The sequence below is a fragment of the Falco cherrug genome, chromosome 1 (genome assembly GCF_023634085.1).
Source record: "Falco cherrug isolate bFalChe1 chromosome 1, bFalChe1.pri, whole genome shotgun sequence".
NCBI lineage: Eukaryota > Metazoa > Chordata > Aves > Falconiformes > Falconidae > Falco > Falco cherrug.
The window spans coordinates 79,033,150-79,105,238 of NC_073697.1; the positions used below are offsets into that span (position 1 = coordinate 79,033,150).

General features: G+C 39.9%; 2 protein-coding genes across 3 annotated transcripts in view; both read left to right on the plus strand.

Moving 5' to 3' along the window:
* The first annotated feature begins 8,495 nt into the window (after window positions 1-8,495).
* Window positions 8,496-45,175, plus strand: GUCY1A1 (guanylate cyclase 1 soluble subunit alpha 1). Its single transcript, XM_055727935.1, has 9 exons — window positions 8,496-8,633; window positions 30,259-30,670; window positions 33,505-33,566; window positions 35,193-35,251; window positions 36,290-36,999; window positions 38,485-38,970; window positions 39,485-39,628; window positions 41,772-41,926; window positions 44,167-45,175. Exons 2-9 carry the CDS (start codon window positions 30,422-30,424, stop codon window positions 44,366-44,368), a joined length of 2,067 nt encoding a protein of 688 aa, XP_055583910.1. The 5' UTR covers window positions 8,496-8,633; window positions 30,259-30,421; the 3' UTR covers window positions 44,369-45,175.
* Window positions 45,176-51,870: 6,695 nt separating this feature from the next.
* GUCY1B1 (guanylate cyclase 1 soluble subunit beta 1) overlaps window positions 51,871-72,089 on the plus strand; it is a 43,470-nt gene continuing 23,251 nt past the window's right edge. Inside the window, exons 1-4 of one of the 2 annotated variants that reach the window (XM_055719336.1) lie at window positions 51,871-51,938; window positions 52,275-52,348; window positions 68,067-68,167; window positions 69,144-69,262. In XM_055719336.1, the coding sequence (XP_055575311.1) occupies window positions 51,936-51,938; window positions 52,275-52,348; window positions 68,067-68,167; window positions 69,144-69,262 (297 nt within the window). In that variant the 5' untranslated portion in view covers window positions 51,871-51,935. The remainder of the gene's footprint in view (window positions 51,939-52,274; window positions 52,349-68,066; window positions 68,168-69,143; window positions 69,263-72,089) is intronic. The other variant, XM_055719332.1, reaches the window with a different exon arrangement.

Consider the following 72,089-nt stretch of genomic DNA (forward strand, 5'->3'; position numbering starts at 1 on the left):
GTGATCCTGGTGGCAGCTTCTGGGTGTGCAGGAGGAGAGGGAATATCAGTGCATGCGTCTGCAAGACCACGTATGTGCTTTTTATTTTCCTGGTTGTAATTGTAAAGTATGTAATTTGAAAATATTACAAACGTAATAAAATGTACTTTTCACCTCTCTTAGTTCATGTTTTTCACCTAAGAAGCTACCTCAAGAAAATCCCATGAAACCTAGTGATACTAAGGAAGTACTAGGGGAAGTGATGAGGCTAACAACAGGTGTGTATGATCTCCAGGGTTTGAGGAAGGATGCCTTTTAGTCGGCTGGCTGAAGGATGTGTTTGTACTTCAGTTGTACAGATGCATTATCCAGCTGTGCAAATCTCCTCTAACACAGAGCTCTAACTTTCAGGACCTTTTTCATACCAAACTAGTTATTACAGGACTGGCAAGATCAAAACACACTTTTGAAGCTTTTTCATTTCTTCCCATTAACTTTGTGAGCAGCAGTTTGGACACTATAAGCCTAGGTAGTGCAGGGACGAATTTTTGCTTTTGACTATCTTGCAGCAAGTGCAGTGGCACCTGCTATAACCGAGTAGTGGAAATTTTCATAGAACAGCTAATGTGTATGGAATTTGAAATTCACAGGCAAAAGAATAAAATCACTCAAATGCTGTTGCTCTCTTAGTACTATTCACTTTTTTTATTCTTCTTACCTATATTTTTATATTTTGCCAGGTAGCTCTTCTTCTGGCTTTTCAGAACTTGGCTTCATTTCTCTTTTCCTTTTTTCTGGTTCCACTCATCATATTAAGTCAATTTCAGATTCCCTTCTTTTGTTGTCTTATTATCATATTTAGTTATTCAAAAGTGAAAGCAGGGTGTTACTTTGTACTGATTTTATACAAAGAATCTACTCATAGACTTATTCCATGGAAAAGTCTAGAGAACAAAAGGAGTGTCAGGCTCGTTATAGGACAATGTGCACTGCAAAGAACTAATTCTTTGTGATGAATACAAGTGTGAAGTGAAAAGGAAAATGACAAATGTTCATGCCTAACATAAACCAGAAGGTTTCTGCCAAGATATGGGACATATTAAAAATGACTTTAGGAAGTTTTAGAATAAGGGAAAGACACACATATATTTGGGGGCGGGGTGGGGGGGTGGGGGTGGGTAGGCAGAAGTCTACATTTTATTTTGTAAAAAATCAAAGCTTAATGCGTCAAATTCAGGTGACAATACACTTTCATCTGTAGCCAGTCTTGAAGTAATTAATATATGGTTGTTCTTACGCCATCAGTACTCAGTTGACACAATGCACTGGGCTTCACTAAGGTTATTGGAATGACTTTTTCCCATGTTATTTCATAGGAAGTGCTCTGTTGTGGGCACAGAGAGAGGCAGTAGGCAGTTCCTTTGTCAGTTCTCTGTAAGCCACTCCATTTCTATCTCCCTACAACAAACTGGTTATTCCTTACCAGAAAAGAAAAGTGAAAAAGAAGCAATGAAAGATAAGGCAAGTTACCTGACAGCAGCCTGCACTATTGCTGGGAAGTAAAAGAGAGAAAAAAATGGGATGGATGAAGTGGAAAGGGGAAGAGAGCAGGGAGCAGGGAGCAGGGAAGTGAAAGGGAAAAAAAAGGAAAGATCTGACAGGCAGGAGGAAAACTACAGGGAACTCCTTAAGAGTGCTCATCCCATCTGCTTGAGAGCTCCCAGCGAAGAAAATAGGATGGCCTGCTTGTGTGTAGTCCACACAAGAAGTCCTGTGAGAGAGGTTCCTTCTCTGGCGTTTTTTTATTTTTCTCAAAAACAATAACCTGAAAAAAGAATGAACCATAATTTTTTTTCTCCATATGAATTTTGAGCTAGGTTTCCATTATCTAACCATGATTTCTCTGACTAGATGAATTGAGGTTAATGAGGTCGTTGTAGCTCAGTATTTATTTGCATTTACTAAAATTAAGCAACACAGTTTAGCGGAGCAGGGAGGGGGGGTAGCAGGCTTTTTATGATGCATTAGAAAGCCAACTTCAATCAGTTCTTTGCAGTATGATGAGCCTATTCAAGATTTCCAGAATTCAGTAACGACTGCTGAGAGCCACATTCTGTTGATGATAATACCTTTGCTCTCTAAGTAGCACATTCATTTTAACTCTATGTGAACCAAGCTGAGAGGTTTCAAACTAAAATGATCCAGGAACAAACACTGAAAGCAAGAAGCCCTACCTTGTTTACAGTACGATCAGTAGGCGTTTGCCATGGTAGGTAATCAGAATTAAAGAACAACCTTCATCTGTACAAACCAGCATTTGCAAAACTGAGGTCAACCTAATTTTATTTGCAAGCAATGCTCTTGCTTTCTCAGTGATGATGATTCAGTGCCGTGGTCCATTTTCTTTTGATAAAAAAGGATTTCTGGAATAAAGTTCCTTTAACTGCTCACGATAGTTTCCCACAAGAGTGGATCCAGATGTTTGTAAAAAAAAAAATCCAAAAGACAAGCTTCATGAAATCGCTCAAGAATGTTTTCATGAAATATCTATAGAAATGTGAGAGATTATGTGTATAGGAAGTTGTATCTCATTTGCACTCTCATAGCATCCAAACATCTGAAAAATGAATGGAAACCATTGTACTTGACACAATGCAAACAGAATCTCCTTAACAAAAAGCAAATGACTAATATTTATAATGACATCGTTATGCAATTTTATCTAATTTAGAAGATGAGAAATTTAAATACTGAATGAGAACTACTGTTATGGACAAGAATAATACTTGATCTTATTCTCAATAATGCTAAGACAACAGATAAAATGAGTGCCTCAGATATGACTGCCAACGTGTGCACAGGATTTTTCTTCTCACATCATTTTAACAACTGAATTAAGCTGATATTCAGAGACTGTGGAGAAAAGGGTGCCATTACAGCAGTGGACTGCAGTGCTTAAAACAGACATTTCTAAAAACTAAGCGGTTTAGAAATATTTTTTTTTCTGTATAATAACTGACTTACAGTATCAGTGAAAGGCTTTTAAATAGCAGGGAAATCAGTTTGGGATGGCTGCATTGTCTCAGCACAAGTTTTCCACCGCCCTCGAATATAGCTGTGTCTTCCTAGCAGTAAAAAATGCATTGACTAGGTGAACGACCTAATCTTCATACATCAAGTTTCTTATATATCAAGAAATAGCAAAACTTTTGCTAGACCTGAATTCCTGTACCTGCAGGAACCAATCCACTAATCTGAAGTTAAACTGCAAAAAAAAGGCTAAAACTTGCACATTATGGTGTTTGCTCCCTGCACTCCTAATTCCCTGTGCTCTGCAGTTGCTTAGGGAGCTCTCTGCAGCTGCCTTCCCACCGCCTGCCGGCCTGCCCAGGCTTCCTTGGAAGGGAAATCAAGGCAGGATGGAAGAGCATGCATTTGCAGAGCTCATCCAAGACAAAGTCAGGGTGCTGTCAGGGCGCACGCCTGGAGCAGAGAGCTGAAACAGGATTCCGGATCACGCAGCATAGGCACAGCCAAAGTTTAGTAGAACGCAGGACAAATGTTTCATAACAATTTGCTCGGGACAGGAAGGATGCCATAACAATTTAAATTAGAGGAGGATGCAAAGAGTTCTCAATTACCCAAGCTGGAACTTGTATTTAAAATCGAGCACTTCCTAAATATGACCAGAAAAGAAACAAATTTGTTCTATGGCCAAATATCACTGCCTAAAAAGAGCTATTAATACCTGATCGGTACAAACAAGCATTACATGCATCTTCCAACTGAAAATATGAGTGTTGGGCAAGAAAGCAAATCCAACTGGCAGGAGGATGTTTCCGCAGGAAGCCTGACTGCCTGTCACCTGCAGTGAAGATGAAGGCTGTGAGTCCTGTTTATCTGTCGCTGCTGTTAGAACCTTTGCAGTATTTCTGTGGCTTTCCATGGTAAATGACGATAAGAATTTTACAAAATTGTCTTTCTGTACAAGGTACAGGCATACTGTCAGAGGACACACTGTAAATCTAGCCTGCCCTTCAGGAAACAGCAGTTTACCAAGAAAACTTACAATAGCAGCAAAAAACCCCTTTTGATTCTCAGAAAGTTTGTGTTCCAGGACAGCTTGCTTGCCTGTCTATGAAGCCTATGAAAGGATGGGGAACCTGTGCTTTCATTCATTCATTGAAACAAAACCCTTCTTCAAGGCAGACTTGAAACTCTGCACAAAACTTTCCTTGGTGACAGTGTGGACATTACTGCTGATAAATACTCAGATCTGACTGACCAAAGCTGTGTAACAGTAAAAATAGGATATGTACTATTTGAAAAGGAGTCTTTCTAGTGGGAAAGGGCAAAAAGAAAACTTTTTGATATTGGTACCCTTTTGAAATGTGATATATTTGCAAACAGCAAGACACATGTTCCTAAGGAAGGTGTTTATGAGCCTTAAGGATAAATAATTTCTAAATTAGATGATTTAACATTGTTCAGAAAGTGACAAATTGAGCTAGATGTGGATAAATCACTGAAACCTCCTCTGAATATGATTGAATTTTTATAAGAGGTCCAGTAGACACTTTCAGGCACATCAGTGGTCGTGTTTTCCACAGTGTTTTCAACTCCCTATAGCAAGAACAAGTGAAGCAATAAAAGAATGCTAACTAGGTGGCAGAGGCATCCAAAACCCACAGTTAATTTCAGTTCAGATGTATTTTAGATAGTGCAAAATTAAATAAACTCTTCAGCTGGCAGCACACCTTTTGGCGCTTTGATCTTAGGTAGCTCATTAGAAGATCGAGTGTATGATACATTTTTTTTCAGGTTTTTGAAATTCTCACCTGCCTTCAGGAATGATTGTCATTTCTTGCTCTGTAAAACCTAATTTGATTACTAGTGCCATGGATCAGGTGACTGTCACCTTTCTGTGTCATGTGCACCTCCTCTGCACTGGAATGAAAAGCTAATGTATTCCTCATGTGAGTCTCCAATAAATATCATTGAATGGCAATACTGAACAGGTATCATTATGGAGTGGAGTGGAAATTTCAATTACAAACGAGAAACAGGATGGAAAAAAAATATAAAAATATCAAAGCTACAAAGCCAGGCATTATACTTAAGGAAAGAATTGTTTGCCCATATCTTGAAAAAAGACACACAGCATAGCCCCATCACCCCCTTGTTCAGTAATCCACCAGCTAGAGGTGAACTGAGCCAGCAAGTCCATGAGGTCTCTGGTTGACCAGATGGAATTGAAAAACTGAAAACCTAAATGGTCACAGTACGACAGCCAAAGGTCTGAAGTGGAGCACCGCACAGGTGCAACAATGCTGTTTCTAGTGCCAGTGATAAATGCAAATATCGTTTGGGCAGCAATAAACATTATATGGCTGCGTTAGGAAGACCACAGCCAGCAGCTGCAGGGAGGTAACGCTTCCCTTCTGCTCAGCACTGGTGAAACACGTCTGAGTGCTGGGTTTAGGTCGGGGCTCCCCAGCACCAGAGAGACATGGACTTACTGCAGCAAGCCCAGCAAAGGGCTGCCTAGGTGATTAAGGTACAGCAGCACCTGGCCTGCGAGGAGAGGTGGAGACAGCTGTGACTGCTGCAGCCCAGAGAAGAGGAGGCTCAGGGAGGCCTTATCCGTGTGTATAAATACCTGATGGGAAAGGAAAGAATAGGGAGTTGGACTCTTCTCAGTGGCATCCTGTGAGAAGATGGGAGGCTGTGGGCACAAACTGAAATACAGGAACTTCCATTTCAACACAAAAAAAACCCCAAACTTTTTTGCTGCGAGGGTTTCCAAACAATACCTTGCCTACAGAGGTTTTGGAGTCCTCACCCTTGAAGGTACTGAAAACCCAACTGGATGCTGTCCTGCGCAAGGTGGCTCTGCTTTGAGCAGCAGGGTTGGACTACCTGAGGTCCAGATGTGCTTTCCAGCCTCCATGTTTCTGCAGTTCTGTGATCTGCCAGCACCTCCAGTCCCACGGGGCTGGTGCCTGAAGCCATCAGGGCTGAGCCATCTGTTGCGCGGCACCACAGCTCGGGGCTGCAGCTTTCTGCATTTTCAGAAATGTCAGTTGCCATGGGGGAGATGATAAATTTGAGAGGTGCTTCTTTGAAGACATCTGATTTGGCAAACTTGATTTAAATACAGCAGATGCCAGTAAATGGCAGTTTAGGAGTGCTAATTTTGCTCTGAATTATCATGCCCTTGTATATATCATGCCTATGTATATATACATATATCTTAGCATCATTACATATAATATAATCTTTCTATTTTATTGGTTAATAAAAGAGACCTTTAATGTAAAGAAGAAACTGAATAAAATGTAGCCATTTTTAAGTGGGACATAAGTGTTTCTTGATGAAAACATTATGTCTTTTTAGTATTTGTAGCATCTTATGGAAGAAATTTATCTAATTAATTTTGTTTGGAGAACTAACATTTCAATGGCTAAAGTGAAATGAATACTGCCTTATATTACTATTTTAATTAATAAAATTTGAAATACTATTTTCGTCTTCCAGTTAATCACTGCAAATGTCTTACTCCTAAGTGCTTTCTTTGTTTTTTATTTGGTGCAATTTTGCAAGTCATTACTCGTAGGCACACAGCGACAGATGTGATAGGGACAAACAGTGGCTTTTCAAGAAGTCTGGGAGACCTTTTGGTGCTGATGATCCCATCGCTCACCAAATGTCCAAATTCACCTTTCTTGCCTAGCATTAGTTTGTCACACTGGGCCCAGCAGCTTTACACTGCAGTGATCATCATATCTAAATTTGCACAGCGCACCCTGAAATAAGCGGCTCTTACTCCTTTTCGGCACAGGAACTTGATAATGGAATTCATTTACATTGGTGTCTCAGAAGCTGGTTTGGCTTTTACAGAAAAAGCTGGTTCCCTAAGGCAAGAAAAGTAAGGCTGAGCAGCAAGAATTTGGCTAGTTTGCAGGTGAGGGCAAGCATTAGCAAGATTGTGCCTTGCCTTGAGACTAAGCATTGTTTCTGTAGGCAAGAGGCTGCGCCAATACATTTTCTATTAATACAATACTTTTATGAGATGTGTAGTGTCCTAGACTATTTAGCACTTGATTAAGTTTCACGTTGCTTGTCAACAACTTCAGAAATGTCATCAAAATGGGCTTTGGCAGATTATTTTCAGCTGACTAACCGGTGGTTGAAGAAATTCATCAGTTCTTTAGGTGACAGGTTTCTCTTCTTCTGTCACGGCAGGGAGGGATGCATGGTGTGAAGCAGATGTATTTATTAAATCGTTTTTCACTTCTGGCAGGCAAGGAGGCAACAAAACAGTCACACCTGGAGCTTTGATAACCTGGCTCATGTAGAGCTGGTCTGTTCAAAACCACTTGCAGATGTGCTGCTTTTGTTTTGGTTGATTTCAACCCTCTCTCCCTCACCAGCCTGTGAAGCTACAACAGCGAGCTACGAGAAATTACACCCGTTCATCTCTTGCTGTGTAGGTACGTATGGTGCTGCTCCAAACTCATCCCTCAGCTCACAAAAGCTGTTTCTTTTGGTGAAATCTGTTCCCTGCCATGTGGCTTGACAAGGCAGCTAATCCTGCTGTGAGGTCAGTCACTGTTAATTGTCCTACAAGATAATTGTTTCTGACCCTGGGCTTCCAAACACCAACCACTGTTTTCACAGTGAGAGTATGATGAATGCGCTATGGCGTTCATGAAGATTTAAAAATTGTGGAGTTGCTCTGTTTCAATGGTGGCACACAAGAATCAAGAGTATGATTTCAGACCCGGGCAATGCTAGAAAAAGTGTTTTATGAATTAGTGTTCTAAATTGAACTTGGCTGTCCAATATTCTGAAGTTTTTTGAACGATTCTTGTTTTCTGTGCCGACTGGGGAAGGTGCCGTTCCCCTTCTGCCATTGCTTAGCTATTGGTTTCAACAGTCGCACCCCAAAGCTGCAGGAACAATGAGTATCTTGCAAATGTGCATAGTAGCACCAGCAACAAGTAAACCACAGCCGCAGTAAAGTGTGAGTAAAACGAATGCGGTAGCACAGGCTGGCAGGGCGGGCGGAGGGATGCTTGGGGACACACACGAGTCACCACAGCCCCTTGCCACCCCTGGTGACACCGGCTGCGGAAGCCGCACACGGCGGCTGCTGGCTCTGCGCAAACCGGCGCTGCCCGACATCCGAACCGCGCGGCGCCGCACGGAGACGGGGGGAGGCGCACGGCGGCCGGGCACCGCTGGCCCTCCGCCGCACCGGGCACCGCCGGCCCTCCGCCGCACCGGGCACCGCCGGGCACCGCCGGCCCTCCGCCGCAGCCCGGCCGCAGCGCTCCTCCGCCAAGCCCCGCGGAAGACCCGTGGCCGCGCAAGGGGCGCGCCGTGCCAGCGGGGACAGCGCGCCTCCCCCGGTACCGCTGCCGTCCCCAGTGCCGCCCCCTCCCCCGGTCCGGCCGCCGCCCCCGGTGCCGCCCGCCCCGGCCCTGATTGGGCCCGCGGGGAGGCCCCTCCCGCCGCGCCCCCGCCCGCCCGGGCGGCCCCGCCGCCGCGCCGCGCCCGCTCCCCAAATACACCTTGGCGGCGGCGGGGAGCGCACGGCGCCTGCCCAGAGCCCTCGGTGGGGCTGCGCGGCCGCGGCGGCCCCCGCCATGGTGAGTGAGCGGCGCCCGCGGCGCGGCGCGGCGCGGCGGGGACCCTGGACAGCGCTGGGACGGGGCGCCCGGCCGTGCCCGCGGGGAGCGGGGCTGGGGGGCCGGGGCGGCGTCGGGCCCTGCCCGGCCGTGCGGTGCGGGGCTGAGCCCCGGGAGCGGGCGGGGAGCGGTGGTGTCGCGGGGAGCCCTCGGCACCCTGAGCCCCGCTGGCGCCGTGCCCCCGGCCAGGTGCGGCATCGGGCGAGATAACGGGGCGGGGAGCGGGCCGGGGGCTTCAGCCGCCAGGGGCAGCAGCCGCCAGGGGCACGTCGGCGGCCTGTGTGCATCCTCGGCTTTCTAAGAATTCGCTGCTGCTGGTGCCCGTCGAGCTAATTAAACCCATTCAGGCTCGATTTACTGCATTACACCTGGGTGAGGCTTCTTACCGGGTTTTCATAGTAATTAGCACCGTTGCACTGCACGAGTTAGACACAAAACCGGCTTTTAATCACATACTCGATGCTCTAACAATAACTTCATTTTTGCATTTACTATTCCAATTCTTTTTTTCTTTCTTTTTTTTTTTTTTTTTTTTTTCTAGGAAGAATAAATGAAACCACAAGCCGTGTCATATTCATTATGACTGGCAGTTTACTTTTTTACTTTTTTGGTCGGTTTTCTTAGATCCACTATTCTTTCTGTGTGTGTGTGGGGGGGGGTTGTTTGTTTTTTCCCCAGTACTTTAGGCTTGTAATTCCCTTTCTGAGTGGGTGGAGTTGTTTCTGTGGCTAAGGTTCAGCTACCATTACTCGCCTAGGCCTAGTAGTCCCTTTGTAAAATTATCTTTAGTATAAACACGAGACACTTGAAAAGTTTTTCTTGTATGTAAAGCATCTTACGTATTCTCTCAAGCTTGATGTAATGCTGCTCCTAAAATGGCTCTATTTTAGCAACTGGTCACTTAGTCTGTGTCTGTACTGAGATGACTTTCTAAGTTCAAAGGGCGAGTTCTACGTTCGAAGGGTGAATTAACAGGAAAAAAGTCCTGAGCAAGGCAGTATTGCTAAAACCAAGTGTGGTGGTGCAATGCACTGCTCGTGATACTGTGTTTGGGCTGTGCACCTTCACCGGCCTGCGGGTGACACGGTGCTGTGTCCGGGCTGGTCTAAAGGGAAATGGTAATGCTTTTCAATGGGTGGAATATTAGCAGGAAAAAAGAAATTCTTATCCACTCCAGTTTTGCATTGTGAAGCCTCTGAATACAGAATTACAGAATAATGTAACAGAGTGATTTTGCGTAACAAGTGTTAAGGCTTTAATTATCTTTCTGTGAATAGAACAAAATGTTTGACTTATTTGGAAATGGTCTAATCTTACAGTTTTTCCCAAGACAAAACTCCCAGTGCAGCCAACTCCCTTTTCATGTAGTTATGATTAAGATTGTTTCCAAACTACAGAAAGTAGGTGCAAGGAAGCATACACTTCAAATCGCATAAACAGGTCTGCTGCTTTTCTAGGGTTAGGAACAAAAGGTGGTGGCAGCTCATGCTGGAAAGAGATTCTGGTAACAAACTATTTTACATAATTAATCAGAGAAGTTAAGCAATTTAAGCAACCAGAGAATGCATGCAAATGTGTTACAAATGCCAGCATGGAAAGTTCTCTTTATTGTAGAGAAGTTTCTTCCTTGGATTGTGTTGCTCTGGGGTGCTGCGTATGGCCATACATTCTGCAGCTGTGATGACTGTTCTCTTTGCTTTGCCAATAGCAAGAACCTTAAATGAATTAGGTGATTGTGAGGAAGCATAGGGAATGCTGTAACAGTGAAATAAAAGACTTTATGCTTCACGTTCTCAGAAGAGAAGAGCAACTGCTGAAATCATGCCGGTGTAAAGCAGGCAGGAAAACCAGGAGAGGAGAAAGAAGGAAATCGCATCTTGAGATCTCTTGGTTGTATTTTTTTTTTTCTGGGGAGTTACGTAGCTTGCAGCTATTGTGAGTCATGACAGTGTAAGATCGTGAGGCAAACATTGGAGGAGAAAGTAAGGGATTTAGTTTTTCTGCAGTGAGTTTCTTACCCTTTTTTGACATTAGCAATAAAATGGCTCACCATCCCTTCTCCCCCTGGTTCACTTACTGGGTATTTGCCTAAATTATTCAATTAAGTTTTCAATTACCCATTAAAAATGAGAAGTCAAGGTTAGTCTTTAATGTTGTGTCCATAAAAGTAAGTACTGAAGTCTTGTATATTTGTCTTATTCTGATTAATGCTTTCTTTAAAAAATGTCTTTAAGCATTCTGTGACAGTCTGTTTCAAAACAGATCCCGTAGTGAAATCAAAACATAAGTAAGAGTTTATAATAAAATCTAATGCTCAAAATATCAGTAGCAGTCAAAATCTGGTTATGTCATGTAATAAAAGGCAAAATATCACAGCCATTATGAAGATAAATGCCATCTGTTTGAAATTCTAAAAGAGAGAGAGGGAGAGAGAGAGGCTCAAAATAAGAATCCAGGAAGTCAAGGTAGAGTTTGTAGCAAATACAGTTGTTTTGCTCTTAACTGAAAGGAGTTGTTGAACAAAAATATGTGGTAAATTGTATCTTAGTTTAAAAAAAAAAAAAATAACAAAGCACCACAGTAATCTAAGGAAGCAGACACAACCTTCTAAATTATCAACAAGAAAATATTTATTAGAAGGTACTGTCTGTGTTTTGTATCCACTCTGTAGACATGCAGCAAGTTTCCTTTTCTGATACAAACTTACTCATTTAAGAAAAAATCAGTCTGGGTAAAAAGACGACTTAAAATAGTTATTGGAAGCCTCAGGGCGTGTTTGAATGAATTTTGTTGTAACGGTATTCAGAAAACATTATTTCTCAGCTTGCACGTTTTATTAGCAAATGAAAATGGAGCCATGGAGAGCTGCCATTAGTTTCTTTGCTAGAATTCCTTGCACATTTTGTACTATTTCATTTTTAAAGACCTTTATTGTCTGTGGTTTATTAAAATTCACGACATTTATTTAGATGCTTAGCATTGCATTTCAGATTATTAGCATTTGAAATTTAAATTAAGCCAAATTTGACATTACTTTGAATATTCTTTTCTGCACATTTTGAGCATCTGAGATACGGTTCTAACATATATGATATATATTCAGCAAGTCTTGCATGACTAGTTGTACCAGGAGTGGATATTCAAGTTTATCATTGAACAGATATTATATTTTTAAGTTAGTGTTCAGGGCATAAGCTTTGTTCAAGAAAGCAACACAGGACAGAATGTTAGTATCTATTTAATTCTAAATTTCTGATAGGATCTAAGCATGTGCATAAATGCACTACGGCTTCTAGCTCATGATTTGTAATAAAGGCAACAAAATTTGTTAAGAGAGTGCAGGTTTTTGTAAGGTTTTTGCTTATAGATCCACCTGCTATGAAACAATCAAAAAGACTATGTTAATATCTCTGATGAAGCCTTTTACTTCTAACACAGGTATTGACTGCAACTTACTTTGCAATATGCTGTTCTTCTGGGTTTTTTGGTTGTCCTACTCAGGTGATGCCACTCTTAGGTCAGGGCTAGTGCTTTCGTATCATTTTGGCTCCTGGTTTATGGCCTGTAGCTCACACGGGATGCTTAGTTATTTTTGTGGATGGCAGAGTCTGGAGCAAGCTGACATCTGCTCCCCTTTCACAGGGGTGCAGGTTTTACTGCTGTCAGTTGTTCTGCTGCTTCATGACTGAAGTCAGAGCAAATACATTCTCTAGGGGTTAATTTTATTTTACCGTAGAGAGACGTCGCCAAGTCCTGTTTGTAGCTTCAGGCCCCAAGTAAATTTGAGCTTTAGGCCTTCCACAGGCCTTCAGCCTTTGAGAGAATCCCACCCCATCAGAGCAGTCTTTTGTGAGACTCACTTCTACTTATTTTTCATTGCATTTTCTATCATGTGATAGTTCTGTTAAGTGGAATCAGTGCCCTTGCTAAGAATATTACTGCTTTCACGTTTAACTGCAGAGTGTTTTAACTCATATTATGATTTGATTGAAGTGCCCGGTTCCGCAGCTCAGACCCTCACCGGTGCATTAGGCACCCTCCCTGCTCCTTGAGCTCAGTGGTGTTGTGGTAGACATTATTCTTGATTTTACTGCTCCAACTCCTTCAATTAGTTCCTTTGCGTTACTTAAAGGCCAACTTGTGAATTGATTTCCTTCTTCCACATTCATACTAGGAGTTGCTGTTCCGAGAGGACGGTGCCCTGCTAGCAGAAGTATTCAAACAAGCCTCGTGCAAGTCAGCACCAGTAGGATGATTTCTTACAGGGAGCACGCGAGGCCTGGATGATAACCGAGCTGTGACCTCGTGCATTATTTCTGAGAGGATATTTCTGTGACGAGACCTCCTGTCCGTACCTCTTGTGCATATGTGTCTGTCTGAGCGGGACAGGATGCTGTGCTGTCCCTGCTGGAGTGCCAAGGCCACTTTCTCTCTGCCCTAGGGCACAGTGAAAAAGGCATGAAGACTTGGACCCCAGCACGGGGCTATGGGGCACAGAGCTGTCTGAAACCCTCTCCTGGGGCTGTTCGACTGTGCCTTGCACTTTACGCATGGCTATGCCCATTGATTGTTTCGGCTGAAGCCATATAGAAAATAGGTCAGCCATACAGTGGCTCGGGAAGAGTGCTTTAATTGTGGGGAGTGTGATCTAGGGTGTGTGCATCGTCATGGAGGAGGCTGGAACCAGTTCCAAAGACGTTATAAAGCATTGTAGAATCTAGCCCTTAGACAGCTATTGGTATGAGAGGGTTGCAGGGAATAACCCGGGCAAGTCATCCGATTGTTTCAGTGTGAGTAAAAATTTCTTCCTAGAAGGTGAAGTCCTAAAATCCTTTAATTATTTTCTCCTCCACAAACAGAAATTGAAAGAAACATACATTCATTAAGTGACTCTCTTCCTCAGCCCCGTTCTAAGGTATTCAGAACATAAATATATCACTCCTTTGGTGAAACTATATTTTGTGGGAATCCACTTGGTGTAATTCTAGAACATCGTCGATTCCAGAGGGTGCAGTAAAACTTAAGTTTTCCATGATGCCACATACAGTAGTTGCTGCTCAGCTCTCCACTTTTAATAAGTAATAGCACAGTTATTTTTGGGATCCCAGAAACAGGTTTCTCCATGGTGTGTGAGAAAGGGGTGTGTTGTACAGTGATGATTGCCTTTCTAATGCTGACCAAGGTAAATGTGTGTTTAATTTTATTTTAACCTTTCATTTCACTTGGCGCTTGATACAGATGGAGACTGACAAAAGTTGTTCAGGGAAAGCTGATTTCCCTCCTCAGCAAATACAGAAACTCTTCACACATGAAAGAGCATTAGTAAAAGCCTGACTACAATGGAGGAACACCTCAGCAAGATTTCCAGTTTGTTGCATGGAAAAATTGGGATTTTGTATTTGCTCATAATTATTTCCGTGATTTGAAAACACAAAGCAGTATACCCACTTGCTGTTTTCTGGTTAATAGGGAGGGGTACCTGCTTGTATTAATAGCTGGTGGCTCCCTAGTCCTGGCTGCAGGCACCCTGGAGCCTAAAATACTCACTGCAGTCCCTGTTTTAAATAGCACTGCTAAAAATGGCAAAATTTCCATGTCTTTGAAGAAAGCGTGCATCAATCTAACTTTAATTTTTTTAAAAAATTTTTTTTACTTTTTGCCAAAATTGTCTTCATAGCTGTCTGTTTGCACTGGCAAGCTGAGAGTGCAAAACCACTTGCCTCATATTGAGAAAAACATTTGGTGGATTGATAAATGGTTCCAATTTTGGTGAAAATATAGCCATTAGTCCATAGAACTCACAAAGCATATTTAGAGATAGGATGTTAGAATTTCCACATGGAAAGAATGGTATGAAGGGAAGGACAGTCTTGTGGCTTAAGAAACTTTTCAGGGCTTTTAGACAATGTGGAACTATTTTATTTTTCCTCAAAAACTTCAGGAAATAATGACAGGAATAATTACAAGTAATGTTGGATTGAATTAAATGCTTATTTTGATGCAGTGAAAGGTTCCCAAACAGGTTGCATGTTATTACTAAAACCAGCCAAGAGGGAATGCCTTTCCTATAAGCAAGTACAGTCTTCAGAAATGAGAGAATGAAGTTAAACCTGGTGTGTGTTAGGCATGAAGCTATCAGGTGAGGATACCTTCCTTGTTCTACTTTTATATATAGCACCTACACCCTTTTCTGAACCCTACCTGCAAAATCTATTTGCATTTCACTTGTAGAAATGTGCAAGTGTTTTGATCCCATATTTATTTTTTAAAATCTGTCTGCAAATTTTTATAAGGTTTGACCTGAGTTTTGTAAATCACTCGGATCTACTAAACTCATGGACAAAAATACTTGTGTAACTCTGTTAAAGAGATCTGGATACACTTAGCTCAGCTGCAGTCCGATCTCCAGTGTGCCTGATTTCCCCACATCTAAAAGAGGCATCATAACACCTCCTTTCATCCTCCATTCTCCTGTCTGAGCTATTCAAAGGCAACCCCTTCTGATCAAACATCAGCTTTTTATTGTATATTTGTGTACAGCCCTGATCTTATTTTGGGCCTTCTGGAAACTTAAAATAAACAATACATCTAGCAACAGTGATGGAGAAAAAGAATGCAAGATAACGTTGGCACAATTTCTGTGCTGAGCAACCTGCTCAAGGATGAACTGACCAGACCGGGGTGTAAACGCCAGTATTTGAGTTTAAGCAAAGGCTCCACGAGAATTTTCACATGTTGACCAAGTATCAATCTCACTGACTGAGTGGTGGCCTACATGAGTGCTAAAAGATAATGAAATAGTTCCCTTCCCAGACAAAAACATTTGTTTGTGTGGTGGAAGTGACACAGCGTAGAGGAGACTTGGCTTCCAGTAAGCAGTTAGGCATTTTAATGGGCTCATGAGGCTACGTGTGCAGTGTGACGCTGAAAATCTACAGCTGGTCTGAAAATCAGTCTCAACTTAGATCAGCTCTGGACTTACTTTGCGTGTCACATGCTCCAGATGTGTGGGAGATGCAGCATGATGGTGAACTGTATGTGGAAGAAGTCGTTGACCATAACTGGTAAATTTTAGAACCAACAGAGTCACAGCTTAGTCGAGGTTTGAAGTATGCAGCTATACCATGCATGAGATCGTGGTGGGCATCATGACAATGATTATGCTCTTAGAAGATGAGTGACTGGCACTAGTAAAACCATTTTAAATGGTAGCTTAATATAATATATAAAATATGGTTTCATGCTATCTTCCTTCCAGTTTCTCCTTGAAAGTAATTTGCATTTCTAAGCAACACTAAGTTCTAAGCAAAGATAGGTTTAAACAATAAAGGGGAATTAAAAGGTAAAAGTATCTTTTCAAATAGGCTTTGAAGCGGTGAAGAACCAGGAGCACTGATGGAATACAGGATTATGATTTACATGTAGCAAAAGCTAAAAAAGAACATCCATCTCTGCCCATGTTGTGGGCAGATTTTAGCTAGCAATAAATTGGAACAGGGAAAAAAATAAATCGAAACGACAGCAGCAGTGGCACAAAAGCATCTATTGGGGTTGATGCATTTAAAAAACCCCAGATTTTCTTGCAGTTGCTGTAATGTACTGTACTGTAAATGGCTGACCTATCTGATGCTGGAATAAATATGCCATAAAAGGTTTTCTGTGCAAGTTTTTATGTAACATATCCTCACTGTTTTCTTTTCCAACTGTTACTCTACAATCATGAAAAATATTCATAATCTTTAGTAAAATATAAGTAAACACATTAAGATCTGTAATGCTAAACTTGGGGTTGGTACTCTGTCTCTTAACAAAGAAGCTGCATTACTTAGGAACGCAATCCTGTTGTCAGCTTAATATAGTATGGGCACTGTGGGATTTAGATGCTGGTAATAAACAGAATTGAAAACCCAGAGCAAAGGTTTACAACATGAATATACTGCAGAGATACTTGTGATACTGTGAGAACTTCATTTCTGCAGTGTCAGGATACTTGTGAAGTTAGCGCTTTTGTCTCGTTGGAACTTGCCAGGTACAAATATTTAAAACAAGTGTTTTGAATTTTCAGCATCACCTGCACCGTAAGCAGAAATGGTGAATGTTTCCAACCCTGTGTAAGAAGACTACACATGGTGCAGTAGACTTGCTTTCCTTGTTGTGGTTTTTTACCTGCTGAGGGTGTACACTCTGATGATTCATGGTGCTGCTGGATGCTTCAGCATGCCAAAAGGCTTAAAAAAATGTTTTCTTCATCTTGGCAGGAAATTTTTCATGGAGGAAATGCCACCTTCCTTTATCCTTAAACTTAGGTCTCTGGTGTTATCTTCTGGGAATTCATGCGTCTCGTTCCCTCCCTCTTCCCCAGCTATACACATGGTCTCTCAGCCTTTTCATCATGGAATTTCATGTATTTCTAGAAAAAGAGGGAACTTGCTATGTAGCATCCTCTTTTTGGTTTAAAAACAAAAAAACAAAAAAAAAAAGGCAAGTTGGAGACATCCTCTTATCTGGATAAGAGAAGATAAGCAGATAAACACAGAGGTGGAACCTGTTATTTGTTATGAGATTTCTTTTATCAAGAACCCGGTTAATGATAAATGTAACTTTCCAGTCAAAGGAGCATTTATTTTAAGGAAAATATAAAAACAACATTCGAAACCTATTTGAAGTACTCCTCTAAGTACATATGGACTTGCTAGGGCTGGAATTTGCTTTTGGTTAATTTTTCAGTTTTCTCCCACAGTTCACTGTCCAGCTTTCTGCCCATTCATGTCTGAAACAGCTGAGCTGTTCTGTGCTGGCTTGGAGCCACTATTCATGGCACCAGTATGCAACGTAGCAGGTTGGAGATGTCCTCTTATCTGGCTCCTTTTTTTGGAATGAAGATGATTTCTTAGTATAATGAAGAAAAAAACCCAAAAAGCTGTTCAGTGGTGGATGCCCATTTTACAGACTTAGAAAACGGCACACACAGAGTGGTTGTTCTCAACTTTTTGGTAGGAAACAGTACTTGAGGGGCCCTTGGTGTGGGGCAGCTCCCACGCTAAAAGCAAACTTTGCGGTATTTGGGTCGTTCGTCACTGCACAAGCTGAAGTGTTGGGACAAAGGTGTTTATCAATGGCATGTGATATTTGTTTTGGCTCTCAGTGAAGTAAATTGCGATGAGCTGGTCACCTCAGTAGAGGTAACACAGCTGAGATACCCTGCGGTCCTGACCTGCCGCTCCGGGGTGAGCAGCACACAGTGCCCGTCGGTGGGCTGCTGTGTCCGCACGCCCCCGCTGCTGCTTCTCTGTAGCTGCTGCTCTCTGGGGGGATCCTAGCCTCTAGAGTGAGACCCTCAAGCTGTGTTCCTTACTCGTTTTGCTGGAGGACTGAAACCCAGAGGCTCCCAGCACTGCCACACCTTGAACTGGGAACTGGGTGCCCGTACAGTTGCTCACCCGCCGTGGTGGCACGGTGGGAGAGGGGTCTGGCTCGCGGTCACTGGCCCTGGCTGCACCAGTGCACTTACTTGTGTGCTGCCACACTGGAACGCAGGGCAGGGTGGGCAAGGAAGCCGGGGCAGTCGTGCTTCTGTCCTGGCATCTCGGATGCACGTGCAGCACTAAGTGGTATGTCAGAAGGCCCAATGGAGAGGGGAAAGAGGTTCCTTATAGACATATTGCAAGAGAGAAGTGAAATATCTTTAAAAAAACCAAAACATCAAGCTATGAAATCTTAAACAATGTGTGTCTGGCCTTTAACTTGTAAATCGGTGTCATTTAAAACAAAATACTAGGAAATAACTTTTGAAATGTCCAAGTGTAGAAAGTGTTTACTTCTTTATTAACATAGGATAGCTTCACTAAACAACGCAGCAAAACAAGGGATGTCGCTCCCTGCCTCCCAATAGGTGCTGGTGAAGCAAAACACCGAAACTAGAAATTGGGTCTTGGCAGCCAAATCAGGGTGATAAATACGTATCCTTCCCTAGCAGTGCAACAGAGAGTAATATATATAACAATCAGAGTTGGTTGAAACACAAGCTGTAACTACCACAGAACAAAATTCCCCTAAAATCTGGAATATTGCTGAAAAGCTCTTTGAAATTATCATTTCATACTGGCAGTTTACAGAAAAATTATTTGCATAAGTACCCACCATACTCCAGTAGACTTGTGGTAGAGAAAAAGCAATATATCAATATGAGAACTGTCTGTACCTTTGCAAATTATTTTGTTCCATTGCCCATGTTTTCCTTCTTCCTTATGGATCTTTTAATTCTTGTGTCCTTCTGTAGGCTTCCCTCTCTGCTTTCTTCTGTTTCTTTTTCCCTGCTCCTTTATTCTGTTTGTATCTCCCTTGCCTCCTTTTTATCTCTTACTTAATAGAGAACGGCAGTTATTGTGATAAATGAGAAGAACTATGCTACCTGAGAAATGGAGCAGAGCTTTGATCTTTCAGGCTTTGGCAAGAATACTGCGATGTTAACATCACTGCAGGCAGTGCAGGTAGTTACACAGGTGTGAGATGGAGAGCTGTGGACAGTTCTAGATGCTCCACCTAGAGTAACTCCAGGAAGATTACCCCGTGGTTCATACAGTGCACAAAGTTCAGGCTTTGTATCACAGAAGCATATTAGTTTGGATGACAAGTATGTTCTTTGCTAAGAATTTTCCGTATGATTCTAGACATTTGGAAAATCCAAGTCCTCTGGTAAAATTATCTCCCGTGTTTTATGGAAAAAAATATCTGCATTTTCCTGATGAGAGAAAGACCTGAGGGCCTTGCCCAAAAAGTCACAGAAGTTTGTGGGATAAAATAGCAGAACCCTTATGGTTAAAATAAATTTGATTTACCTCCATATTTAAACCCTGAATTTGTACGTCGGATTAGAGGCCAGTGGCTGGTACATCCAATGAGAGGTTCTGCACTGTGTTCCTTGTCGACCCTTGCTTGGATTTCCATTCCTCCAAATCTCTTAACCTGTTTAATCTCTGATAATCTGAAATGCTTGCCACAGAAATAATCAGTGAATTTCAACAGAATTTACAAGCGTTTCAAGCCACGCATATGTTCCTGTGCCAGTCCGTGCCCAGCACTCTGGCACTAGAACAGCCAGGACTGAAGCAGATACTAGTTTCAAAAAAGCTGGATGACACTATTTGTGGGATTTAATATTCAACTTTGATATTGTTACAAAAAGCTGCAATTCAACAGCTAATGCACTTGAATCAGTATAATGCGTGCTTTGAAACCTGCTACATCTTTCCAAATGCAGCTGTTACAACTGGGAGAGCAGCACTGACCAAGGCTGCTACTATTTGGTAACATTTTGTAGCTGTCAGAATGGGTCTTTTCTCTGCTGTTTAGCTCTGCTGACGGTTTGGAAAAGTAGCATACATGTCATGTGTTTTTCTTTGCATCGTGATCAGTGGCAAAATGATCTTCTGATTTTCACTGAAAATATTATTAAAACAAGAAGCTACAGTTTAATACTGACTTGAGAAATTTCTTTGTGAAGGGTCTCACATTTCTAGATCTGAATAACCTAGATTTCTGCTAGAGTCTGTCCCATGCATTCCTTTTGTTTCAAAATAGATGTGTCAGAGCTGAATAACCCATAAATATTTTCAGCTGATTTTTCTGCAGGGCCACGTTGTCACCTTAGTCTTTAACAACAAACCGCCACCAAGGCCAAGGGGAAGCTCCACACGGAGTATGTGGTGAGCACGGCGGTTACCTCCGAGTCAGTTCTGCTTTGCCACCTTCTCCCTGCTGCTGTCATTTGCATGTGCTGACCTTTCCTGTGCAAAAGTAATCTGAGAAACACTCTGCAATTTGATTTGTTTCACATGCTTAAAAAAAAAGTAGAATAAATGGAACGGGAGGATTTGAAAGATCAGTAGCCGCGATAATTCCAGCTTCCACTGGAGACAGTTAACAAGCGTCACGGATCAAACATTCTACAGTAAGCCAAAATCTACATCTTTATTTCTTTAATTTTCAGTTGTATTACAGAGATGGTATATACTAACAGCAGGCTAGTGTTAGTCATTAAGTGCGTATTTACTGTGATTAATTAAACAACATTAATTTCTCTTAATACCACAAGTGCAACCACAGTATTTCACAAAACATCTCTTCTTTACATTGCTTCACCATTTTAGTGAAAGAAGCAGCCTGTGTTTTTAAAGATGATATAAATTCACACGTTTACCATATTTACCTACCTTTCTCAGCTTTAAACGTATATCTACTGTATTTTCCAGAAGAGTATTAAAAAAGAACCAAGTGATAGACTCAACAGGGAAATTAGTATTGTAATGTATTCCTAGAGCATCCAGGCTCACCGGGTGTGCTGATTACCTTTGAAAAGCCCAGTTTCAAAGGCAAGGTCTACTGCTTTTGCATACTCAGATCTTTTTTAGAATAGCAGATTTTGAAAGGAGTGGGCTGTGAATAACTATAACTGCCCGTACATTGTATGAAAAATGACAATTTTTATTTTACAAATAAAAATTAAGGTCCTAGTGTGTACTAGTGTACTGAAGGTACAGTGCACATGGCCAAGTCACAGATTTCAGTTCTTTTAAACACGCTTTGTAGCCAAAGCTGTCTGTAATCATTTAGTCAGAAAGGAAGGTGCCTGCTGGTCCTTGGCCTGCAGATACCGTGGAAGGGAACAATTGGGAAAATAGCTGATTTCTCCTCTTCTTCAGAGCTGCATCCTTTGCCATGGGCCATAGCTAAAGCAGAATCAGTAGCTGCACGATAGCTGTGAAAATACCTTTCAACCATCTGTTCTGGTTGAATACACCTCTTCAATCAATATTTTTTTTTTCCCTATCAGAAAAATTACAAGGACATGACCTCGCTGCTCCAGGATAAACCGTTTTCACTAATGAGAAGTTCCTGTTATTGGCTTCCCATGCACAGTTTTTAACTTCTCCAGAATCTCAAGTGACCTCAGTGCTGTGTTTACCATCACATCTGCACACCCACCTGTGAAAACCCCAAATGAAAAAAAACCAAGGCCATATTTTGCTTCAAAAATAAGAAAACATGCAAATCCGTATTTCCGGGACAACAGTCACAGACCTGTTAGGTTTAGTCCTATTCCTGCTGCGTCCAGAATCCTGCTATTGACTTCAGTGGGAGTTGGCCTGAGCGCTGAACTATGACTATGAAAGGTGGTTGTCAGTGATTTTCAGTGTGAAAATGATTTTGTAGGCATTGTAAACAGAAGTGGCAGGTGGCAAATACTCAGTCAGAAAACTCCGCAGTTGAAGTCTACTAATGGAACACTTTGCTTTCTACAGACCTAGTTTTCAAACAGTTCTCTAAGATCTATAGAGTTCAGGGAAACTTTTAGTACTTTTATCTATAAAACTTTAAGTACTTTTATTTATAGACCTTGCTGTTCATTATAATTTAAAGCTGTGAACACAAAGGGAATATTTAACCATATGCACTTTCATAAGACGCTACAATCAATGTCTTATATTGCTCTACCATGCTCCAGTATCTTTGGGAAAATAACAGTAATAGTATTTATGCAAACCTATGAGTCACTGGCATAAACAGTTACCCACAACTCTCAGCAAGATAAGCGTTTCTGAAGATGTAGGAGAATTATTTTATCATCTCTGAAGATGCTTCACAGTTAATCTAGACCATGGTTCTCAAATGAGAAGTTACTTCATGCATTACAAATTTGGAATTCTTAAATAGTTTATGGTTTCATTTATTATGAATGATGCAGCAATCCTGGCTAAGTCATGAACACTGGTTAAAGATTTCAGTAAAAAATAGTATGAGGTAAAAAGCTGTTAGATTTTGCTCTTATTACAGAATAATTACAATTATTTTTTACTCTCTTTGTTCCTAAAAGAATTTTTGCACCATGAACTAAAAAATCAGAGTTTGCAGGCATCTGGAGTTGGAGGTTCAGTTAAATAAGTAAAGTTATATGCGTTGGCAAGTTTGAAAGATTCAGCTGTAAGTAGGTATTTTGGGAAAAATCAGTAAACAAAACAATTAACAGTTACTTCATATTCTAGAACCAAGCGCTTCTCCATTTGTGACTTCTAATTCACATTCCATCAGCTGTGGTCAAGATTTTGATCTTTACGTTTAACTCCTGCCGGCTGTCATGAGCACTGCATGTCCTCAGGGCAAGTTTTAATTATTGAAAAGAAAGAGTTCTGAAGATGTAAATGTATTTCTTAGTTTTCCTCTTAATGTTTTTCATGAAATATTGTACTTTCACAGGCTGCAAATGCAGATTAAATGCTAAATTTAAAATTTATTCTTTTAAAGTGTGAGAACAGTTGCCAGACACTTTGTGTTGGTCTTGCTTTTGCTTGTCCTCACTGCAGCACCTCTGTTGCGATTGCTTCCTCATCTGGGTACCCGGATCACTTAAGGTATCATCAGCTATTTGGTTCAATATCAGTATTTCTCAAAAAAAACCCCACCCAAACCAAGTTAAATAATGTCTTGTGGTTACCTACAGCAGGTTATTTCTACCATTAGGGAGGTCTCTAGCTCTGCCTCAGGAAAAATGCCCATCGGGGCGGGGGTTTTCGGGGGCAGTGTCCTCATCGTGAGCTGCTTAGCTGGTGGTACAAGCCACCCTACAGACCAGGGGTGAGGGTGCGAGGATGTGCCATGGCCAAGGGCTACAAAAATCACCTCTATTTGGGGTTTCTTGAGTGCGTGAGGGGGGAAGGGGTGTTGGGCACGGGGGGGCTGCCCGCTGGGCTGTTTGCACACATTGGGTTTGACGCGCAGGAGGAGAATATTTTTCCCACGCTATCTTCTCAGCATGCCTCCCTGTTATTTGGTGCTAGCATAGGAAAAATATTTACCCTATGAAAGTACATGTGATACTTAAAATGGCAAATATATATTTCATAAGGAACATTTGGGAACCAGTCCTTCCTTTAGCTACATGCCAGAACACGGGCGCAGCAATTAGGGTTCCCCCTGTGCCTTTAATTGAAACCAGAGATGTGGCTGCAATATAACTTTTGCATGTGGAGTCTGGGCTTCTCCCAGGGCTACATTTGTGTCCAGGGATTTGCTTCACACCATTACAGGGAAATGAGTCAGTCACACAGTCACTATTGGAAATTCAGTGCTGCTTTAAAACCAGGGTTTCCCCCTGTCTTGGAGAACACTGGTTTCATATCAAGCTGTAGAGCTTGGTGTTACTGCACGAATGCTGAACTTTTCAAGCAGCAGAAATCTGTCTCATGATGACTTTAAAATGAGACATATCATCAGTTCTGAAGTTTACTTATGTATTCCGTGAAACTGATTGTCTGCTGATTACAATAGGGACAAGATGGAAAAGGAGGTAACATTTTCTTCTCTGAAAACAAAGGTAATTATTTTCTTGATCTCCTAGCTTGGTAGCTGTCTGATGTTGCAGCAACACAGATCACAATCCATTCGACTTGGAGCACAGAGGGAAAACTTGATTGTGTTTCTCTGTTTCTTAAAACATTTCATAAAGAAAAAAAAGTAGAGAGGCGAGGAAATTCCACATTATGTGGGGAGAGAGTCTTTCTTGTAAGCAAGGTCCAGATTTTTAGCTTGCCCTGAGCAGTCATGCAGGACAGTTGCTGGGATGAATTATGACACGGAATTGGGATTTTCTAAAATGTCTGGACTGTTAAAATAATAATTGGTTGCTATGACGCGTATTATTTTATCATAGCTGCCTTACCACCTTGTACTTGGCTTGGTAATCACTGCAAGTGCTGTGTTGTGTTGTGATATTTCCTTACTACCAAAAGTTTGCTGTGCCAGGCAGAAAAGGTTTAAGTGTGCTTCTCAGAAATAGCCCCGAACAGGCTAGCTCTGGCAGTAAGGGCACTGGAACCGGGCTTGCACAGCACACAACGGCAGTTCGTGCTTTGGGGAAAATATTGTCAGACTACTCTAAAGGGCCGTGGGGTACGGACAGGTCAGAACTAGGGATGGCTTGTCAGAAACAAGGGTGGATGTTTTGGGGAACAAGCAGGAAAGTTAATGCCTGACAAAGCGTATTCCTTTTGAGAGCTAGACTGGAGTTTGAGATTGCTGAATCTGGTAATTTCTTGGGTACCAGTTCATTATTGCAAAGTTCACTCTCCAATATCATGTCTCGTCCTGATCCACAGAGAGGGTAACAACCTTTTCATCAGTTACTGCCTTTGTTCAAGCAGCAAAACCCTGCGCTGTGAAAGAGCCTAGAATCCTGCTGGAAAAAAAGTTACTACTTTGTAGTGTAAGTAAAACCCATATCCACACAAGGGTGGTAATGATTTAGGATTGATCACCTATATTTGGGATTTCCTAGAGCTCAAGTCCTTGCCTTTGCAATTTTCTTTTTATAGAGTTATATTCTTTATGCAATTCAGTCTGAGTAATATTTTAATTACATTTCTGTTGCTGCTGGAGATTTATAAATCCTATCCCTACTGTGTACTTTACCTAATATGCAAGTTACACATGATACAGTTTTAAAATTATTCTTATGTAATGACACAGTTATCCCCAGATTGGTTAGCAAATGTATTTACTGTGCTAACAACAGACCAAATTACTGGAAAGGGAAAAATGAGGCATCCTCAAATTTCAGTTGATGGGTTAGTCTCTGACTGGGGACATGCAGGAAAACATCTCACTCCTCTTCACAAGGACACATCTTTTCCAAGATGTCCTCGACCTAAGCCAGCAATTAGCAGTTTTCTGATAGGTATGACTCACTACCACTTAGAAATCTGGAAGCAGATTTGCCTATCTCCTCCGGTTAGTTCCATCTTGTGCTTTCCAAAGCAATACCCAAACAAATTAATGCTTTGAAAGTGTGGGCACTCTGAGCATGTTTTAAGTTGACAGTGAAGCAGCCAAAGCTTACTTATTTGTACAGGATTTAATAAGACTAGTAAATGCTTCCTTTGACTTCTTAAAATATTAACTTATACATTGAAGTGGACCTGAGCAATTCTCTCTGTCTTAGAAGCCTCCTTAAAATCCTTGGAAATGGACACATCACCAGGGCTTTGATTCTGTTGCTACACACAGCACTTGAAGGAGAAAAAACGAAGTACACATCTTGCACTTCAGATTAATAAGACAAACTGATAGGATTTCGTTATTTTCCCCGTGTTTGCCTGCACACAGGCATGACAGCTGAATCCGCAGTGAGCTGCTGCTGCTTGGGGTGGTGGGTGCCACCCTGCCTTGCTAGAAGCTGCCTGCGTTTTGCCTGTGCCTAACAGTCCCAGTCCCTGCCTTGCTGTGGGCAGAGGCGTGCTGACTGGCGAGGGGCAAAAGGCGTCACACAGAGACTGGAGCTGTGTGGGAACTGCACAGCCTCCATCGTTTTACCGAAGGGCAAGGCAGAAGGTCACAGCTGCTTCTGTTGGGGCAGCAGCACCCGGACCACGCCGGGCTCCTGCAAGCGCTGCAGTCACTCTTGTGCTGGAGAAAGTTAGATCCAGTCAGTGGTGTCTTCTGACTGCTGCAAAACAAACTAATTATTTATTTTTTTTAAAAAAAAATCTTGCTCAACATGCGGCAGTTCACCTAGCAAAGTGATAGGTGTGATTTAAAAAAAGTGACATTATAGTGTAACACCATATTCTGCCCTACTGTGAGCAAGGGGCTCTGCTTGTAGTAAGACGAAAGTATTTAATGTGGCTTCTAATTTTTGTGCCATGTCAATAAGCTAAGATTATAAACTACCTTTAACTACTGTTACCAAGTGGCATTGCTTAATTCTTGTGAATATTAGTGGTTTTTACTGTATGATTGATGCATTGCACTGTATTTCATGGCACTGTCAAGGAAATGTTTTAGCAGAGAAGTATTCAGAAGCAACTGATACAAATAAGCATACAGGAAGGCATTTTGGCTGCAAGACAAGTATAGATGTAAATATACAATGAAATGTTTGCACAAAGCATTTTGAGCACTGTGAAGTTATTCTGCTCCTATGACAATACTATGTAAATTCATCTTCGTTTTTCTGAGTGGCACAGTGCCATGCTGCATTCAGCCAGGCACGAAATAAATTGGTTGCTTGTAGTTTGATCTCACAGCAGATTATTCAATTTTAATTTTCAATTTGCTTCCCGAGGTAAATATGACATCAATTAATATGTCAGAGATGAAGAACTCACATGAAGCGCTGCTGCTCCCCTGGGATGAGCTCTCTCAAAGCATGTTTGGAGAGGAATTAAACCCAGAAACTTTTCCCATGTTTCCTCACGTTCCTTATTTTTTGTTATGGTTGGAAAATGTCTTTAAACATTGTGAACAATGGGAGGGCTGGTGTTCCTCATTCTTGAAACACATCTGCAGATGTTTGACTTAGCCTGTGATGTGTGCCATCACCTTTCTCATACATTTTTAAGGCTTATTATACTGCTGAAACGCCTTCTGTAAACTCTACACTGGTGATTCATCACCTTTCTCCTGTCAGACCTTTAAAACCACTGTCTAATTGCCGGTTGAGTGAGACAGGTTTTCCTGTAAGACAATAGATTATTTTTTTTCCTGAACTTTAGTTATACTAAGTGTGAGATGCACTTAGGATACCAGATGCAAACCTGATATTTTAATAAAAGAAGACCTAGTACATGCTTGGGTTTTTTTCAGTGTCTGAGCCCTCTGAAGTGTTATGGAATTAGGTTTTCTGCTTTGTTTTTTTAAAGATGTGATTTAGGAGGTCTTGTCATTGCAGAGGTCACAAAGAGTTTTGAATTGGCCACTGCTTGAAAATTGTTATGTCTATTAAGTTGATGTAGGTTTTGAACTGGGATATATGTTACCAAAGGACCATCCCATTTGTTTCTGGGAAAACAAGAACTTCAGGTTACCCCGAAAATAGCTCTGCAGGAAGCTTTCGTTAGGAACTGTCATTATTTGGAATTTAAAGATGTGCACATTAATGATACTGGTTTTTTACAACATCATTATTACTAGAAACATCATAGATCTTGAAATCAATGATGATTTTGTCCTAAATAGCAATTGGCAGGACCCTAAGGTCATGTTCAGAGCAAGGGCACAGATTCCAGCCCCCACCAGGGCAGGAGGAGGCTGCGTGTGGGTGTTGTGCAGCACAAAGGATGGCAGGCTGCATCACAAGAAGAAGCTGCAGACATGGTAGCTGCATGCCCAGCAGCTTTGTCAGCTCAGGGATCTTCACATCAGTGCCCCTTTTACCCCCAAATAAGTCTGGGAACATGACCATCTTCTGGGACCTCTCCTTCCCACTTGGCAGCTTGTGGAGACTTCGGGTTTTCCAGGGTAAAATAATGGCATCACTTCCTTCACAGAGCTGATTCTACCTGCCTGGATATTTTTTCTAACCCATCAAATGTAATTTAATTAAAATACAAAATGCTAGCATGGAAGTGAACTGGCAAATAATTCCTGATTGTCTTCTAGAAACAGAAAACAGTTTCACCAGCAGGGAGAAAACCCCCCCATCAAATCCACTGGTAACTGCTGAAGGTCATTCACCTCCCCTGTTCTTAGTTTAGTGCAAATGCAGTAAATATCTGTTGGTATGTAATTTAACCCCTAATTCAGTCTTACAGTCTTCACAGAGAAAGCAACTTTTTGTTTTTTTTAAATAGCAGCACATATAAATGCATTATTACATTCACTGGGAGATGTTTTAAATGTTTTATTACACATTTTTTTCACAAAAATATATTTCAGAGGTTTTTTTTCTTTCCAAAATGCTGGTATACTTGATTTAAAATGTTTTAGTATTACTATTCTATAATTTCAAGATTTATCGTGAAATTTAAGGGACAAATTCAGCAAAGCATGTGAGTATATATGTAATATATGCCAAAGCCGTAAATTTTTTTATCCTTTGGTAGTGGTGCACATATATATTAATTTTACTATTTTTCTTAACAGTTTATTTCAGTACACAGATCAGTGTAACTACAGAAAAGGTATTTATTTTCTGCATTTTTTGTAAAGTAATGCAAGGTTATATAACGACTCCTGAATAAAAATACTTGTACATGTATGTAAAAATGCTGACATTATAAAGAAAATTATTAAGTATATTTCTGTATTGAGAGTGTGGTTCTTGCTTGAAGTTTTTCACCGCCTCATTTGCTACACAACAGTATTCAGCAATAAAACATAAAGCATTACTGATGTCCAGGCAGTAGAAACAAATGAGTTTCTATGTAAAAACTGAAATATAGAACGTTATGTAAACATTCTTCAGCCTTTTGTTCTTAGCATTGTGGTTTTTGATTCTTAAAATAATGCTTTAATAATTTTGATAGATGTCTCCTAGAAGCTGGCCTGACACATCGGTATTACAGCATACTTTGAAAGGGCCTTTTCTGCCAAATATATTTTTTTTCCCAGCAGCAGCCAGGCCAGCCCGTTTCTCCTCTCAGCCACGCCACGTGTGCTGGGTCTGCAGCGCTGCCCTGCTGTGCCATTCATTCCAGCAGTTTCAAAAAGAAGCGGCTGATAGCCTGTATCAAGGAATTAGTTATTTTTAACCCTGGTACAGTTGCTGTGTGACCCTAAAAGCCCTTTGGGTGTCCCAGGGGCAGAAATAAGCGGTGTGCTACACAGGCTGATTAAAGCCGTAGTATGCCTGAAGGAAATCGTTATTGTCCTGTATCTCCAGAGAGACAAATGTGATACTTCAGCTGCTTCCAGAGTCACCAAAAGCTCTCAAGGTTTACCTTGGTTTAAAGTATTATTATGAGGATAAGAGGATCCAATGCAATGAGATACAGTCAATAGAAAATGAAGCCCTTAAGGGAAAAGCCTTTTTCAGTTTGTCTGACTGAAATAAATGTAACAAATGGAATGATTATTAAAATGAAAAGTTCAGCCCCCCCCCCCTTTTTTTTTTTTAAATCTGTTGTTTGAAAGATATCCCCTTTAAAAGCATAAAAATCCCTTGGTGTTTCCAAGCAAGTTCAGTTATGGTCTTATATATATATATATATATACACACATATATATATACAACAGATATAAGTCAGTGGTCAAAATGCCATGATCTTAGTTGTCACCAGCCAGTAGCTCATACACAAGGCATGGACCTTTGGTCTCGGGTGGTCTGCTGTTCCAGGAGGGCGAGTAGTAACTTCAGTCATATACCTCTCTGTCACAAAAGGGATCATCAAGTAAATTGAGATGCAAGTATCCGTAACAAGTCAGGTTCATTGTGCTGTATCAGGTGGCTTTTAATAGCTGCTTATGAAGAGTAAAAAGGTTTTCTGATTAGAATTCTGCTTTCTACTTTTTTAGAAACCTCATCCATCAATGTGACCAAAGACGTACCAGATAAAACAACGCCTCTGCTTTAATCACTAGAGCCCCAATTTAGCCAAGAACTTAACCATGCATGTAACTTTTAATTACCTGAAGCACTGAAGTCAGTAGGGATTACATGCTTAAAATGGCACATATGCTTTCCGGAGCAAAGTCCTAGAAAAGCCATTATTTTAATGCACATATGATAAACCTGGCATGTCACAGGAATTTAAAAGAGAAAATAAATTATTATTTAAATATTTTAAATTATTTTATCTTTCTTCTTGTTTTGTAGGGGCACATATTTGTTCCTGTGGTGATTTATAGCTACCAGTAATCTTCCACAGTGGTTGCCCTGTCTACTATTCTGGCATCTTCTGCTCTTGCTAATAAACAGAAAAGAACTATTAAACTCACAGCCAAGTACTCTTATTCTCAAGAGGGAAACTTTGTACAGTATGTTCTGTACAAAACTGAAAGACTTGAAGATCACAGGGGAATGTCCTTTCTCCTTACTGACTCCAAGTCACATCCCTGAGGAACATGACAAGGATTGCACAGAAAACAGCTCTAGAGCGGCTTTGCCCATCTGCAAAGAAGTCCATGAAAAAGATGCTCAAGGAAACCTGCCACAAAGGAAAACGAGCAGAAGTAGAGTGTACCTGCACACGTTGACTGAAAGCATCTGCAAACTAATCTTTCCTGAGGTAAACAGATACTGCATAATAATACTTTAATAGCATTTAATTATAAATATTAAAAAACATTTTATGCCAGCCTTTGGATGTGCGCCTTTAAACTTCAAAGTTTGTGTTCTTACATAGTTCTGTATAGTTTAAATCCTCATTTCATCCTCTTCCATTCTTTCTGGATTGATGTTTTTGTCTTGTATTTGCAGCCTCCCACTGATCATTTTAAATGTTCCTTTTAAATCCCTGTATTTCTGTACGTATTTTTTACATAAAGATACAATTAGAGCAACTCTGCCTTGTTACCTAGTTGTGTAAATAATGTGGTCATCTCATCAGTTCACCTAACTGAATCCATATTGCCAAGTGCATTACTCATTATCACAAAAAAATTAAAATAGCTATTCTCATCTGCTGTGATGCTAACCTTCTGCCACACTATTTTAGAAAACATTACTGTCTGCATTTACCGCAAAGGTGTTCTTATGTCTGTGCTTAACTCAAGTGAAAACAGGTACAGGGCATTCACAGTGGTTTGCTTTGCTGGAGGTGAATACCATGGTTTATCTCTGTAAAAAAAACCATGAAAAATGCAGCTCCATAACATTCAACACTTGGGCTTGCTTCAAATTCTGTGGGAAATGTGAACGAACTGGCTGGTATATATTGAGACTACAAATGGCAAATGGCCAACTCTGTGTAGTCATTTCATTACAGTTCTACTACTTGGACATTCAGTGTACTTTACTAAAAGAGCTAGAGTTTTGTTAAATCTATTTGCAGATCTGTTTTCACAACTCTTCATCTATTACCCTTTTGCTAAAATTCTGCGGTTTTGATAGACCCCCTTTTTACCTCTGCTGCATTACACAGAAAAAAATCATCCCTTTAAACTGATCTTCAAATATATAAAGGAAAGGTCTTTTAACTCAAGAATGATCTGGCAAAGCACCCTTTCTATGGTGTCGTGAAGTCACTAGTGTATAGCTGTTGGAGGGATTTTTAAATAGATAACTGGTACGGTTTTTCTCTAAAGAGTGGTATAAATGTATGCAGCTGCCTATTATGTAATCATGATAGGCTAGTTCATCAGCTGGGGCAAAAACTTGGTACCATCAAGGATATTATGACCAGGTACCCCAGGAGCTACTGAAATTCCAGGTTTTTTTCCACTATTATTTACAGTTATTCAAGTAATATTCATTGGAGCTTTGTCCAAGGTATAATAGTCTGTTCTCATGCTAATTTGGGGTCCAGACCTAAGCATATTCCCAATCCTCGTTCTCCTTAGAAAGGTTTTGCTTGCTTAAAAATGTATTTCACATTGCTCAGATACTTGATAGTGCCTTACTTAACCATCAGCAATTATACCACCATCTTCTTTCAAATTGGAAACTCCAAAACAGCGGGCTGCATCGTGACCCCGACTGCTTCATGAGCTCCTCATGAAAAGAGTGAGTTTTGCATGGAAGTCCAGGACATAGTGCATCCAGAAAAAACTTCTGATTAAATTTGAGATATAATGTAGTGATTGTTTTATTTGCTTCTTTGGGTGTTTACAGCAACATACAGGACATTGTTTGGAGATAAGTAATGAATTGGATTGTGTTCCACTTCCTGTACCAGTTTATACACAGGTGTAATTTACATTGTGTTCATATACGTAAACAGTTCCTCAATTTAGATTTTTGCTTGGAAAAAGTCTCCAGAATGTATCGCCTTTCTTTCACCTGATATTTTCTTTGGGTGTGCAAAATTTCCTTTTGCGAATAAAAAAAGTAAAAGATGCCACAGAAAATGCTGGTTTCTTCAAGGAGTGAGAACCAAAGACAAGGCAGACCACAGCAAGCCCCACAGCCAAATTCCGTCATAGCAGTTTAGCACTGTTCTTTTTGGGACGTTTGGGTTTCAAATGATCAGTCTATATACCTAAGGGAGCTTTACTGGCCCCAACAGTCTGAAATATGCTTGTTTGGAAAGTGTAATTGTTCCAATTAGGAACTACAGAAAGGATATGGAACCACAGGATTGAGGTAAATGGAGGTAAATCTTTATGATAGTTTATTTTATTATGGAGTCCTTTTACACAGCTTATCTACAGTGCTAGATTTTCATCTAGAGGGGATTTTGGGTTTGCAGCACACATAGCCAAAATTCTTCTTTTTCTACAAATAAAAAATAAATGGTTTTAACATTTTCTTGAAATGCTGTAGTCTTGAAAACAGAAAAAGAGGTAATCCGAAGCACGGAATGCTATATGGATTCTTTCATAGCTGCATTTGAAACTCTGTTACCTTTTGCAGTTTCAATCTTGACACTTCTGAAAATTGTCTGGAAAAAAAAAATTAAGTCTTAATATCCAAGAAAAGTTACTTGGCAGAAGAGCCACTTTATACTCGTTTGTTCTATGCATAATACATAATATAACTGGCTTTTTCTGTTAGGAGAATGTATTTTAAACTGAAAAGATTTCTTTCTACATTTTGTATCCATGGCAGGGTGTTTTTTAGGGGGAGGGGATGGGTAATAATAGGAAGTTGGATTAGTTATCTCTTAGCAGCACTGGCTTTATTGCCTTCTGAAAAACTGGAGGTAACGCACATCACTATATTTAAAATGCACAACCGCTGGCACACATGAGCTACGGGGCTTAAATGTAGTGGTACTGGAGCTGAAGACATCAACATAAACTAAATCCCAAACACAGAAATGACATGCTGTTTCTAACAACTACATCATCTTGAAAAAAGTCCCAAGGACAGCAAAGTAATTCTCTGTATAAAAATTTTCTTCTCATGATTAAATGTTCAGCAATGACATTTTAATCAATATACCTTTTTTTCCTTCCCCAGTTTGAAAGGCTAAATCTGGCAGTTCAGAGAACACTTGCAAAATACAGAATAAAAGAAGCCAGGTACGTATGTGTAATGGGTTTGCAACTAACTTCTCAGCAAAAATGCTTTGCAGACAGTTCATAAGGACTGGGGTGGTGATTGAGAATCGGGACTTCTGGAATCTGTTTTCAATTATCTTTGTCAAATTGGTGTGTAACATTTAAGGTAACGTAAGTTAATAATGACTTAGTTTATTTTAACATATCTGCAAATATTTAAATCACGAAGTTGACTTAGTGGGCACATTTAGCTGTTTGTGCGGGGAAACAGGCAAGGACTTTGTTTAAAATGAGCAAGTCTTTTGGAGGAACTCAGAGAGTACTCAGGCATAGCTAGAAAGGTAGATATAATTGTACATGGATATAGCCTGGTGTTTTTAAGATGCAAAGGGTTAGTATTATACAAAATAATCTGGCTTTTGGTACAGTGGATGATCATACACTACAGATACTGACATACGTGTTGTCTTGGGCTCGCTTGGCTTCTGCTTTCTGTTTCCAAGGAACTCAGCTTGATTTTCATCATTCTTTAGTACTAACACAATATTAATCATTTGACCCTTGTAGGGAGCGAGGATTTCTTAGCATCTCATTGTACAATGAGGATTCGATTTATTGAATGCATCTGAAAAAATATGCCCCTTATTTTAGATCTTCTTTCAACAGTGGAGAAAAATAATGAAGTTGGAAACTACACTGTTGCTCACCATGATAAGAATAGATAATTGCAATGTATCTTTTAAATGATACTTGATAATTTCAAAGCAGCATCGACCGAACCAAAGATAGCTAGTCAGATGTGCGTTGCAACTGCTGACTGGCTTATTGATATGAATATTTTCCTTATCTTTAATTATGTGTTGCATCCTGGCATATTAGTTTGAAACAAAAAATTATCATATTCTGAATGATGTAATAATGCAAATGTAAGCCAGATCTAAATGTGTTGCTTTTGTATGTAAATACATCTAAGTATTTCAAATGAAGAAATTCAGAAAGCATGTATCAAATGCTTATTGCTTATATGGAATTTAATCTAAGCTACGTGTCTTTCTCATCATTTTGGGCTGGACATTCAGGTTGACATTTATTGACCTCAGAGAACTCAGAGGGCTGCAGTTTTGTGTCACAGAATCTGGATTACTACTGAGAAACAAGTGATTTTGAAGTCACTATTTCTTATCGGTATTTCCTCTCAAAACAGAAATACTTTCTCACCTCTTTTGAATTTAATGCAATGTAATTCCAATAAATGCTTGAATATAAAGTCCAATTATATTATACAGTTATATTATACAGTTATTATACATTATGAAATTCAGTTATGGCTTCAAGCAAAAAACTCAGACCAAACAAAAATGGAACTGTTGCAACATAAGAGTTTTTAATCAATGACAGGCAATAGCATTTGGCCTCAATCCATAATCTGAGCTCAGACCACTAAAACTTTAATTTAGCGCAAATGCACAAGATAACGTAAGATCCTACCAAGACCCTCTTTTGAGTTAATGAAAACTGCCTATTTGATCAGCAAAACTTGGTCTGTACACATTAAAGATAGGGTAGGTAACTTCTGTTAGTTACTATTTTTGCCATGCTTATCTTGATTTTTCAGGGGTTTTATTTATATTTTTATGTTCTTTACAGAAAAGCTGGGGATAGAGAAGATTTTGAAAAAATAATCAGTGATCATGCTAATGCAGCAGGTAAACTTGCTTAATAATATATATTTAAAGTATTTTTAAGTTATATATATAAGCTAATGTATGTATATATAAATTAATCTAGTTACTAAAAAATATTTTCCCCGTGCAAGGGCTACAGTGATGCTGACCAGAGGCTAAACAGTGATCTCTGACACTAACAGTTCAGAGTGTCAAAATTTGAGCTAAAGAGAAGAGTTTCTCAAGCCTGAGCTGCCATAGAATCACCCACCCCTAAGATCCAACACCTAGAGGGAGTTCTAACATACATTATGTAGTGAGGTACAGTTTTATACTCATGAAAAACAGTTTGCTCCTTGTCATCTTCTGAAGGACTGTAGTCTGTAGTCTTGCAATACAGAACTCTCTGGCTACATCTATAATAGCAAATTAACATTTCCAGGACCTGAAACATGGTCTTCTGTGCACTTGAACTGTTAAGCTGGTCCTGGCACACAGCTGACCTGTGACAGATAACACTTTTCCAAATTATTCGCAGTAATGGTTGGAGAGCTGGAACATACCCAACAGTCTGCTTGCAGCTGTCCTGTTAAAACAAATCTACTAGCAAAGATACGAGCTGTTCTGTGCCAGTTGGCCTTGGCATCCCAGAATATTCCTAGGGCCATTGAATTTACTGGATCAGGCATAGCAGTTGTATCTGCATGTGTGCACAGATCCTGTTCTATTCTTACCTTGTATTCTTATTTTAAGTTTTAAAATTCTTCTTTTATTTCTTTATATCAAGCTAGAGGAATTGGATTAAATCCTGTGCCAAAACGTGCATTCATTCTGGCTCCATCTCTACAAAGAACACTGATTCTGGGATCTTTCCAGACTGCAACCTATTGTCTGCCTGTTTTCCAGGCACCACGAATATGCCTTTGGTTACAGCAAGACTCTTGTAGGAGAGGGCCTTCAGGTGTCAGGGCTGGGTCAGGGAAGGATATTGATAATTCAGATTGGTCTAGGATAAAAAGAAAGCGGAGGTTAGCCTCTGTGTGATGAGTGCAGTTCTGACTAAAATGTGGTTCCATGCAGGTGTTCCCGTGGAGTCTCTACAGGAATCTCTTGGTGAAGAGCTATTCAAAATATGCTATGAAGAGGATGAACACATATTAGGGGTTATTGGAGGAACCCTTAAGGACTTCTTGAACAGTTTCACTACTCTGCTGAGGCAGAGTGGCCACAGCCAAGAAGCAGGAAAGAAGGACAGACTTGAAGATGCTTCCATATTATGCCTTGAGAAAGATCAGGACTTCTTAAATGTGTATTATTTCTTTCCGCAGAAAATCACAAGTCTTATTCTATCTGGCATTATTAAAGCAGCAGCTCATATTTTGTATGAAACCGAGGTGGAAGTGATGCTCATGCCTCCTTGTTTCCATAATGACTGCACTGAGTTTGCAAACCAGCCTTATTTGCTGTACTCTATACAAGTCAAAAGTGCAAAACCTTCCTTATCTCCATGTAAACCACAGTCTTCACTTGTGATTCCTGCCTCTGTGTTCTGTAAGACTTTCCCATTTCATTTTATGTTTGACAAGGATATGTCAGTTCTTCAAATTGGAAATGGGATAAGAAGACTTTTGACCAGGAGAGAATTTCAAGCGAAGCCCAATTTTGAAGAGTATTTTGAGATTCTTACCCCCAAAGTAAGCTGCACTTTTAGTGGAATAATGACAATGCTCAATATGCAGTTTACTGTACGAGTCAGAAGATGGGATAATACTGATATGAAATCATCCATGGTAAGAGACTTTCTATAATCATTACTTCTGTGAGGAATTTGTTAGAGTTAAAATAGCTACAAAACATGGTGCACTTTTCATGGTCTACCTTTCAACATCTAATAATACAACTGAATAATAATGATTTATTGAAGGCACTCATGTAGTTCAGATTCTGAAGCCAATATTCAGGCAATATTCTGCTTTAGGACTTCTACACAAGTAAAACCCGACTGTTAACTTGATTTTATTAAAAAAAAAAGTTTGAAATATTGAGATAAACTCAGTAAACTGAGATAAAGCCAATGACATGCCATGCTGTTGAGAATAAGGGCGTCTCCAACACAAGGACAGTGGCAGGGAAAGCTTTACTAAAGTACCCCTCAGTCATATGGGAACAACAGCTCTGGGATTTGGGGAAAGAAGTAGCCATTCCTTATGCTCATTCAGCCTTTCCTTTCTTTGATGTTTTGGTATCTTTGATATTCTGATGTTTTCATCAAATGCAATTGCCAAAGGTTGCACATAGTTTTAGCTGATGGGATTACTCACTACCTTTGCTGGGGTGTGTGGCAAATGGCCCGGGACAGTAAAAAACATGGAATATCCAATGATTGCTTTTATTCATCACTAGCTCTAGCTGAAGTCCAGTTTATGTACACCTGGGGCACTCCAGGATAAATCACCAGTTCAGACTCAGCGCTCCAAGAACTTCAATAAAGGTTTTGCCTAGTTAATAATGAAGTGTGAAAAAGTGTAGCACTGATTAGCTACTTCATCTCAGAGCTGTTTCTGCGCTAGGCAACAGTTTAATGATTACAAGGGGTAGTAGACTGCGCTTTGCTTTTTGCACATACTTAACATACACGAATCTCTATTTGCAAGTAACAGGTTTTCTTTAAAAAATGGTCTTTCAAAGCAATGTTAAGCGGAGCACTGCAGCACCTTGCACGTTGCACAAGTGAATTCAGAAGGGACATAAAAATACTTCATACAAAATACTTTGCTTTTTTTAATTATTAAAATGGGATATTTCTTCCATTTATGCCTTTAATTTTAAATTGCAGTGAGTACTGGACATCCTATGATAAAATTTAAGCAGATTTTATCACTTTATTTTAGAAAGTGGTGCATGAACTAAACACTAGAGTTATTAGCAGAAGTTCATAGGCCACTATTGTCAGTAACATTTTATCAATAGATGAAAATGCAGAAAATTCATTTCTTCCTAAGCTAAAACTGATCCTGATACTCAAACATCATTAGTTTATCCTTAAGTTGTGGTCTAACTTTTGTACCAGAAGGCTCAAGCCAAATAAACTTATTTGGTGGCTCTATGTTTTAGCACCCCATGTTTTCTCTTAGGCTACTAAATGAAAATGAAGAGACTGTGGACTGATCTGATTTTCCTGTGTTTCAGCAGAATTTATTTCCTCTAAAACTTCTGGCTTCTAAATCATCCCCATGCAGGTTTTGCATGAATTCTTGCTTCTTTAACTGTTTCAGGTGATGGACCTTAAAGGCCAGATGATCTACATTTTTGAGTCCAGTGCCATCCTGTTCTTGGGATCTCCTTGTGTGGATAGACTAGAAGATTTTACAGGACGTGGGTTGTACCTCTCAGATATTCCCATTCACAATGCCTTGAGAGATGTTGTCCTGATAGGAGAGCAGGCCAGAGCTCAGGATGGACTGAAGAAGAGGTTAGGAAAGCTAAAAGCAACCCTCGAGCAGGCCCATCAAGCACTTGAAGAAGAAAAGAAGAAGACCGTAGATCTTCTGTTTTCCATTTTTCCTGGAGAGGTTGCTCAGCAGCTGTGGCAGGGACAAGTTGTGCAAGCCAAGAAATTTAATAATGTCACAATGCTTTTCTCTGACATTGTTGGATTCACTGCCATCTGTTCCCAATGCTCACCTATGCAGGTTATCACCATGCTTAATGAGCTTTATACTCGCTTTGATTACCAATGTGGAGAGCTAGATGTCTACAAGGTACACAATTTATTGCATTTCTGTGGGGTTCTGGAGCAGGAATGGAATTGAAGACTAAATGGGACCGAGGATAATAGAAGTCTAAAAATTATTTTGCCCTAAATCTTCATTATAAGAAAGACATATTAAAGTAAATCAAAAAACAAACAAAAAAAAGATCAACAGAATCAGCCATTCATTCAGCCAAGGGAGAAGCCCACCAAAACTTAAGAGTTAATTTTAAAAATTAATTTCAATGACCGTGTTGTGAATCTGTAGTAAATAGGTGTTCAATGTAGCTATGAGTGCCTGATGGTGGGTGGGCGGGGAAAAGTATTTTAGCATCATGCCCAGCCATAAATAAAGTGCAATTTTTCCTTTTGAATGATACTGCAGGATTTGCCCAGGACTTAAATAATTTAGCAGGACAGATAAGATTCAGTCAATATGTCGGTACAGTTCTTACTATACTCACAAACTATCCTTTTGTATGTCAAACAGTCTTAACAGTAAGGAACAAATATGCCTGTTTTAGGTTGAGACTATTGGAGATGCCTACTGTGTCGCTGGAGGTTTACACAAAGAAAGCGAAACGCATGCTGTTCAAATAGCATTGATGGCCCTGAAGATGATGGAGCTGTCAGATGAGGTGGTGTCTCCCCATGGAGAGCCTATCAAGGTCATATATTTTATTGTATTTTATATGGTTAAAGTGGGTGTTTCTGTTTGTTTTGCCCTTGGGGCTTTTGTCTCAAGAAAATCTTGCATCGTTGCATTAACTCAGGCAAGTTGGGGAAGTCAAGTTTGTATGGCTGGAGAAGCTGACCTTTGTAGTGCTATGAATGAGAGTTTTGTAGAGAGGTAAAGATGAAAGAGATCTGAAAGTCAACCCAAAAGACTGAAATGCCGTCAAATCAACATGTGTGCACTGACATGCCACAGTTTTTGTCTCAGTAGCAATACATTTAACAGTAGCGTGGAATATTCTGTTAATGTTTTCTAATAAGGAGACTAATCCTCTCTCAAAATTAAACCCAGTGAGAACATCTAAGTCTTTTGAGGTAACAGGTATAAATACAAATCATCAAAGACACATTCTGATTGCAGTACTCCACACATCTTTAGATGATTGTTGCTGTTCTTGTCTTACAGTCAGATACTGAATCACTACCAGAAGATAATGGTGTTAAAGCTGTCAAAGCCACTGTTAGATTCAGTGGTAGTTATATTTATGGCTTCCTTTCAGTGAGGACTTGTACATGTACTGAACTATTCATGCAGGTTTACCTCCCGCTGAGAAAAAAAAGAGAAAGGCCTGTGTGCGTGACAAATGATGTAGACCTTCTGCTAAGTTCAGATGTCTTGGAATGGGGTCCTTTTATTTTTAATATAGGTGTCTCAGTTCATTATGTCTTTCATTTGCTCATTTTTAACAGGTATCTGTTCATCTGGTCCTTTAGAAAACTTCAGAGTTCTTTGATTTTAGATTAAGGAATATTTGTATTCCAAGAAAAAGAAAATGGTTATTAAGAGGATTACATGCTCCACATCTATCACAGAGAACAGCAGTATTATATTACAAATAAATGTTATACTTTTTATATTTCACAATATCAAATTAAATTACACTTAAAAAATCTGGATACATCTTGACAGTATTATAACATGTTTATAATTTCCACACAAATGCTGCCTCTATGATTTTGAATGAAGAACGCTATTACATTTTAAAAAGTAATTTTAAAGCAGAGAGAAAAAACTTGTATAAGTATGAGCTAGAAGCTTCTTAGAAGAAAACAATCTATTTTTAATGAAAGCTTGCTTCTATTTTAATGAAATTCTTCGTGAAAGCATTGGCTGTTTTGCAAAGCAACAAATACGTCACACAGTCTACTGTCATTTTATATATTGATTGTCAAAGAAAAAGATGTGACTGCAAACCATTTTAAATCAGACTTGTGTATTGATGTTCATATTTTAGCCATCTTTGCTGTGTGGGTGGATTTTTCTTTTGTTGCAGGCTTTTCTGCTTTTCCACTCAACATTAGAAATGGTGACTTCTTTGTAATGATAGGATATTCTCTTGGTACGTGAAGAGTAGCACACATAGTAGAGATGCTAGCTTCCCAGCACCATCCCATTATTGTGCCAGAGTGCTATTCTGAAGAAAACATGTCTATGTATGTATAATAATGCACATAAGAAAAAGAACACATCTCAAATAAAAAAAAAAAGGGGGGGGGAAGGAACATAGAAAGCAGCACTAGCTAAGCAAAACTCAAAAATTTGAGTACGAGTAACAAAGAAGAGGTATCAAAATGTTTCAACTGCTGCATTCTTTGATCAATTATAAATTTCTGGGATTGGGATTTACTCTGTGACCTCGTCAATATGGTTCAGTTGGAACTACAGCATATACATATTGTCTTTGCTATTCACTAAGACTTGTCTTCTGACCTTAACAGCAAAGCAAGTAGTGTTCATTGACTGTCACCAGTCTTAACAACGTTGTGTCATGTAATTCCTCTCAGGAAAGTATCCAAGTGTCATAGTAACTCCTGCTGATGTTTCTAGATCAATTTACTGCCACAGGGACCAGAATTATCACAGTCATAGCAGATGAAGAATTACTATAAATGCAAAGCAGGGTAAACTTCAGCTATTTCCTCTCTGCAAGCAGTGATGACCAGAACACAGACATTTTAAGGAGACTGTACTAACTCAATTTAGATTAGTAGCTCATTATTTCATTTTTTTTAACAGAGGAAGAATTTGTAAAACTGACTAACCTAATAATGCTGTTTTCTATCTTTTATTTGAAGATGCGTATTGGCCTTCATTCTGGATCTGTCTTTGCTGGAGTTGTTGGGGTTAAAATGCCTCGTTATTGCCTTTTTGGAAATAATGTAACCCTTGCCAATAAGTTTGAATCTTGCAGTATACCTAGAAAAATAAATGTCAGCCCAACAACTTACAGGTACAGTGCTTCATATCTATACAATGTCTACCTGAAGTAGTTACTGTAATAGTTCATTATCTTCCTGTTTGGTTTTTTTTCCCCGTCTGAAGTACGGCTGTTTATTTTCCTCGTTCTCTTTTTATCTGACTGCTGGTGGTTATTTTTAGTCAGAATGCAACCAGCAGCAGCAGCAAGAAAAAAGGGCCAAACAGAACAGCTGCTATTTATTTTTCAGATGTTACATTTAAAATAAATGGACTGTCTGGACCAGTTTTTCTTCTTGTCCTGCAGTTGTATACCTCTTGTTTGTCTGGGGTTTTTGTTTGTTTGTTTTTCTCCCTCATATAGTTGGCTCCTCTTGGAGCTGTGTGGTTTTCAGTGTGAATGGATGCCAAACTGGCTGCAGGTACCATTGAAAATAGCAACCTAACTATCTGCAGAATGGTTAAACCTCACCCTATGTACATCTTTGTTCTCTTTTGGTTAGGGGAGATGAATGAATAGGTTGCAATCAACCAACCACACCAGCTGTTTAATTTATATAGATCTTGATCCCAACTCGGTTTAAACCTTTTAGTATGAAACACAGGCTGTACTATTTATCCACTCGGGGCACATTTTTGGTGATGTGTACGACATAATTTTGCAGACAGCTTGCAAGCAGTCTCTCCTACAGGAAATACAATATCTCTCATTTGTCCTCTGAACCCGATCCTCTCTTTGTATTATTTGTGTAATTGTACTTAAAATTCACCTTGCAACATGTTCATGGCCAAGTATAGTGCTTTTAGGTGCCAGGAAAAATAATAGGAAACCATTTTGAATTTGATGGTAACAATTCAGTCTACATCTGAACTCCAGCTTGACTGAATTTGATGCCACGGAGCTGACAGTGACTATTGTTTCTCCCACAGTGGCCAAAAGTTTTATAAGAATGAACTGTAGAGCGTGAACCTACTCGTAGAAAGTGGTATGGCTGGCTAGGTAAAATAACCAGAAATATGGATATAATTTTTTTTTTTCCTTTCAAGGAAGCTTTGCTACCCTCAGCGTAGCCTGGACGGTCAGTTGTTCCTACTCGGCTTGTACCCACTGCCGTGTGTCTGATACTGCCCTGGGGCAAGGTTCTGCATCCAAGGTCAGCCAGAGGATGTGGGACAGGATCCTGACAGCCCCTGCAGACTGCACTCTGCGATCCACAGGGTGCCACGCTTTAGATTGTCCCATAGAGGTGTTTTAGAGAAAAGTAGCACAGGTATTAGGGCACGCAGTAATAACCTTTTTGATCATGCGCTCTATACAAATACAGGGATAGCACTGGCATCACCAGGGCTTATGTATGTCAGAAGAACAGTGATATTTTTTTTTCCATATCCATATGGAAAATAATTTTGAATGATACTGACTACAGTCCTTTCTTAAAACCATTAGACACTTCGTCCACACGAGACTTGCTCATAACCTGTGGCGTAAGTAGGTTTCTGCATGTCTGTGTATTCATCTCAAGAGAATATTTGAAATGACTATACTGCTGGGGAAAAAAAAGAGTTAATTCTCTGAGTGCCTATAAAATAGGCAATTTGGTTAAAGGGTAAACTATTATTATTATTGTTGTATGTTTGCTTTTTTTCCCCTGAGTGAATGATGTATTAATCTCCTTTTTGTTTAGTGTTTTTTTTCTTTTTAATGCATACACCAATTCTAAACACATATTGATAATGTTATGGCACCTTACAGAATTCCTGTATATTGCGGTAATTGTTTGGAAGCTTAGGTGCCAGTCATCTGTATTTATCCCTACAGATTAGTAATCTGTGTTTCAGATACAGAAGACCACTGAGTTTAGTGAACACATGTGTGAAAAAGCAAATTATTAGAATTGGTAAGAGGATCTGAATAGTTCAGTTAATAAGCTTTTTGGTATTTCATTAATTAGAACGTTAATTACGGTTTCATGTGCTAGTGTGAGCTAGCTTTCAGTACTAAATGATTTTTGAAAACATTTACAATAAACATAGCACCTACATGCAAAACATTGACATGACAAAAAAAAAGAGAGGCAATAATCTTGTGTGCACTGGTGCACAAGTTATCAAGGTTACCAAATGAACAGTATTTCTTTTATATTTTAAGTAAATAACATAAATATTACATTAGATTCTGCCCTGCTGGGCCTGAAGAATCATTGAATGTCTGTACTTGTAGTAACAATTAGTGACTGATTCATTTTTAATCAAGATGATTCATTTTTGTTCTAGGTTGTTAAAGGAGTATCCAGGTTTTGTGTTCACACCTCGCTCAAGAGAAGAGCTTCCACCAAATTTTCCCAGTGATATCCCTGGAATTTGCTATTTTCTGGATGCTTATATTCAAGGAACAAACTCACAGACTTGGTTTCAAAAGAGAGATTTGGGAGATGGCAATGCCAATTTTTTGGGTGAGGAATCAGGAATAGACTAAACTGTACATTCACAAGTGTATAGAATAAATTTATAAATATTCTGAGTTTTTTGTATAAATGGGAAATTTTTAAAAATGTATGAAACATGAAAGCACTTTAGATTGTTAACACCTGAAAGCCAGTATTAAAATTTCAGGAAGTATGTCACTGACTACTTTTTATTTTTCCTTTGCATAAGGAACATAGGCACTAAAACAGTGTTGCAACTTCACTGTTGAAAATGCTACTAAAAATTACATTTTCCTTGTGGTGATTTGTAAGTGCTATGTAACTACTCTCTCGGTTCTCTGTGTGCTGAGGATTCTAGATGTATTTTACATGTCGTGTGTCAGGAAATGTAATGTGCAAGTGATGCAGCCACATGCAGTGTTGTGAGCTGGTGCTTATCAATGACTATTAAAAATATTTTCTTAGTGATTCCATAAGAAAATATCCATTAAAATATCGTCATCGCTATCTCATACTCCTTCCAGTACATCCTTTGGGCCCCATCCTAGAAGCTGCTGACCATTTGCTAACAACACTGACTGGAGTCAGTGTGTTGAGGGTGCTCAGCATCTTCTGGATCAGGCTGTTAGTTGTAGCTAATGCACATAAACGTAGCAGAGTTTGCTGCTTACTCTTTCATGTACTTTATTTTGTGTATAAAACAAATACAGATTAAAGCACTGTATAATCACATGCTAAAGTCTCTGTAATCATCAAACAATAATCAAGTTCTTGTTTTTTTTTAAATACTTTACAAAAACAGTAATATCCACTTGCTATTATGTATTAGAGCAATAAATGTTTTCTTTTTGTTGTCATTTAAATCTGAAATGTTTTAAAAGAACTGTAATAAAACATGCTTTGAAGTGTTTGCTCCAAAGGAAATTCCAGTCAGACTGTATAAAACAGGAACAGAAGCACACCAGTTTAAAGCTGTGATCCTTATTCAGGGACAGCAACGTGGGTAGGACATGTTGGTGAAATGCCTATGGTATACTCACTTTAAAGTTGCCAAAGGAATCTACAGGTGAACAGAAATGCTTCACAACGTACAAACACATATACGCAGTATTAACGTTACTACAGTACCAGCTTTTCTATTGTGGATGGTGAAACGTGAGTGGTCTGCCTCTAGAACTGGCAGAATATAGTTACGAGTTATAGTAAATCCTGTGGTTAGGATTCTGCCTCTCCAACTAGATCCATCTGCACAGAAATTTCTCTGTGCCACACAGTTTGATCCCAAATGCAGGCTGAGAGAACTGCACTGCTTACATACGTACAAATATTTCCAGTAGTGTCACGCAGTATTGGTTATTATCCTAACCTCTGAAACTCTTGGGGTTCAGCACATCAAGCCATAAAAGTCTTTCTTCAGGCTACTTGCCACTGAATTGGATTTTGCTCTCTCAATATTTACAGGGAGCAATTACATTAGACTGAGGTGCCATTCGTTTTCTGAACTTGACTGGTTCATTCAGCAGCTGTGTATGCTGTTTTATCCTCCTATTTTGCAGTAGAAACTCATACAGAACATGTACCGTCAGAGCCTTGAGAAAATTCTCATAAGGGACTAGTTCTAAGAACGTTTTAAAAGCATATTTGAATGCAGATTTCCTGTTAGCAGCATTTGAACAAAACTTGAAATATTGAATCCTGCTATTGCTTGAGATCTCCAATATCCATCCAAGATGCTTAGAAATAATTGTGTCACAAAAATGGCACCTGAAATTCTTCCCACATGTTACACACATCTCTCTCTTGCATGTGCCATATATACACACGCACATATGCAAGCATATGTACTTGTAACATTTTTAACAGCAGTGTTTCAAGGAAACAAGGACTATGTGAAACTTGGCCACTGATCTTTGTAATATTATGTTGGTTGGAAAATTCTCTTCAATTGACATAAATACCCAGGGGCTAGTAGCAGTCCCATGTGGGTGCTCCTGCATTTAAAACTGTGGAGTATTTGACTACTGACTCCTCAGTAGACTCATGATATTAAGCCAGTAATGACTGAAGTCAGTAGGAATCTATCCATCCTTGTTATCTGTTGAATGTTATAATAAAATAAAAATTTTTAAAAAAGGCTTTTAAGTAAAAAGGATTTCTTTTTCCCTCTCTGTGCAATGGGAAAGATTCTTAGGAGTGAATTTCCTTTTATCCCTAGGAAAGAACTATTGCTGGACTGGATGATGACCATTCTCAAAGCCAGATTTCATACAAATCTGTCATGGATGTTCATCGTGGCAGTTCCTGACACGTTCCTAAGTGTATCTCTGTGAAATAAAACACACCCTAGGCCAAAGTTCTTATCACAGATCAAATTGATCTTCCAATATTGCTTTTTAGAACTCTTTTATTTTCTTTTTATAATACACCCTAAGCTACATTACCAGCTAGGATAGAATTGCTGTAGAATTCTTATTTCACTAATTTTTTGCCTGAAAATTTCAAAATGTTCCCACGTCTACTTCAGCTTTAGTTCATAAAGAAATACACTTGAATCTCAGAGGAATAAATGGGATTTAGGCACACATTTTAAGACAATGATTCAAGAAGGTACTTTAAAATGTACTTGTTTTCAGACGTGTTCTGCAGAAAAACCCACGAGTCTACATTTAGCTTTGAGCATAACTTAGTAATTTAGGTCTCACTGAAGCTGTTCCTCTGTTTTAAGTTTTTTTGCTGAATGAATGTGTATTTAAAAAGGGACAATTATTTTTAATTAATCTTTTCATTTGGACTTTAAATAGTTTTTTCACTTTTTAACTAATCTTTTCACTTAAAATAAAGCTAATGGAAAAAAAGGAAGCAGAAATCCAATATGCAAATTGTTGAGATAAACACAAGGAAGGAAGTTTAACTGATATAATACTGGGAGATTTTGCAAGGAAATAAAACAGTTGTTTTTAAGCTGATGTCTTGTATAGTATTATGTTGTATGATATTGTGAAAGTGTTTAGAGACCATGCAATGCTATCTATATAAATATACAAATACTTCAGTAGTATGACCAGAAACAGTTTTGTTATTATGTGAATTTTTATATTATTATTTCACGAAAATTCTGTGGGGCTGATTCCTGTTCACATTTACACTATGTGATGGAAGATACATTTTTATCACACTGCAATTTCTTTGCCAAAGAGGTGTAAATGGCCCTTGAAATAAATAAAAAGTGAGTCCTTTGAACTGACATAGCTAAAGTGAAAGCTATAGCAAAAGACTTCCACTGATTTTATTTCATTCAGGCAAGACCTGGTAAGATTTCAGGGAGATGCTGGAAAAGAAGTCTCGTTGCTGGAGTCAGAGGAAGTGCAATTAGTATGGAGATGATTCTTTCTCTGAACTACTTACTGTGCAAAAACAAAGGAAACGAACTCACAGAAACTGGCAAAACAGTGAACAGATAACAGAGCCCCAGGACAGATCTACTTTTTCTTGTGAAGTCTTACAAAGGAAAAATCCAGATCTCCCTCAAACCCAGTTTATTTCTCCCATCATTTTCTTCTGCATTCTCTGCAGAAACAGCTGCAACAGATAGTACGGGAGGCAAACTCAATATTTCCAGCTGAAAGCTATCAGAATTAAGGGGAACTTCTCTTGACTCTTGGCAAGAGGACCCTTTTACAAACCCCACCCATCTTATAATCTAGCAGACCATTCTAGCTGCTACCATTTTTTATGCCTGCTTATTGTTCTGCAAAAGCAGTGGAAGGGGAGTTTTTGCTTCCTGTGACAGCAATAATTTTTGTGGCTACTTGCCATATAGCGTTCAAGGGACTGTGTTGCTTTCAAGGCCCTGCTCCAGTTTATCAAGCCAGCTTGGCAGGAGCTGAATTTAACTCTGAGGCTGTTTCTGAAATGAAAGGTAGGACTTTTCCACCTCTAAAATCTTCAAGATGGGTGCCACAAGTGTCTTTAGAGACCTATAAAACCACCTCTGATGTTATGGCTGCTTACAACTGCATAGGAAGGAAATAATCAGATATAAGGGGTTTTGTTGTTTGTTTTGTTTTGCTTGTTTGTTTGATTGATTTTCCAATCCCATTTGCATGAGTTCACTGACAGTCCTTTTCTGTAGAGCAAAGGGAGAGCATAAAACTCCCTGTTGTACTCAGCATTGCTCTGGTACTGAAGCACAAATAAAAGATGGAAGGCAATCAGTGGTTCTGGAACCTCTGCTACGTCGAGACACAACAGTTTAAGATATGTACTCCTCTGAGCACAAACAGTAGGATCTGAATGTTAAATACGCAGTTAGGCTGGAACATGAAGCTGGAGAGCCAGTCAAAGAAATAATAAACAGAAAGAATCAAAAACAAAATAAACAACCTTTTAAAGTTGTGTGTCTCATCAGCTTCAGTAGATTTTTGATGCTAACAGTAAAGTTGAGCCAGTGGTTTCCTAATATAAATAGAAACGAGCACATTGCTTTGCAGCTCCATTACAAGTCTTCCTTTGAAGATCTGTGCTGAAATTGTTTCCTGTCTTCTGAGAAGTACAAAGTCACAAATTCTTGTGCCACTACACCAAGAAATGCCATGTTTATATGAGTATCCTGCACATACAGCGTGTAATGGGAAATAACCTGGAGGAAAACATTCAGCAACGTCCCGAGGATACGAAAAGCGGCAGATTAAGTCATAGCTACACGTCCACTTTTTCGATTTTTTTCAGACCAAACAAAACCTGCTAAAGAAATATTGAGGACAATAACATTCCCAGGGGCTTTGGACTAGAACCCTACAAAAATCAGCAGGAGTCTTTCCACTGATAGCGGAAGCTGTAGGGAAGATTTGGACACACGATTAGTTTTTTTCTGCATTGCTAAGTTTATATTCCCCTTACAGAAGGATGCAAGAGACACCACAGAATTTCTCAAATTCACACAGGTTATTGCATTACAGAACAGCACTGACATATTGAGGGCTGTTTTAGTCATAGCTTGTCAACACCAATAGTGTATAGTGGTAGAGTAGTAATAATGATTCTTGCTGAAGTGATCTTAAAGAGCGTATTTCTGCCCCTGAGGAGTACTATTATGTCAATCCCAAATGTCAAGTTTTCCAATCAAGACCATTATGATTTGGAACAGGTAACTAGAAAATACCCAAAATTCCGTTTGATGTCAGGAAAGCAACTCCACCTTCAGCAAGTAAAACCCAGCAATACCATATAAGGCAGTATTTTTAATCAGGATTACCGTAACAATATAAACTGTCAAAAGTAAAAAATGCAACTTATTAAAATACTTTGGTTTATAGTGCTCGTGTATTAAAACAAACCATACTGAACTGAATGTAGATGTTCTTGGCTAGCTAGTGGTTTTCCCAAAATTATTGTCTCAGCAACTGTCCTTTCATACAGCATAAAAGGATCCTATGATACTTTTTGCTTTCATGGATCTCAACAAGAATTGCCAGATGAAGTTAGCATCTCAAGTCAGGAAGAAACATGCCCTTAAAAGGTACAGCAGTACTTTTTCTCCTTTAATCACTGACTGCAACTCTTCTGGCTTTCTGATGGCCAGTGCAGGAAAGTCCTCCTGAGAAACATGTTTGGGGGGACGCAAAGTGGAGAAGCTGCCTTGTACGATTTCAGCTACAGAAAATGCTTTCTAAAAAGCTCTTTTCACACCAGCATTCTATATACATCCCAGTTGTGGCTAGTGCTACAGCTTCACTTCCACTCCAGAATACCAAAAAACAGCTGGGCAGCAGGTCATGAGCTGCACCTCGTGCATGAGGGTTCCCAGATGGGGATGAGACTGTGTGCTATAGTGAGGAAGCTGCAGGCTTTATGGAAGTGTATCAGTTACAGTCCAAATAGGTGTGATGTGCACAATGCATGTGATCTAACAGTCCCGATGCTGAGGGGTTAGGCTTTGAAAACATAGCCCAGTATTAACAGCTTAGTCTAACACATACTTTGTCACTGATCCCTCTCAGCAAATCACTTTGTTGAATTATATAAATCTTCCAAATTTTTAAAAGAGGATACCTGTTTTAGAAAAGTAAATCAATCATTGTCTGCTTTAACTGTGCTCATGCTGTTTTCAGTTCATATTTTACAAACCTCACTTCAGATGCTAGAGCTTCTGCTTGCGTTACGACGGCTTAAATGCAAGAACAGCCTGCAAATGCAACCTACCAAACCTGAACCAAATCAGAAAAAAGCAATTTTGACCTTTGTACATATCAGTGCTTTTGAAAAAGTGTCACTCAGGTACACAAAATTGCCAGGATAATCTACTTTCCAAAAACCGTTATCCAAAAATAATGTTATGTAATCTCTCTAGTATCATGTTATGAGCATGAGGGTTTACCCCACACACAGGGTGAGTGGACTCCCTTGAAATTTACGAAGAATGGGGATGCTGTTAAGGCTGACTTTCAATACAGTCTTCTTGTTTCCTGCCTGGGATGGGGAGTCAGGACTTCCTTGACATTTTGTATCCTCAAAACTACTTTATAGGTATGCGATGAGACCACGCAACAGTCCTTTCTCAGCTGTCCTTGGCACGCTGTCAGCAGCCATCTGCCCAAAACTCCCGTTGTAAGGGTCATACCTTACTTGGAGAAGTCTTTAAGAATCCGTATGTAGCAGGTTACTGATACAGTGCAGTGTTTATTCACCTTGGCTGGTGACAAGGCCCCCAACACCACACACAGAATTACTGCAAGCATTGTTACACTTTTAACTTCACTAGCCTTTGAACGATGAATGCGCAGTGACCAAAATGTCTGTGACTGCGCTGTCCCTCAGATTATTCAATTTTTAGGGGGTATTTATAGTCCTAAAAGCTAAGCGGCTCCACTGGGACACGAAACAACCGAGGAAGCCTTTCTGTTCCAGCGAAGGCACCGGCGCCGGGGCACACAAGGCCCACGCCGGGGCCTGCCCAGCCCCGGGGCCCGCCGCGCACCTCGATTCACCTCCCAACCCGTGTCAGGCCAGTCCCAAGCGACTCCAGCTGGAGAGAAGCATCTGGAAAATCCCATCCGATGCGTGGGAAACTGTAAGAGGTTCAAAGGGTTACCGGCTACGGCGAGCAGCGGGAACAAACCACCCCGAGGGGGCTGTGTGCGTTCCCCCGGCCTGCCCGCCCCCAACGCACGCTGGCCTGGGGCGGCAGCAGACACCGTTATCCCGCCGGCCACCGTCTCAGCACCTGAGGAGGAGGGGCAGGGCCAGCCGCCGGTACGCGCAGGGAGCCCAGCCCGCTCCCGGAGCCCCCAGGGCAGCGCAGCCCAGCCCGCCCCCGGCCCCCGCTCCCGGCGGGGCGCAGGCAGCGCCGCCCAGGCCGCTCCGCGGGCGCGGTTGTCCCCGGCCCCCGCGCCCGCCGCTCCCACGGCCGCGTTCCCAGCCCCCGCATGCCCCGGCCACCCGCAGTCCCGCCTCCGCCTCCGATTGGAGGAAAGCGTGGCGACGGCGACCCCCATTGGATACTGGAGTGGCGGCCGCGCTCGCCATTGGCTGTCGGTGGATGCTACTCGGGCGGTGGCGGCTGGGGGAGGTGGTGAGGCAACCGGGACCCATCTGCTGCTCCGCGGCGGCGGCGGCATCATGGTGAGCTCCGCCGGGCCGCCCTCCCTACACGGGGGAGCGGGGCTGATGGAGGGCGTCTGGTCCGGGCCGGGCTGGCCGGGTCCGGGTCCGGGTCCATGGAGGGAGGGAAGGGAAGGGGCTGAACCCGCTTAGGCAGAGGGAGCCCTAAGGGGAGCCGGGTCCCGGCCCGCTGGTTTGGGGGGAGATGGGGGAGGTGTGAGGCGACGGTTGCTCCCGCCGGGGTGAGCGGCACCGGGGTGAGAGCGGGGCGGTGGGGAGGCGTGGGGTGCTGTGGGGCGGTGGAAGGGGCTCCCCCGCCCGGTGCCTGACCGTGCCGCCGCCGCGCCCTGCCCGCAGTACGGCTTCGTCAATCACGCCCTGGAGCTGCTCGTCATCCGCAACTACGGCCCCGCCGTCTGGGAGGACATCAAGTAAGTGCGTGTGCCTGTGCGTGTCCCTCCGCGGGGCCGGGGGCCGCCGCCTGCGGGGACCGGGCAGGGCGGGCACAGCCTGGCGCGCCCCGATGGCCGCCGCGGGGCCGCCCGGCATGTGTAGCCGTGGCTGGTGGCAGCGGTCTGCGGGAGGCGGCTCTCGGCCGGGGCACGGCCCTTACCACGGCCCTCCCCGCCTTTCGTCCCGCACGGGGCCTGTCACGCCGCAGAGAGCCGCCTTGCTCGCTCTCACCGATTCCCGGAGCTGCAGCGGGGGTGGCATCCGTCCCTGCGGCCCCCTCCGTTATACAGCGTGTGCGGCAGAAATCATCTGCAGGCAAAACGTCCCAGAAACCAGGGGAGCCCTTCCTTGGGCCAGACCACCAGGTGAACCATGCGACAGTTCACTCTCTGTGCGCTCCTGAGGAACTGCAATACAGTTTTTACCTAGTAAACTGTCTAAAATGAGTGTAAGGTCTTGGTAATGTACGCAGCTTGCAATTAAAAGTCACGGCTATAGAGAGATGCGTATAAGAATGATTTTGGGCTGTTGAACCTGACTTCTTGTGTCCAGCCCTTGCTTGTCTGGCAGTATAACATTTTTCCAAGGAGATGACTGTCTTCACTTTAAACTGATTAATTGTGAGATAGCACAAAAAGTTTGAAATGGGTAGTGCAAACAATATTCTATTTACCATAAATATGGTGGGTTGGATACTTGGGCAGAACTACAAGAAATATATTTTAAAAGCCATAAATGCTTACAGAGTTGTAAGCTTACTTTGTAGGGCTTTGTGTAACTATGTAGTCAGAAGAAAGGGTTTAATATAATCTCTTGATATTGTATGTTTTAAGGGAGAACTGTATTATCCAGTTTGGAGAAGGTAGTCATCTTTCAGTGGGATGCCTTCTTTTACACTACTCTCCCATTTATTTTGGGCCAATTTTAATATGTCACTATAGCTGTCTTGCCATTGTCCTAATACAGTTTTTGGAGTTAAAGGACTTCACTTGACAGTGAAATTTTTGTGACCGTGACAGTTTTTTTCATTAATCCATTCATTGAAAATGTGGTAATCTTACACAGTACCGTGAAATCAGAGAATCATGGAAACATTGGTAGGAAGGGACCTCTGGAGGTCATCTAGTCCAGTCTTTGTTCTAACCAGGTTACCAGCACTAGATCAAGGTTCAGCTGTGACTTTTGTCTAGCTGAGTCTTTAAAATCACCAGAGACGGAGAGTCCACAGTTCTGGTTCAACAGACATTCACTGTTCCAGTGATTCCTGACAGTTACTTTATAAATTATGCTTTGCAAATGCAGTTCTGTGGATTGCATAGGTGAGTCTTCAGTGAATGCCACATAGTTTTGTACCGTAAGTTGTGAGTTATACAAGTTTATTTTTCTTACATACCTTATTTAAACACATTGGTCATTTTCCATGAAAATTATAATAAAATATATATATGAATATAATACAGAATGTTCACTCTTTCCTGGTGTGCCAACCCTTACCAAGTTGTCTTTGAGTATTATGGTCCGTTTTTGTCCAGATTACCCACTTAACAGAATTTCTATTTAAGATTAATCCATCTGAGAAGATACAAAGTTTCTTCTAGTACACAATCATACTGCAGACAGTGAGAACCCGGCCATAATCCCTGATGCATCCTATCTCTTAAGATTTGATGCACACCTATTAGTATACTGAAGGTAACTAAAACCGATGAGGAGTATTACTCATTTAACATTTTTGGGAAATTAATGGAAAGATACAAAATACTTTGCTAAGGTCAGCTGTGAAGCTTCAAGAAGCTGCTACATCCTGTTTCTGTTTCTCAGCTGAGAGACATTTCTTTCTTGTAGTAGCCCAACAGCTAGGCTCTGCTACTAATTCACAGAGAAGATGGCTTTCTGAAAGGATACTACCACACCACCACCCAAGAGTGGAAGAAGAGGGGAACATGATCTGCAAGAAAGAGCCAAAATGTACGCAACAGCTGCCATAGCTCCTTATGCAAAAAGTGTTTGCAACAGGGTATTTATTCAGCAGGATTTTTCTTTAAAAGTAGCATATTATAGAGTTTAGAAACCAGCAAACAAACTCCTGTATATCTCAGTGGAACATAGATATAGTGGTGCTGATTTAGGAGTTGCTACAGGGTCAACTGAGAGCCACTAAATGCTTATTCTTTTTGGTACTTTTAAGTTCCTATGGTGCACCTACAGAGATATGGAAGAGGTTAGATATTTTACCTTATGTAAGCAAATACAGACTTCTTTCGAAGGCTTTGTTAGAACTGTTAATCGTTTAGGAAAACATGGGAAGATACAGACCAGTGTTGTGGCATGGTGGGTTGAATCAGTTGAATCACCCGTGATTGTTTTGGAGGAGTAATTGTTGAAGTCAACAGTCTTTGGCTGTTTAAAAAAAAGTGAGAGGCGCTTTGCACTGTGTGGTTGAATTTGCAACAACTTAAGCATTTCTGTGAAGCAGGAAAGCCTCTGCTTTGGTTTTTTTTTTTGCATGTTGAGATGATCACATACAGCTGTTCTGTTCTCCCTGAAGTCATTGCAGAAGATGTAAATCAGCATTGCAGACCTCTGGATTGTGATTGCTGAGTGATTCCCAAATGCTAGTGGCTGAACTTGGAGTTAATGTTTATAGAAGTGAAAAGAAAACATAGAACTGAATAATCCAAAATAATGAAACCAGGTCATTCTTCAAAAAAGTATGTTCAGAAAAGTTAAATACTGAACTGAAAGGGTATGCTTCATTTGCAGCATGAAGACTCTTGTCTTCTCTGGCTTCTTCAGTCAAAAGTGACACTGTGTGAAATTCTTAAATACAGAATTTGAGAGACCAGATAGTTGAATTTTATACTTTTATGAGAGTGGTGTTTTCATTGCCATCACTTACTCTTACCTGAGTCAGGGTGATGATTTCAAGTATCTGTTTCTGCTATTTCATTCATTTTTCAACATTCTTGTGAAAATCCGATCTATCTGAAAAATATACATACTGATTTTGTTTTCAAATGTCCCAGAGTGGTATTCTGGGAAAGTTAGACGCCATGGTTTTTTCATCAATTTTTAAAACAGAATGTAACTAAACAACAGACTTCTTTTTTACACATCAGGCAACCTTTACAATGAGGCACTAAGCTCATGGAAAAATTAAAGTATGTACTTTGAAATTTTACTGAATATAATTTTTGTCAGCTCGATGGAAATACGTCTTCGTTTTCCTGAAGAACTAGAATTAAAGTGCTTAAAACCTAAACAGTTCAAGGCCATGTATTTCTGAAACAACACTGTTGATCCCAAATAGGCTGCATTCAAAATAAGGTGAAGAAAGCTGGCATACGAGTGGTGAAAAGTAATCTTGATTTATGGAGCCTTTATTAATTTTCTCAGCCATAAATTCCCCAAAATTTGTTTCTTTTAGGTAGTATGCATGGAATTACTGTCTATGTACCTGTCCAAAACAAGAGAGACTACCCACATTTAAAAAAAAAAAAGAAAAATCCAAGACTTATGAAGTTCTGTCTTCTCTGGTGTGTTTTTGTGGTGAGCATATTTAAATAGGTGTGTGCTTACGTATTTTCAAAAGGGACTTCTATCATGATAAAATCTGAGCTCTTCTGCAACAGGTGTCACACTTGGCTGAGCTGAACAGCCAATATATGTGAAAATCTGAGCACTCCATTCAGCAGCTTGAAAAGTTTAATTCTGTAACGAATGTTAACAAGGATGTCTTCTTGAAACATCTCCAGGATAATATTTGGGAGCTAGAGCAATGTTGTCAGCAGGAAGTATGTAAATAGTCATTTATCCTCTCTTTCCCAACAGTATCCCTCTGTGTTTGATTAAATGAATACAGGGTTTTCCCATGGGCTCCTAAATCTGAATTTAGGCCAGGATAGATGTTCAAACTGTGGCACTTTCAAATAAATTGCCAAGAAAAGGAATGAGATCTCAAATATTTCATTAAGAAATGCATTAAAATGCTTCATTGCAAGACTGTAGAATAAATTAGTATTTTTCCCACAGAGGTATGTGAAAGATAAAATTTTGGGAAATGAAATGGCAGTCAGTCAACTGCAGTCTTCATCTTCCTTCTGTTTCTATGGTAGATGTTCCCACAAGAACATGCGTAGCCTGATGAGCATGGGCAAACTAGAACAGGAATTCTGTGTTTGCAAAAAGTAACTATCTGGAGGTCAAACTACTTTTTAATTGATTCTAGAAAATAATATCTGTGTCGAAACTTGCACAGTAGCAAAACAGGCATTTTGTGCCTCAAGACCCATGTATCCTTTGCTGGCTGTACATTAGCGTGGATGCAGAAAGCAAGTAATTGTCTTTGTTTTCCTGGTGCTCAATGCTTAGTGTAGAATTAAGGCATCACCCTGCCTTTGCCCTTTATTTGTCCTGCTTTTGTGGGTTAAAGCTGGCACGTACTGTCCACACAGGCTCTTAAATGTCAAGAATCCAGGGAGCCTGCAGGGTAGCACAAACGTTACATGGCCCCAATGCTCTCGAAGTGCACACAAAGGAGGAGTGAAAGTCAATTGCTAGTCCTATGTGGAAGGAAATTATTGTTGTTCTCCCCCAGACTTTACACATTCTCACCTACCAAGGCCTCAGGCTAGTTGAGTGATCAGAATTTGTTTTCTGTAACTGTACTGTTAGGGTTAAAATGGTGAAACCCTGAGGGTTGAGAAATTATTCTGGTGCAATATAAGGGGAAGGCTTCTCTCCTCAGTTTCAAATTGGGTTTGACTTAAGTGGTAGAGAACACTCTACAATTTGCGGGAGTGAAATGAACTGCAGGGCTATCGTTTGCTTTAACAAAACTAAACAGACACAAACTACTGCATCATATCGGTAGAAGTTAACGTAGGTCAGACTTTAGATACTCAGTGAGGCTTTTGCAGTAAAATGTAGATGATCTAAGAATACCTGTTTGTTGGGTAACTTTTCAAAGGCACTCGTGTTGTTGCGGGTTGTCTAGTTAAGTCAGGAGAGGTAGATGCTTTTATTCATTTATGCATTTAATGATGTCCTCCACTGATTTTCACTAGAATTTGGATACTTAGGAACTCACTGACAGGATATGATGTTCTGATTAATTTTATTTGCAGTTATATTCCAAAGTAGTAAATAATATAAAATCAAATAATAGCAAATGTACTCAACTCTGCCTTTAAGAATATATATTACAGTTTTTTTTACAGGGGAAATAACTCCATTTTTAAAAAATGTGCATTGTTTCCTGGGACTTTCTTGATAGTAAAACCTGCTCATTGTTATGCTTCTTAAACAAAGCAAGTAATAAAAACCATTTTGTAGCAGAATAAAGGTACTAGCTTGACTTACTGTGTCTGAATAACAAGTACAGAATGTCATCTTGTCAAAAATCTATTTTTCTTCTTACTAATATGGCAAAACACAATTTACTTTTGATGACAGATCCTATAAAATCAAGGTTTTGGCCTATTACTGTTGCTTAGGACAATGTTTAGAAATAATAACAATTCATACTGTAGTATAGTTTGCCTTTTCAGAAACTTAGAAAAATATGCACAAAAGCTGTAATAAAAGACTATTGTTACACTTGCAACAGTAAACTCTTAAGAGGTGTTGGAATTCAGATAATGTGTAGGTCTGATGTTGGTGGCATGTAAAGTCCATGGAAGGTGGGTTTCGAGCACAAGAAGTGCTGAGTACCTTGAAAAAACAGGTCCACCTGTCTCAAAGCAAGCACCCAAAATCAATGAAACCTGTTTGATCTGTGGTAGTCTTGCCACTTTGAATGGAAATGGTATAACTGGCCTCATGACCTTGTTAGAGAGCTAATTAATGGTTGTGCATGCAAATAATATAGGGATCAATTCCACAGGAAGTCTTGCTAGAAAGGAATAATTCTGTCTTCAGAGCTGGATTGGAAACCTGTGTTGTAAATCAAGCCTGAGGTTATATATCAATGAACGGGATAAAATAAAATATGCAATAATTGTGCATTAAGTGAGTAGGATCTGGCCTCAGTACTGAAATAATCGGTAGCCTGGAGGAAAAGGAACAAGTTCTGTGGGCTCATGGGGGTGACTGCCAGGTTGTGTCATTCAGCCTTGGGGGGAGGCAGGGGAACATGGCTTGGAGCAGACTTCACTGATGTTGTTACAAGCGGTACCGAAGTCCATCTTTCATGCTTTCACAAAGCAACAAAAATCCCTCGTCAAATGCTTGTGGCTCTTTATGAGACACTAATTTTATTTCTTCATAATCATTCTGGAAAATGGCATGTTTTCTAAGTTTTCAGTTGACCTTAGCTTCTATATATAGGACAACCCTTTACAAAGCATGTAAACCAGTATCATAGTCTATGCCAATCTGTCTACAGTATTAAAAGTGTCACTTCTGCTGGGAGAGAAGATGGATAATCATCAGCTTAGAATGTAATGTTTTTGGAGAAATTATATTTGTATATGTAGATACATATGCATATAAATATTTATGTGTACATGTGTGTGTGCGCCTGTGTGTACGCATGTTATATCTACGTAACCACAATGTGGCCTGGGCAATAAAAATGCAGACTGAACAGGAGATAAGAATCAAAGATCTGTACAAAATGTGAGATCTGGGATTTCGGTTAGTTATCAAGTGTAGCTGAAGTGAGAGAAAAGCTTTCCAGTTATTTGTGGTATGTTTCAACAAGGTCTGAGTTGCAAGGGAACCTTGGTGCCAGACTCCTTTTACACATCTAAGTGTAGGCTTGGACATGCTAGGACTTCAGGGGTCTTTGATCCTGTTAACATATTTGGGGTTTCTCCCATCAGTTTCCTGGCTCTCCTGTTCCTTTCTGACGTACTTCTTTTCTCAGGAACTGCAGAAAAGTCCAGGTGGCTAACAAGTGGCTTATGGATTTTACCACACAGGCACGTATAGCTGTGGATGGCAGTGGTGGAAATCAGTCCCATGTGAATTGTCTCTCCCACTTCACTGAACTGCTGTGAGCTTGCTCGGTATTGCCCTTTCCCAGCCCACAACTAATTTATTATAAAGAATGCTTGCTTTACAGTTCATCTAAAGTTACCGATTCTTTTGTGCTCAAAAATGTTGCAGACATACTGTGTTAATTATCTTAATTGTTTTCTCACCATGAACACTGACGAAAAACCAGATGATTCACTAGAGTTTTAGATTGGAAGTTCATACTTTTTTTGGGTTGTGTAGTACCCTGTTAATTGCAGTGGTCTGTGAAAAAACATGAAAATTGATTTTTCACTCTCTCCTTAGTACTGTGTGGGTTTACCTAGTGCTGAAGATGGAGTGTTCTGTTCAATCTATCTCATAACAGTTCTGAAAAAAATGCAGATTACTTATAAATAGATGTCAGAAAGAGACTTTGGAGAACCATTAGTACAGTATAACATCTAAATAATGAGTGTTTATCTAGCAACTGGAGTTAAGCAGGAACATTTGTTGTTGTTTATGTTTCTAAGTCCTTATTTCATATTATTCCAAAATTCGAAGCAGTATTTTTAAAGTTTTATTAAAACTGGTGCTGAATAGATGATTCTTCATGGGCCTGGAGGTTAATTTCACAAGACTTGTAGGGTCAGGACACTGCACTTCTGTTCCTTCAATTCCTCACAGTGGAGGGACCTGCTTGGAGGTCAGGAGTTTAAACTGTGTGGATGTCAAATTCTTTAATTTGTTTGGGAAAGACTTGGCTAAAAGGAAGTAGTGGCATGTTGTGAGACACGTTGTCAGTGTTATTGCAGTATCTCTCAGGTACTTTGCAGTTTTCCCAGAACCGGGAAGTGCTTTTAGACTTGCCAGGATACCAGGTGTTGTAAACATATCACTCACTCTTATAAATGAAACACTTTAAAGAATATTTTGTAAATACTGTTCCTTTTAGTCCACTTACGTAGAAGAAGTATTACGTATAATACTAGCTTTATATTTTTAATAATATTTTTAGTATTTTGAGTAGTAGCAAAGAACTTGTACGTTTGTTAACTGTATCTTCTAGGATTATCTTGTTATGAAAACTTACATTAAACACTCTCATATCCAGCCTGTGAAACTGGGAAATAGCTCAGAACTCTGAAGTCTATAAATACGCCTATTTACTTTACCCAGAACATCATTTTCCTGGACAGATTCCCATTTTTATTTAATCTTGTAACTTAATATAATTTATGTTTTTCCCAGCTGGGTGTTTTGAAATATCTCTGGCCCATCCACAACATCTAGAAGTCTTAGGTTGGTTTTTGTTTTTGTTTTTTTGTTTTTTTTTTTCCTTTTGGGAGGAGTGAGAAGAGCAGTTCAATATTTTTAATAATTTTTAGCAAAGCATCTTTGTGAAATACATGAAAAAAAGATGAGAAGTATTTTGAAAACACAAACCACCTGTGAATTTATATAAGGAGCAGTGAGTTTGCCATTTTAAAGAGATGCAAAGACAATGATTTTGGTTTCACTGATACCATCTTTAGTTCTGACAAATGTAATTCTGTTTAATAGTGTTACTCTTGGAACTGAATTAAACTTGACATGCTCCTATCAGTGAGATCAGAACCATGCTGGGTTCCTAAGTGCAGCAGTGTTATTTTGTTATTAGATTGTTTTGACTGGTCTCTTCAGTTTAACGAGCACTTTTTCCATCCATGGTACACCAAGAACAGTTAAGTACAATGGTGGCAAAAGTCCCAACAGAAACAATACCTGTCATGGAAGAAGTCCTAGAGGTGGTCTTGGAACTAGCTGTTGTTGTGGTGTGTTCAAGGTGACACACCCAGGGCATGCACTTCATACTGGAATTTTGATAGGAAGAGATCCAATTGTACTTTGGGGACACTAGATGGTCTGTTAAAGTGACACCAACAGGTTCTAAATAATAATGTTATATCACAGAGAAGCCTGTGCATCTTCAGGGTACAAAGTAATTGTTCCATGCAGTCTTGTACCATCTTTTTTTCCTGTTTATATCCATTACGTTTTGCAATATTTACCATGTGCTAAGTTCTGAAATGGGAAGGGTTCTTTTTCTGTAAGAATTTCTTTTTTTATTTTATTACAGCTTTATGATTTACTACAGAGACAGGATAGCAAGCACTGCTTCACAGGAATAAACAAGTTCAGACAGCAGCAGCCAACCTTCTTGATTCTGATTTATTCAAATTCCCTTTAAATGCTACAATCTGACTGCAAAATCCATGTTATGCAGATCGGGCTATATAAGTAAAACCAACCTGATGTGACATCTTGTTCAACTGTGTCTGTAAAATCTCTAAAGATGGTAGAGGAGGTCCTTACTACATCAAAATAGAGAAACTTTTTTCGTCTATATGAAATACAAATGTATGCGGTCTGTGGCTTAAAAATCTGCAGTGCAAGATGCATTTTGATTTTAAGAATGTTTTTTTGTCAGAATGTTTGTTCACACTTGATATTTCAGCCATCTCTGTGAATTATTAACATCACCTTTGAGCGTTAGTAGTGTGTTTTCGCATACTAAACTAGTTTCACAATGGGAAAGACTTTGAAAGGGCCCATTGTACACGTGTAGTATCACCTGTAACACTGTGCTGTGCTGGTAGACCAACAGCAGTCTGGGGGCTGCTAGCATGACTGATGGAGGAAAGTCCACTTAAATACTTGATCCTGCTTTGATCTACTCAATAGGAATTTTTCCATTGATTTCAAGGTCAAACCTGTATGTGAAAAATGGCCTCTATATAGCTGTGCTATTTTCCATTGTGCAATGGTTGAGGTTCTTTTTTTTCCCATGTAAACTTCCTCACATTAACCTGGATAATACAAACATTCCGGAGGAAAACAAAGGTATTTTAGAAAAGTCTGGGCTAGAGTCTTTGTTTCCCACAATTTGAATAGCTCTGTAATCATTCAGAATTAGAGTAAATAGAAAGGGCTGCCAGACCATAGCAGTTAGGACAGGCATAACATAGGATGTAAGTTTTGAACCACAAAATACCACATCCTGTATGCTGACAACAGGAGTCGGTTTAGGAGTCGGTTTGGGCAAGAGCATTAAAATCCTGGTTTTTAAAAAGTTTTAAATGTAAGCTTACTGGGGAGCAAAGTAAACCCTTCTTTTCTCTCTAGAAATGTGAATGAGACATAAATTGTAAATTCTGTTACGTTTGACTAAGTAGTTGTTTTGAAAGAAAGGCTGTACAAAAGTTAAAAGTTTGCTACTGTAGTGCTGTTCCTTCACTACAGAGCTAACTAGGGCTTGGAAGTTTGCCAGAGCTTGTTGCTTTTGGGTCATTTCCAGTCAAGCCCTTAAGAAAGTCACCAACATGTTATTGCTGTTAATACCTTTGTGATCAAACACTGTGGTCTGGAGAAAACATTAGAGCTATGCTGATTTACTGCCATAATTTTATTTGGTAAAAAACTGGGAATAAAGACTGCAGCAAAACATTTCAAGGGAAATGCCACAGTTTTTCATAAAGCTATGGATTATGAAGTTTTCCATGAAATATGGTTAGCCAGATGTAAATTCCTTGCATCTAAGGATGCCATGTTATATTGCAGTTCTAATCCCAGCTCGTGAACAGTCTCTCAACCAGGAGAGGGAAGGTGAGAACAGGTGTGGTTTTCTGGTCTTTTAAATTTCACATACTCAGGTTTGTAGCCATACCTTATTGTCCCACACCGGCAGGTTTGCTTTCATACGTGGTACTTGTAGATTATGGAGTTAAGAACAGCTATGTCACACCGGAGGAATTGCTGTTGATGGACAGCCAGCCAAGAGCAGCTCCACAAAGCTGACAAAGCAGCCTCACTTTTAGTATTAGTTGTAAATATTTTCATAGCACTCTCATGTATTTCTTCATATCAGCCTAGCTGTAGAACCTGTTCCTTCGTGTAAATGCCGGCAGCTTTGGTGGATCAGGTAGGTGTCAGCTAATGAGATGAGGAAACTGCAGCCATGAGGAAACAATTTAGAGACTGCCCATTCACCTGAATGAACGTTTCAATGACTTTGTCCTGTTTCCTAGACTGCTGGTGGTCATGACATGGTCAGCCGTTCTGGTGCTGACAGCAGTGATGCTATGCTCTCTGAAACAAGATTGTTAGAGGACTTGCCGTTTTGTAGACTTGCGGAAGGACAGGTGCCTCTGTAAACCCAGTTGTTTTCACATTGCATTGGCCATTTTGGATAAGCTCACAGCAGCATTTCGCCATCACGTTCAGTCTTAAGTCTATTGAAGTATTTCAGAGAGAAGGACTTTTGGATGGTTCTCACTGCTGCCAGATTACTGGGGGAGGCAGAAAGGCCTCAGAAGGTGCATCCCAGCTCCCTGGAGGCAGGGGACAGGCTTCAGCTGCCTGCACTGAACCGTCTGTCCTGTCCTCTGCCACTCTCTCTGGCTACACATTCTGTACACCCAGCAACTTCTGTGACCAGGGGATGAAGCAGAGAGGGAGATCCACCCAGAAAAAAAAAAAAAAAACCAGAAAACCGAGTATCTAACTGAATTATATTTCAGCTCAGCATCTAGCTGAACGGTTGGGATGGACCAACACAACAGAGCCTAGAGGTATGGGGATGGAGTTTTCCTGGAAAGGAAGAAGAGTGTTCTGGAATTTCAAGTGCAAGCTTTAAAAGTGCCTTTTACCTTTTGATGCAGGTTTAGATCAGACATTGTCATGGGATTTGCCATATTTGTAGGACAAGCAAAGAAATTTTTGTCCACATATTTTTGAGTGAGGAGTGTAATCCTCTGCACGAGTAAATATTTGAATTGACAAATTTTCTAGAAAAAAATTCCCCAAATAAGATTAGCTTTTGTTGGATTACATTTTTTTTAAAATATATTTTTCTCTGTCTCTACTAAAATAAAAATAACTAAAAGCTAGGACTACTTTGTGGTGGTGGTGTATTAGCCTGCAATACAAGCACTGGTTCCTTTTCCCGTACTGCTGGAATCCCCAGCAAGACTGCTAATACTGAGGAAGAGAAGCCTTAGAGCAGTGAGTTTCACCCCAAAAAATTTTATTCAAGGAATGCAATGTGACTGGTAATAGAACTATTTGTTGTCTAACTTTATCAATGAAGTTATTTTAATGGGAAATACATCATCAAGGCTACAGAGGACATGGTTACTAAGTGACCCAAAGGATCTAGAGAAAACTGGAGAAGAACAAAATAGCTACAATAATCTAAATGGAATAGGCATTGAAATAACCAGTGATGATTTTAAAAAGAGGTGGCTTAGAGAAACTGCAGGCATTGAAGAAAAACTTTGAGAAAGTAAACTAAAGACAAATTAAAAAAAAAAAAAAAAAAAAGGAAGCATGGCTTGGCACATAGAAGGAAACAGGAAAAGTTCCAGTCAATGTAGTTGGAAAGAAATGTAAGAAGTTTTGAAAGAGATACCAGCATCATCAAACTGGGTCAATTTTTAAGAGAAAACTCTCACACACACATATTGTATCTACTGGATTGTGCAAGTATGCAGTAGTTTTGAGGATGTTTGTTGCTTTTCCAGATGTTTGTGTTATCCTTGTGGTTTGGCTGAGAACAGAGACTAAAAGCACAGTGTGTATCAGAGATGTGGGAAAGTTTGTTCACGCTTTGCAAAGCTTCCTTCCAAACTGTATCTGACTTCCAGTTATGTATCATATTATGAGAATCAAATAACCGAGATGGTTTTCTTTTCTCATATTAATTTCAGTTCTTAAGAAATGTGGACTCTACCTTCTTGTTTCTCAGTGATCTCATATGCTTCAAGACGATGTTTCCCACTAATAACTCCAGCTCTCCTCCTAGTTAGGAAAAGAAGGAAAGAAGGAATTTGTGTTTTCAGGATTCAATGAGACTTGATATCCTGCAGGCTGATCTGGTCCTCTTCCCCAGCCATTCTCCAAAAGCTTCAGAAGTACTATTTTGGAGTATGAAAATATTTTGGAATATGAAAATAAATACCTCCATTAAGTTAATTAATTCTACATAAAGGGAACATCATTATGAATGAAAAACATTATGTAAGATGTTTAGTCTTACCTCCTCTGTAGCCTTGTCATATTACTTTAGGAAAATTGCTTAGCTTGTTTTTAGCTCATTATGCTCATTCTTAGATGGAGTATAAAAATGTATATTTCAAGTAGCAGTTACAAGACTTCATTAATTAATAAAAAAAGTACATATATTTTTTAAAAATAAAACCAATGTAGTATAATTTTTGGTCAGCAGTAAGAATGAGCAAGATTAAAGTAAGATTAAGAGGGGAAAAGAAATACGGTTTCCAGACTTCCATTTCATAAATGAACAGACTATCAAAGACTGATGTTTATTAATTAGAGAGTTAAATGACAATTTATTTTAGGTCAATAGAATACTACCATATGAGATTGCAATCAGGCCTTAGCAGCAGTACCATTTGCCATCTACCAGTTTTAAGATGAACAAGAGTACTCAATTCTCAGACCTCTCTCCCCTTTGAATAACTCGGAAGATGTTTGTTTGTATGGCTGGATAATTCTACTACACTTGTAAATGCTTGAATTGTTGTGCAGGCTTTATTTCTTATTTTTTATTATTTAATTTTTAAAATAAATTCTGCCTGCTCTAGAAAATTAGAATTTGATTTTTGGTCAAAGACTTCTGTTTTGATTGATGGTTGATCATGTTATGATGATGGAGCAAAGATTTTGATATAAAAGGGGATGTAGGATTTTACATAGTAGTTTTATAATCTACTTCTTATAGGTTTATAGTTTCTCTGATGACCATTAGAAATTTAGAGCAGTTAGAAATATTGGCTCTTAAACTGTGTTTGAACCTTATTTCAAGGAGCATTTCTATCCTACTCTGGTAAAAGCCCTTCATTGTCATGGTGCTAGTAAATAAGTTTTTAATCATGGTTCTTTTCCATTTGTACATTAGAAAAATAATTATTTCAGTCCTGAGTTGAAGAATGTCTTGATTTGCATGACGTGCTTAGTTTTTTATACAGAACTGCCTCATTGTCTGTCTTGATATTTTTACTAATTCTAAGGCTTTTTCAGAAGAACAACTCCCTGTACTAATTTTTTTTTCTTGTGACATAAGAGGGTGTGATTCAGTCATTCTCGTTTAGGCTTTCCTACCTCTTTGCCTTTCTTTTGTCTTTCTGAGATGTTCTGCAGCATGGAGCTGTGTTTAGATGAAACAGTGTCTTTTCTTTTTAATGAGGTAGCTGTGACCCTTCACTTGCACAGGTGTTATTGATGCCATGATCATATTAGCTTTGCTGAGCCAATATACATTCTAAGCACGTAAGTTAGAGTATGAGTACCTACAAATGCCTCCCCTTTTGTCACTATTTCTGCAAAGCACATTGTCTCTGTAAAGAGTCATTGTAGGCTAGACTGCAGAAGGTGAATATAAAAAATGTTCTGAGAAAGGAGACTGCTCTTTTGCCAGATGAGGACTTCAACAAACAGAGCATGGCTTCATCAGGGACCATAGTGTGCCCCCCTGCACGTCCCCCTCTCTCTGCTGAAGGAGAACGTGCCAGGGGATGAGGAGCAAATACAGAATGTGACTTGCACTTGCAACAGGGCAGAGTCTGGGTTGTGTCCGTTGGGATGCTCTGTGCGCGGCAGCACCAGCAACACGGGGCAGTGGCCCTTTGGGGTCCTGGGGTCTGTCTGGCCGTGAAGGTGCTCCTTGTCCTTCTCCCAGGAGCTGGGACTCAGCCAGCACTGCAGCACCAGTGGCCTGGCTCCTGTGTTAAGCACATGGGGTAAAACAGGGAGGAAGGCACTTGTGGGCTCTCCCTAGTAACTCACTTGTGTCAAATGCAAGGCTTGGAAGGCACAACAGTTCATTGCCTAGGACTATCAACTTGTTTTCATCAGGAAAAAAAAAAATAGCTTACAGAGTTGTGCTGCCTTTTCCACAAGATGCTGACGACTTCAGCAGTTCAAGCTGAAGAGATAATAAATGGTCCTGAAAAGCAAAGGAGTAATTTTGTCTTGATTTTTTACTTACCACCAGTAGTAAGTATGTATGTGACATGTGAGAATTGTTTCCCGTAGTGAAGAAATGTGTATTTTTATTGTGCTTTAGCTAAATGGTGACACTTCAGTCATGAAGAACTGGTGTGCAATGCAAAAACAAGGCCTTAAATCCTAGCATCCTTTTATTTTCCTATCTACTGAACATGTGCAGAATTCTGAAAAAAGGATTTGATTAGGTACCTATATCTGGATTTTAGATTCCTCTTTGAAGATATGTGCAATGGTTGTTAAAAGCATGCCATGCCTTTTGTGGATTAAGTGTAATCAAAATTGGAAGGAATGAAAATACTTGCTTAAAAAGTGTTTAAAGAGCCCATCTTGGCCTTGGATATTCCCCTGTTTTAAAATGCAACTTCTTTCTTTATTAGTACAGCAACTTCTTCGGGAGGTTTCTTTGTGTACTGAAAAAATATGTTTATTTTCTCACAGCTAATTATTATTTTCAGAACACACATGGTCTGAAATATTTGCATTGTACCTTAGTATGACTCTAAGATATGGAACAGATTTATTTCTAATTTTCTTAAATAACTTCTTAAAGATAGAACCTACAAACTTATTGTATTTAAATATTTAAAAGACTAGTACCAAGCAAGGTATATGAATTTATCAATATCGTGCTTCTCCCTCAACCAAGAAGATTTTATTCTATTTCCTTTTTAGGAAGGAGGCACAGCTGGATGAAGAAGGACAGTTTCTGGTCAGAATAATTTATGATGACTCCAAAACCTATGATCTGGTTGCAGCTGCAAGCAAGGTCCTTAGTAAGTAATACAGGTCCATTGATCACAAAAAGGATAATCCCCCCCCCCCAAAAAATCTGTGTAGAGAGAGAAAGAGGATATAGCACAGAGGAAGTGAAAACAAGGTATTGATCAAAGAGAGAATTTTTAAAAAATCTCAGAAGAAAGATTTTTTTGTTCTTTATCTATGATATTTTTATTCCTTTTATTCCTTGAAGTGATTTTTATTACTTCCAAAGTATTCCATGTCATGGGTGCATAGAGCATGGTCAGTGTTACAAGCAGGCATGAAATAACAATATATACTGCCTTGCCGGTACACCCAGGTTTCAACCACTGCTGCAAGAGCAGCCCATGGATGAGTCCTTGACCTCTTTGCTGACCAAGCATGCCGAGCTACAGAAATGTTTGTGGCATGGGCACATCTCATTCACATCAGCCATTGATCTGGGTTGCATTCATTGTCAATCAGTGCAGCTCTGGTCTGGAATTTAAAAGGTAGAATTATACCTATCAGCGTGATTTTATCTGCAGACCCAAGTGTGGTATGAATTTGTTCTGAATCAGTAATTAGCCAAGAACCCATAAGACTATGATGACTATAGTAATGTTGATTTGAAGCAGCAGATGTAGCTTCATGCTATTGTAAACCAGAAGTGACTTCCCTGAGGTCAGCACTACTAACGACCAAGTTCCTTTCTTTTCAGGTAGTGAGTAATTTCTTACCTGTATGAAAATCTGAAATGCTATACATGCGTAAAATGCACAATGCAGCAAGGTCATAATGGTAATTGGTAAATCCTAATGAAATTCATGTATTGAATACTTACAATTTGCTGTGTGGACCCTGAATCTTGCTTTTCTCATATTCTTGACCTACTGGATCTGGGTAGGGTTTAGGTAACTGTCTTTCTCGTTTATGAATACGAGACTAAAATAGTAAGCAAAGTGCGTCAAATGCAGTTTGGACTGAATCATATTTTCCTGTTTTAACTAGATCTGAATGCCGGGGAAATTCTTCAAATGTTTGGAAAGATGTTTTTTGTGTTTTGTCAAGAATCGGGTTATGATACAATTCTACGTGTCTTGGGCTCAAATGTCAGAGAATTTTTGCAGGTAAGAATTTTGTGCTGAATTATTTCAGATACCAGACAGAATTTACGGTCTAGTCAACAGATTAGATTGAGATTTGGAGATATAGGTTGTACTGTATAATCTCCCAGTTATTTGTGGAGAGTTGTCTGGAAACTTTCTTCCTTGGTATTTGTATTCTATCGAGCTTTCCACTGCTCAGCAGTTCTGGCATTGTTGCTCTCTTTCCCTCTCAGTTCATATATTATTCAGTAGAGTAATAATTTCCCCTTGTCAAACATCCTTGACTCTTCAATTTCATAAATAAGGATTGAGAAGGCAGGTAACCTGGGGTTGCAGAGGTATTCATAAATCTGAAATGTCCTTTGAAATTCCAAAGAGAAGTTTTGAACAGGAGTTCAACAGCGTAACAAAAGTATGGAGTACAAGAGACATGAAAAAACCCATCAGTTCAAATTGTCTGCATGTGTTAGAGTAAAAAGATTTACCTTGTTTATACTAACAGAAAATGTGGTCTTCAGATTTGTAGGGTATTTCTTCTCATAAGTTATCTTTGACTTATATATACTGGTTAATTCTAATTGTATGTTATGTACAGAGCTGGGACTCATACACAGCTTGTCCCTAAGACATTATCCTTCATTCATGAGCTGAGGGTGGGATAGAACAGCAGCGTTTAAGTCAACTTCTTTGCTTTCCTGACTGCAGAACTGTGTGATACTGCACTGTGAAACAAAACAATATGAAAACAATTTTTCAATAGCATGGAAGAAACATAGTGACTTCTTTAAAGTGTGGTTTCGAAGTGTAGAAAAAATGGGCTTTCCTTTTTTGTCACTTGAAAATTTGTCACTTCAAAAACCACCTTGGATTTAAGATTTGTGATATATATCACTCTTGGAGAGAACTGTGTGCTGTAATAAGCTTAAAAGCACTGAACTGATCAAGATTTCACGGAAGATTGCCCAAAAGCTGAGTGTCATATCTTTATTGATTTTTCACTGGAAATTGAGTAGCCTCTTGTCATCTGTTTCCTTAAAATCTCTCCAGCAGTAGTAAGTGAAAAGAGCAGAGTGTATCGTTTGCTGGATAATTAGAATATTGACTTCTGTGTTTCACTACCTGCCCCAAAACCTGGATTATTCCAGAGCATCTCAGATATGGTCAGCCCAGACTTTTTGTACAAATCCCATGGACTGCAATTGCTGGGCAGACACCGGCGGTATGTATATGCTCCAACATGTGCATACCATGAGTGATCTGTTTACTGTTGTCTGTCTATGGGATGTGACATCCTTTAAATTTCATAGCTTCATTCACAGGCTGTCCTCAAAGCAAGCCTTCAGGTAAAGGTAATTTTTAAAGATGACTCGTACTGAAGTTGTGGTTAGGGTTGAGCAAAAATAGGGGAGGAGGAAAAAAAAAGTGTAGCTGGCCCGTTGCTTCATCACTTTGGGTACACGTGGATGGGCCAGTGCTTCCCTATTCCTTTCCCTCATGCCCTTTTACATATAGTATACTTCTCTTTCCATTCCTTACCATGTGTGATGATTAAAAGACTGGACACGTTAGTAGGGCACACCAACCATCTATAAAAGTGTAAACAGCTTTCATTTATATTCTTCTAATGACAGTATTTTAAGCTGCTTTGTTTGAATTTCGGTGTTAACAGATGACATTGGCTATTATACACTTCTGCAGATTTTAACAGGACTAATGTATGAGTAGCCATGCCAGAATTGTACTTTTTAGCTTTTTATTATGATGGAAAATCAACATTATCCATGATTTATTATTTTTGGATCTTCCAGCAGTTGGATTAGGTCAGGAACTGATTTATATACCTATTACAAAAATAGGTGCAGATTTGGTTTAATGTACTAAACTTTTTTCAGATTCTTAAAATACATAAGAGGCACTTCTTCAAATCTGTACTGAGTCCAGGATATACGAAATAATTGAGGGCTGCAGCTTTTTAAAGCATATGAAAATAAATCTCATTTATATTCTGTTTCCTGTGACATCTCAGAGAGAGTTTAGTTTATTCGTAGATGAAACACAGGTATTTCAAGCTTCATGAAACAGGAAAAAGATCCTGCAACTTAATCTAATGTTTATACTTTCTGTGAAAAAGAGGCCTGGATAAATGGCAAATCGTATTGAAAGACACTGCGCCAGAGAAGCAGGGTGAAAAAAGGTACCCCCTGAGAAACTCCAAGTGTGGTTTTATGTTGTGTTCAGTACCTTTCTACTGAATGAAAATCGAACGCTAGAGTAGTGGCTAGTTGTCATTTAGGGAATCATTTACATGGCTATTTAGTTGTTTATAACTGCAGTACAATAAATTTCAGGGGACTAATGCCTCTTTAGAAAAGTCTCCAGATGTTCTGTACTACACAGGGCTGAGCAGTATATCTTTGTATTTCAGGTGCCAATCGCAAAAAACTCTTTTGCTTTTAGACAGGCCAGAATCTGCCTGATTTAGTTTGCTTCTTGTTCTTGCCTAGTGATCCCTTTGTGTTTCACCATGGAGCTGATCACTGCTCTCTGAAGCTCTAGACTTAGTGTCTCTGGTCCCAGCAGACACATTCATTCTTCCAGAAGCTGCAATATCAGTTTAGAATGGATCAAACACAACAAAAAATAGAAGTGGGAGTGACAATGTATAAATGGCAGGATCGGGGAGTAATTTCAGCTCCTTGATCTGGAAGCCCATCTCTACTCTTGACTATGTGTAGGAGCAAGGTTCTGAGTACAATAAACTCTTTGCTCGCCCCATAATCGGTCTGCATAGGGAGAAGAGACACGTTGGGGACTGGAAAGCAGCTGCAATACATCCTGGGCAAGTCCC

Coding starts and splice junctions, on each gene's coding strand:
- GUCY1A1 (XM_055727935.1), top strand. CDS start 30,422: ATGTTCTGTACAAAACTGAAAGACTTGAAGATCACAGGGGAATGTCCT. Junction 33,567..35,192: donor TACAGAATAAAAGAAGCCAG/GTACGTATGTGT, acceptor TGTTCTTTACAG/AAAAGCTGGGGATAGAGAAG. Junction 38,971..39,484: donor GAGAGCTAGATGTCTACAAG/GTACACAATTTA, acceptor TGCCTGTTTTAG/GTTGAGACTATTGGAGATGC.